Source organism: Phocoena sinus, chromosome 7 (assembly GCF_008692025.1).
Source record: "Phocoena sinus isolate mPhoSin1 chromosome 7, mPhoSin1.pri, whole genome shotgun sequence".
Lineage (NCBI taxonomy): Eukaryota > Metazoa > Chordata > Mammalia > Artiodactyla > Phocoenidae > Phocoena > Phocoena sinus.
The window spans coordinates 722,989-792,661 of record NC_045769.1 but is presented as its reverse complement, the minus strand read 5'-3'; the positions used below and the strand labels follow the sequence as shown (position 1 = coordinate 792,661).

Below are 69,673 nucleotides of genomic sequence, written 5' to 3'. Positions count from 1 at the left end.
TCAAAGTCTTTATTGAATTTGTTACAATATTGCCTCTGTTTTACGTTTTCTGTTTTGTTGTCCTTTTTGGCAAGGCACGTGGGATCTTAGCTCCCCGACCAGGGATCGAACCTACACCCCTTGCATTGGAAAGCGAAGTCTTAACTACTGGACTGTTAGGAAGTCCCTGCTTTGCCTATTCTATCAGCTACTGAAAAGGAAAAATATCTATCATGCACATTCTTTTAAAGCGCCCATGGAACATTTACTAAAATGAGCCATATGCTGGTCATAAAGTAAAGGCTAACGAATTTCAATTTATAATTAAGTTCATTAAATTCATAAAATTAAATTCATATGTTCTCTGACCACAGTAGAATTAGGCTATACATCAATACCAAACAAAAAAGCAGTAGGGCTTCCCTGGTGGCGCAGTGGTTGAGAGTCCGCCTGCCGATGCAGGGGACACGGGTTCATGCCCCAGTCCGGGAAGATCCCACATGCCGCGGAGCAGCTGGGCCCATAAGCCATGGCCGCTGAGCCTGAGCGTCCAGAGCCTGTGCTCTGCAACGGGAGAGGCCACAACAGTGAGAGGCCCGCGTACCGCAAAAAAAAAAAAAAAAAGCAATAAAAAAACCTACAACCAGGACTTCCCTGGTGGTGCAGTGGTTAAGAATCTGCCTGCCAACACAGAGGACATGGGTTCGAGCCCTGGTCTGGGAAGATCCCACATGCCGCAGAGCAACTAAGCCTGTGCGCCACAACTACTGAGCCTGCGCTCTACAGCCCGCGAACCACAACTACTGAGCCCGCGTGCCACAACTACCGAAGCCTGCACACACTAGAGCCCGTGCTCCACAACAAGAGAAGCCACCACAACTAGAGAAGAGAAGCCCACTCACCGCAACAAAGAGTACCCCCGCTCACCGCAACTAGAGAAAGCCCTCACGCAGCAACAAAGCCAAAAATAAATTAATTAATTAAAAACACCCCCAAAACCTACAACCTCTCAACTGTTTGGACATAAAGCAATACAATTCTAAATAACCTATGGGTCAAAGGAAGAAAACCTCATTGACTATTAGAAAATATTTTGAACTGAATAATGAAGATACAACATATCAAAGCTGTGGAGTGCAGTTCACACAGAACTCACGAGGAAATGTATAGCTTTAAGTCATGGGGGTCGAGGTGGGGAGTCCTTCACAGCAGTCCCAGGTCAATCCAGAACCCACCGTCCCCCAGGGAGCCATGGGTTTGCCAGGCGGACCTTCGGGACTTGAAGGTTTGCCTTGAGAAGGACCCGGTGCACGTCAACCAGCAGCTGAGGCTCTGCCAGAGGAGGACTGTCATCTTGTTCACCCCTTAACCCTGGCGCCAGCAGGAGATGCCTGGAGATGTCTGGGAGGAGGCCGGATGTGAGCATTTGAGGAGGGGTCAGGGCAGGAAAAATGCATCAGTTGCTTGTGAGCACTGACTCTTTAAGTCACGGAGATGGACGCGATCACGGAGGGAGAAGGGTTAGAAAGGAAGAAAGAAATGGGGATGGAGCAGGTGGGGAGAATTCTCAGGAGTCTAGCTGCTTCTCGAGCAGACTTTGGACCCGTCTGCCCAGGGCAGCTGGGGGCCCAGTTCCTGAGCCTTGTGAGGACGTCCGCGGGCTGCTTCCCAATTTCCCTCCGTGCCTTTGGCTTTCCTGGACCTGCTGTCAGTTACCACGTGGGCTCTGCCTTTCATTTTCCAAAACGTGGTTGCTGAGCCTCGTCTTCTGTTTTTTTATCCTTATGGAAGCATTTAGGTCTTTCTTTAGTTTACCTCTACTGTTATTTCAATGGCATTTAAGGAGGGAGAGAAGATAAATTAGAAATGATGAACCAAACACTGAATTCTGTATAATTCTACCTATGTAACTTCTGAAACAGGCCAAAAATGAGCAGAATAGCACATTATTTAGCAATCTAGAGCTAAATAACAACAGTAACAACAAAAAGTATCAACAAACAGCTGAAGGGAGCTGAAAGAGGTTGCAGATAGACAGCAAAAACTGCTGATTCCCTAAATGACTTTTGTAGACACATTCGACTCTTCTAGATCATGTTCATATTTCACCTAAAAAGAATTATTTTTAAAATAATTACCAAATGGTTCAGGGAAGGAGGGAGAGAGAAAGCTAGCTCACTTTCGGTTGACAAGCGCTGGTGTGCATGAAAACAAAGATCAGTTTTGCTTCATTAAAATTAATATTTCAGGGCTTCCCTGGTGGCGCAGTGGTTGAGAGTCCGCCTGCCGATGCAGGGGACACGGGTTCGTGCCCCGGTCCGGGAGGATCCCACATGCCGCGGAGCGGCTGGGCCCGTGAGCCATGGCCGCTGAGCCTGCGCGTCCGGAGCCTGTCCTCCGCGACGGGAGAGGCCACAACAGTGAGAGGCCCGCGTAACGCATAAAAAAAAAAAAAAAAAAAAAATTAATATTTCAAAACTGATGGGGGAGAAAGGTGATTGAGAGACTCCCATTTCTGGCAACATGATGGATGAGATACCCTCCCGTTAGAAATCACCTAGAAATTTGGGATAAATAACAAGCATCAGAATAAAAGAAGAGAATTCTGGAAAAGGGGGGAAAAGAGGAAGGAGGAGCTGAAATGAAAGTGGGGAGCCCATCCCACAAGCCCACGCAGAAGGAAGCTGCAGGCGTTTGCTGATGCCAGAAATGCAGAGAATTGGGTTTCACCTGCTGAGTGGGGGGATGGGAGACGGCCTCAAACACAGGCAGTCGGGACTGGAATCAAATGTCACAAAAAGTTGGATCCTGCAAAGTTACAGCCCCCGTGGAGTGGAAGGCTGGGGAAAGCCATCTGCCGTCAAAGGGATGTGGGCATTGGTCTGAATGACTCTCAGCTCCGTGTGGTGAACAAGCCAGTGCTTCTGAGAATTTGAGGCCACAGCCCTGACCTCATGCAGGTTTGGGTCTAAACTCACCAGCACGATCAGGGAAGCCCAAGGTTGAGAAATTAGCTCAGAGTAGGTCTCAGGCGTTTGCACCCAAAGCACCTCACAAAGGCAGATACAAATCCTCCTTGGAAATAGCTTCCTACCCTCGGGGTCCCAGTATTCCCAGAGATGAAGATCTGTCAAATAGCAGCTGATGGTGAAATATTACCTGACACAGAGATGAAATTCACCATGAGAATCAGGAAAAAAGGAAAAGAAAACCAGAATTAGATCCTCAAGGACCTCAGATGTTACAATTGTCAGATACAGGTTATAAAATAAGTGCACTTAAAATGTTTACAGAAATAAGCAGGAATGGGAAATAGTGCAGTAAAACATGAGGGAAAAACCATGCAGAACTTTTAGATATAAAAATGTAATCCTTTAAATTTTCAAACTTAGCAGACACGTTAATCAGCAAATTAAATGGAGCTGGACAGAGAACTAATGAACTGGAAAATATGTCAGAAAAAATTACCCAGAATGGCCCCAGAGAGACAGAACGATGAAACCACAAAACAAAGGTTAGGAGTCATGCAACATGGAATAATTCATTAATTTACCACGGCAGTTTTAACACACCTCTCACTAACTGACAGATCAAGCAGACATATAATTAATGAGGATGTAGAAGATTTGAACAACATAACAACCATGAACTAATGAACAAACGTGCTCCCTTGCCCGCAAAAATTAGAGACATACTTTTCTAATACATAGGGAACATTTTCAATATTTTACCTTGTCGTAGGCCATAAAGCAACTCCCAATAAATTTCAAAGACCCTGTATCAAATCATCATGTAATTTGAACACAATTAAATTAAAAATCAATAAAAGATCATTAAAACCCATATGTTTAGAAATTAAAAAAAAAAAACTTCTAAAGAACCAACACACAAAACAAAAAATCACTACAGAGTTATAAATAAACTTAGTAGTAAAAGATCATGCAAATACTACCAGAAAAATTTAGAGCACTTCCACATCCAGCCACGAAGGAGTTACAAGGACCATACTTAACCTCCCACTGTAAACAACAACTAGCAAACTGGACAAAATAGATGAAAACGACTGTTTTCAGACATGGCACAAAAGGCACTGAGAGGAGGGAAACATATGAGTCTCCCTTCCCTCCAATCACTCCAAATCTTCCCAGAGGCAATTTACAAACCTCAGGCACTGGGAGGTGGGACCCAAACAGCTCAGCAACTCTGATGAGTTGGGGAGATGGAAGTCAGAGTGTGGGTAGGTTGTAGCTGCTGGAATCTGTGGGTCAGAGTTCTAGAAAGGAAACAGTTGCTCAGTAATAGAGCTCCAGAAATCTGCATAGGGATCCCCTTGCATCTCTGTAGACTACTAGTCCATGCCCATGGACTGGACAAAGAAGACTGAAGACTGAAGAATTCCCAAAGCTCACACAAAGTCAGAAGACATCTGTGCTTCCACCAGCCAGAATACAGTTCTCTTGGTCCCTCCACCCCAGGCCCCCAGACATTCAGTAGAGACCCCAAAGAAATTATACTTTAATGTGGGCTTAACTATTCCCAAAGTGAAATCTACCCTACAGCAACTCTAAAAAATCTTAAAATCAGGCCTTGAAGGATCAAATAAGTCCTCAAGTAATTTAACTGCTTTTTGCCAAAACAAAGCCCAACATTCTTTACAGGAAGAAAGCATAATTCAGATGCTCCACAATGTGGAAATGTCTAGAATTCGATTTTAAAAATTACTACACATGCCAAGAAGCCAGAAAAGATGCCTTATAACCAGGAGAAAAATTCGTCAGTAGGAACTTGAATTTTCCTACACTCATGAAATAAATTGATTCAATACTTTAAAATATTAACCACCAAAAAAGTAGAAGACTCAGATACTTTTTATGAGTTCTACCATACATACAAAAAACTAGATATTTCCAATCTTATACAAACTATTTAAGAGAACAGGTGAAAGAGAGGGAAACAGAGGGAGAAAGATTATATCCCCAACTCATTCACTGAGGCTAATATGACCTTGGCGTCAAATTAGACAAAGAACATTTGAGAAATGACCAGTTTCACTGATGAACGTAGGTAGAAAAGTTCAAAATATTAACAAGAAAGTCCAGCAGAAAATAAAAAAGATAATGCAGTAGGTTTATTTCAGGAATACCAGTATGGTAATATAACGCATGGCTTAACATTAGGATATCTATTAATACAATTCACCACATATCAGATTAAAGGAGAAAAAGGCCAATGAGGTCCTCTATAGATATTGAAGAAGCATTCAGTCATTTTCAAAATCCATTTGTGATAAAACTCTTGGCAATAGAAGGATAAAACTTCTTTAATCTCATAATAGGTATCTAGTAAAAATCTACCCAAATACCACACTTAATGGTGAAATAGTAGGAACATTTCCTTTAAATTCAGGAACAAGTTCCGGATGCCTGCTGTCACCACTTGTATTCAACATTGTAGCAGAGGTTCTTGCCAGAGTGATAAGGCAAGAAAAAGGAATAACATGGGCAAAATATGGGTTGGAAAAGAATAAAACAAATTGTCATTATTTGCAGACTATTTGCTTATCTACACAGGAATCAAGAGGATCCAGAGACATATTATTTTAATTATTTAATTAGTGGGAAGGGTCAGCAAAGTTGCTAGGAAACAACCATGTTAGTATGCACTAGAGACAAGAGTTTAAAAATATTTTTTAAGGTGGCATTTAAAAAAATAACCAAAAATATAAAGTACCTTCATAGGAATAAATGTCACAAAGGATACATACAACTTTTATGAAGGAAACTTTTAAACTTCACAAAAACATTATAGAAAATCTAAATAAATGAAGAACTACAACCTGTTCATGAAAAAGAAATTTAAATGTCTTAAAAATGTTTATTTTCACCCAAATGAATCAAAACATTCAATGTAATTTCAAATGAAATCACAAACAAGTCTTTTTGTGAAACTGGACAGATTGCTTCTAAAAATTTATATGGCATAAGATACTACAAATACCAATAACAAGCTTGAAGAAACACAAGAGGTAGAAGGCAATAGGCCCCACCGATAACAAGACTCAGTATAAAGCTGTAGTAATTAAGACAAGGTGGCTGGGACAAGTAAGTCATCACCATTGTAACAGAAGGGACCCCAGGAACAGACCTGCACACACAGCCCTTCTGACATCTGACAAGGAGGCTTTACAGGCTGATGAGAAGAGAAAGGGGTACTGAACCAGTGATGCTGAGAAAACAGGTGTCATGGACTGAATGTCTGTGTTCCCCCTAAATTCCTATGTTGAAACCCTACCCTCGTGTGATGGTGTTAGGGGGCGGGGCATTTGGGAGGTTATAGGTCATGAGGATGGAGCCTCATGAATGGGATCATTGCCCTTATAAAGGTCCCAAGAGAACTTGCTCCTCCTTCCCTCTGCTCTCAGTCATGTGAAAACACAGTGGGTCAGCCATCCGCAACCTAGAAGAAGGCTCTCACCAGAACCTGGCCATACTGGTACCGTGACAATGCTGCACCCGGACCAAGCTCGTGCCCTCATCTTGCACTTCCAGCCTCAGAGCTGTGAGAATTAGTTTCTGTTGTTTTTAAGCCCCCCAGTCTGTGGTACTCTGTTATAGCAGACTAAAACAGACTAATACAACCGGCCAGTCCTACAAAATTAGAGCCCTTTTTATTCCAAAACAACTTCCATGCAGACTGAAGACCTAAATGTGAACAACAAAGTTCTGGAAGAAACCGAACGCTGTTATCTCCATGCTCACCTTTAAGAAGGTTTTCTAAGCCCATGGAAGACGCCAAAAGGAAAAGTCCAGGCATCAAGATACCATTCAAAGGGTGAAGAGAAGCCCACCCACCTGGAGATGTCTGTAGCCCATATGATCAACAAGGATTCATGTGCAGAACATATAAAGAACAGACAAAATCAAAGAAAAGAGACACAAAAGAAAAAATGGGCACAAAGATATGAACAGGCAAATTACAGGACAAGATACTCAACCACGATAGTAATTAACAAAGTGTTGTCTAAAACCATACCCGACAGATCACAACATTAAAACGTCTGGCAACCCCAACTGTTATAAGGATACAGCAACAGGAACTTACAGATCACCTGGGAAAAGTTCATTGGTTCAACCACTTTGAAAACAACAGGGCAATTTTCTAGTAAGGCTGCGGACCACATGGCCAGCAGCTGTGCAACTAGAGATGTTGGGCATGAGTCCAGGAGTCGAGAGGGAGGGAATGGAGATGCCTAAATGCCCTGCACCTGGAGACCAGGCACACAGGAGCTCCGTCCAGACGTAAAAGTGAATGAAGCATCCTAGGGAATCTCACAAACACGGTTCAGGCAGCAACGTGCAGACAAGCGGACAGGGTGAGATGAGCCAGTAGAGCCTCACACTCCTGGCAACACTACTGAGAGCCCAGGGGTAAATCATGGAGTTCTGAGAATGCTGACACCGAATTCAGGGTGGCAGGGAGACCCCCGGTCAGGGGTCCAACCGACCTCCAGGATGTCAGCAGCACCGGCGGAACTCTGCACGCTTCTGTGGCCCCATGTGCAAAGTGGGTAAGACAGGCCCTCCCCCGACCCCATGAGGATTAGGCGAGCGGTCCTCTGTAGCACAACAGCGGGGGCCTCCGGGGGCTCTAGGCTGAGGGCTCACGGACCCAGCAGTGGGCAGCAGTGGGGAGTGAGGCTGAAGGGGGGCGCTGGGTGCAAGTCTGCCTGTGGAACCACCACTTCGATGGTGAAACCCTCACCCCTTTCCCTGCCTCCTCTGCACAGAGGGCCATGGCTTCCAAACCCTCAGGCAAAAGGTAGGAGGCTCTTCCCTACAGAAACGGAAGAAAACACCAGGCAAGAGTGATGTCCTTGATGTGGACGCTGGCCCCCTGCACTCTGGCGCTTGGGACACAGCTTGGCATCCAGCTCCCACACCTTTGCCTAAAGCAAACCTGCCACTGGGCACCCCCCACGCCACACTTGGCTCCAGTCGGAATCCCACCCAGATCCCAGGAACCCTTCCACTACCCAGCAGGCCACCCGGCGGTTTCAAAGTGAGAGACCAGTAAACCAGCAGAAAACAAGCCCTGTGAGAAAGAGGTAAAACCATGAGCAAAAACAAGCAAACCGACAAAAAACCTTTATAAACTGACTCAGAATGTGTCAAGAAGATGCTACATTCTCAAAACAAGAACAGGATGCTATGAAATGGGAACACTTAGAGACAAGGAAGATGGTTCTTTTAGAGATAAACAGTGTGAATGCTGAAACACAAAACTTCCCCAAAGAACTCGAAAAGGAAGTCCAAAAATTGTCCAGAAAATAGGACATAAACGAGGAGACAGAAGGAGAGAAAAGGCCAGAACACAGAAGACCAATGCCTGAATTCAAGGAGGAAAACAGAAAAAATGAAAGGGAAGAAACATGAACAGATGAAAGAATAGAGCTTGTCTTCAGCTGAAAGGTCCCACTGAGCACCAATAAACACATAAACCCACACGTAACCCAACTGCATGGATGGTCAGGAGTCCGCAGATGAAGAAAGGATCCTAAAAGATTTCAGGAAGGAAAGTCGAGTTGCTGACAAAGACTTCTCATAGGTGACTGGATGCAGAAGGTGACGATGACAAAGGCTTCAGAGTGATTTACCAACAAAAAGTGCCCCCAGACAACGCATCGACCCAGCGTGAGGACAGAGCAAAGACACTCTCTAGAAGCCAAGGACTCATCACCCTTTTTAGGATGTCACACAAGGATGTGCTTGAGCCAAACAAGACAGGAAACTAAGAAAGAAGCAGCTCCGGGGCCCAGCGGACAGAGAGTCTAGCCCAGGGGATGCAGCGAGCAGCAGGAGGGAGGTGGCTTCCGGGGGTGAGAGCGCCAGGAGAGGGGACTCAGCGGAAGAGAGAATGTGATTGAGAAGCTGGGGGAAGGTGAGGATGAAAGGGATGCATTCAGTACAAGAAAGGGACAGCGGAGATCGCCCACCGCATCACTGCTCGTCCCGGAGCTGCTGCCCTCCTGGGCACGGCCTCGGCCGTGGTATAGCCCTGGACCCAGAAGCAGGTGGAGAGTGAAGACAAGATGACACTAGCAGCTGAGTCACCCTCTGCCCCAGCCCCATGACGGCCCCCCAGAAGCACGGTCCCCACTGACCCACAGGCCTTGAGCCTTGATGACCAAGCCCTGCCCCTCACCATCCTGGCTTGAGCTGATGACAGATGAGGAAGGACACTGAGGACTACCTGAGTGTTACTTGCAGGGCTGAGACTGGGGTGGGGGGCCAGGACTCCTGACACCCCTGAGGATAGGCCAGAGGCTGGGCTAGGGGAGGGGGCCTGCAGGGAGCTGGGCCTACTGGAGCAGTTGGGGCATCCCCACCCTTATCCCAGAGCTGCATTTCAGGAGCCCTGGCAGGCCCTGATGGAAACACAGAGGCACACAGACAATCCCCACCCCTGACAGAGAGGCAGCTGCTCGCCCTGGGGCCACAGGAAACGAACTCCTTGGGCTCAAGCCACTGGCCCAACAAGGAACCGGCATTTACTAGTGGCCACTGCGTGTAAGGCACTGTGCTGGCACGGGATGGGGTGGCGGGAGCAGAAAGTGCTAGAAGAGCAAAGTTTTTGGAGTCAGAGGCAGCTGGGGTGGAATCCCAGGTCCTCTGTGACAAGTCACATGCTTTCTCAGGAGCCTCAGCCTCCAAATCTGAAAAATGGGTGCGATGCCACCTGCGTGTTGAGGTGTTGGGAGCGCGGACAAGGGGACACACGGAGGTGTGCGATGCATTCCGCCCCTGATCAGCATTCACTTCCTCCTCCCTGACCCCCAAGCTACCTACGTGGGGTGGGGTGGCCCTCGGGGGTGCTTACGGCAGGCTTCAAGGTGCTGGCAGCACTGGAGGGGGGCGGGAATCTCGCAGTGGGGGGTTATGTGGAGTGCTCCAGGGGAGGGAGCACCAGGCAGGAACAAGCCGGCTGAGGGCTGCAGAATCTGTGTGTGTGAGTGTGTGTGTGAACGTGTGTGTGTGCGTGCGCGCGTGTGTGAGTCTGTGTGTGTCTGTGAGTGTGTATCCGAGTAGCGGCTCCAGTCAGCCCAAGGGCCAAGTGGGGAAGGGTGAGGAGTGAGAACAGGAGGCCAGGGCTGGGGGGTCCTGGCTTGTCCTCCCCAGACCCCAGGGAGCCCTGAAACCTAGGTAGAGGGAGGGGCAGGGGGGCGTTTCCCCACTCTGGGGCTCCTGAGCAGGGGATGAGGCGGGGGTGGGACCCAGGGCTCAGCCGGCCCAGACACAGGGACAGGATTAGGAGATTAAATCCAGCAGAGGCATTAGAGAAGCAGCAGGCAGAAGCGGGGCCCAGCCACGCAGGCGGTGTGTCCTTCCCAACCCCAGGGGTGACACCTAGGAGGCTGCAAGGGGAGTGGCTCCGGCAAGCACAGGGGGGCAGCTGGGAGGGAGCGGGCTCAGGGTGGTATGTGTCGGGGGAGGGTAAAGCCCACAGGAGGGGCTGCGGAAAACCCCAGAGGGGTCAGGAGGCTCAGCCCCAGCTGACCGCTGACCTTGACCGTACCCTCCACCCTTCCAACGTCTCCATTACTCCGGGCTGGGGAGCTGGGGGAGCCTGGGGTCAGCCAGCGCCCCTCAGCCCGAAACCAGGACCCTGGTGGTGCTCAGCAAACCTGCTAGAACAGGTGGGACGGTGAAGCACACCTGCCACCAACCCCATCCCCGCCCCCTGCCCTGGGCCTGCCTGTGCAGGGTGAGGCCAGGTGGGAGGAGTTCCATCAGCTAACTGGACAGAACGGAGTACTGAGCAGGACCAGCAGCCCGGCGGCGCCCCTGGGCACCCTGGCAGAGCAGAGAGGTTTGGGGGAGGGCACGGTCCAGCCCCTCCAGCATTCTCAGAGGTACTCCAGGGTATGGGGCAGGGGAGACAGCGGGAGTGGCCCACCTGGGTAGGGGTGGTGAGCCTGGTCCTTTGGGCGGAAGAATACTGAACGGGGAGTGCTCTAGGGAGCACGTAGGACTGGGCAGGAGGGCAGCCACGCACTCACCCTGGGGGTCACTCGCTGCGGAGTGACCCCTGGCCAGCCACTCTCCATCCCAGGGGAGGCAGCCCAGGCCCCTCCAGACTCAGAAGGGTCTCAGGTCTGAAGGGCTTGGCAGGCCTGAGCACAGGCCCTGGTCAGTCAATCCTAAAGTCCAGGGTGGGGTTCCCAGTGCTGGTAGCTCTTCCACAGGCCCCAGTCCTGTGACAGCAGGACCCCATGAGAATATCCCCCCCCTGCCACGCCCAGCTCACCCACCTTGGCTGGCCTATTTGAGCTGAATGGGTCTATGCAGACTGCCCCATCCCTTCTGAGCCTTCTCCTGAGGCTATGCCCCCCATCTCCACCTCCCACCCATGTCTGTCCCCCCACTCCCGGTCCCTCCCCCAGCCCCATCCCACACTCCACAGAGCCCAGGGGAGGACTTCCCTGCTCTGCGTCCAAAGGACGTGGTCAGCCCTAGGTCAGCAGTGGTGGCACCAGGGGGACTGAAGGGGGACGAGGCTGGGTGGCTGGGCCCCCTGCACCCAGTGAGTCGGGGTGTGAATTCCACTGCGCCCCACCTCTGGGCTTTAGGCAGAGCCTCAGCTTCCACCTGGCCGTGGCCGGCCCATCGGGAGGCCCCAGGACGGGCAGTCTATGGGCCACTACTGCAGAGGGAGGTGGAAGGGTGGACACTCAGCAGGGGTGGCAGCCAGTGGGTGGACACAGCAGGCATCTGGCAGGCCCTCCTCAAAGGGGCCCTCCCTGGGAGCCTTGGGGGTGAGGGGCCCTGACCCCACACCGACCCTCCCTCTGTCCTGTGGACCGCGCCCCACAGGCAACTCCCTGCTCACCTTCAGATCCGGGCATAGCATGGGATGGAGTTTCTAGTCCCTTCTCTGGCTCTGACCCAGTACCCTCACCAGACTTCACACCCAGGTAGAGACTGACTGTCCCCTCCACCTCGTCTGGGTCTCTCAGCCAGTGGCCTCCTTGCAAGCATCAGCCCCTGAAGGTTCCTGGATCTCGACCCCAGCCAAGTGCAGTCCTGAGACCTGGCCCTGGCCCCGGAGGCATCCTTCACCCCACACCGCAGACACTGCAACCCACTGGAAGTGCCACACCTGCTTCATTCCTGACTACCCCCATCCCTCAGGCTCGGCTAAGGCGGGTGGCCGACCACACCTGCAAAATGGCCGCCGCAGGTACAGCCCCAAGCCCCCACTCCAGACCCCAGAGCTTCCCTTGAAACCTGCAGCGGCTTTCTCAGCCCGAGAGGGGGATGGGCACGGTTGCCCCGGTAAAGGGCCCTCAGCCAGCTCGAGAGCAGGGAGAGGGTGGGTTAGGTGTGACTGTCCTGCAGAAGCGCGCGCTGGGTGTCGCGCTGACTCCCCAGGGTTAGGACAGGGGCAGCCCTGCGCCGCAGGGGCCTCTCCGCACCACCTCCTCTCCGCAGCCTTAAGATCCAATCCTTTGCTCTAACAGGCCTTTATCGCAGCAATGCAGGCATCCCCTGGAGGGGGCGGCCGCTTGGGGAGGGTCCGCGGGTCTCTGTGGGAAAGTCCCTCTTCCCGGGAACGTGGGCGCGCATCGGGTCCGCGCCGGGGCGATGTCGCGCCCGCGCCAGGCAGGCCCCATGACTTGGCATTCCCTCCTTCCCCTCCCCCTTCCGCCCCTGCGGCCCGAGGTCCCCCAGCCCACCCAGCGCCAGGCAGACTGCGGACCCTCCCTGCCCGCCGCCAGGGCTGCGCGGTGGGTTTGGAGGAGAAGTAAGGGCGACAGGCAGCTTAAAGGACTAGCGAAAGGGTCTAAGCTGCAGTGTCCCTGTCATCCGAGCCCAGGCGCCTGGGGAGCGCCGCCAGCCGAGACGTCGCGGCCCCGCAGCCCCCTCCCCTCCTGCAGGCCACACCTGTTACTGGGGCGCTGGCTGCGTGGACGCAGGCCGCATCCGCAGGCGGCCCCTCCCAAACCGTGGGTCTTTCTGGAAGGGAGAAGGGGTCTCTTGGGAGGAGGACGCGACTTGGGGTGGGGCGATGGGCAGTCTCGGAGGTGCGCACCAAGCTGGCGGCCCAGCCCTCCCGCCGCAGCCCCCGCCCGACCCGCCCGCCTCGCCCGCCTGCCCGCCTGCCCGCCTGCCCGCCTGCCTGTTTGGCTCTCGGCTCCAGCATCCGCCCTCCCCCACCCCGAGGACCAGGGCCTCTGCGCGCGCCCGGCCGCCCTGAGTGCCCTCCCCTCCGGCCCGGCCGCTGCAGTCGCGCCCCCTCCCGGATGCCCCATCCGCATCCTCTCTCCTTCTCTCCATCCCTCCCCTCCCCCGCCGGTCCGGTCGCAGTCCCGGCCGCATCCCTAGGAATGGCTCCACTCCAGGGGAGGGGAAGATCGGAGAAGGGGGGGGAGGGTGTCTCGAGATGCAGCCAGCTGCCTGCGCCCTCCCCGTAACGACCCCCGCCCATCCCAGACGAGAGTCCCCCTGCAGCCGGGGCCGCATCGGAGGGGCCTTTCCGGAGGGCCCTGCCCAGCTGCTAAAGAAGGGCGGACACCCCAGAATTTGCACCATTGTTCTCCGCGGGGAACGGGGAGGGTCGGGGGAAGGGAAGGGGCCGCGCGGCGCCAGCGCCTCTGGCCGAGAAGAGGACGCCAGCGCAGGGCGCGAGCTCCCCGCCCCGGGGCGCAGTCGATGCAGGTGCAGGATGCGGGGTGCAGGTTCTGGACGCGGGGCTCGGGAGGCCGGGAGAGCCGCTGCCCTACCTCTCCGGCGTCACTGGCGGCGGCCCGGCATGAGCACGGGCATGGGCGCGGGTCCCCGAGCGCGGAGCTGCTGCCGCTCCCGGGCTGCTCTCGGCGCTCTGACGGCGGCACCGCGTGACGGCTGCGGGCCCCCGGCCCGGCCCGCCCCGCGCCCCTCCCGCCGCGCTGGTTGGCTGCGCGCGGCGCCCAAGCCCCAGCCGCCAGCTGGTTTGTCGCGCGGGGAGAGGGACGGGCGTCGCGGCTGCGGCGGGGATGGGGATGGGGCTGGGGCCGGGCTGTGACATCACCGCTGACACCGCGGTACGATAGGTGGGGGAGTGGGGGACCGACACCCGGGCCCGGACGCGCCGCCCCCTCCCCTGGCGCAGCCCTGGGCCCCCCCCAACCCGACTCGGACCCCTTTCAAGTGAAACCACTAAATCTTCACCTGCCCCACCCGCGATGCCAGCAGTACAAACGCATCGACGCTGAGGGACAAAACTCGCGTTTGTCCCTCCGAGGGCCTCCCTCCTTGCACCGTGGAGGGGCTGTCGGGGGGTGGTAGCGATACTGACTTCTAGGTGTAACAGGTGAGTTTTCAATCGCGCCTGGCGTCTGGGCCAGAGCCCTGGAGGGAGACCAGAGCATCGCAGACAGCCCTCCTAGCAGGGATGATGCAACCGGCCGGCCAGTGGACCTGCCGCTTCTCCTCCCGTCATGCCTCGGGTGGAGACCCCCGCCATCCTCTCGCCCCACTTCTCCAGGTCGTCAGCACCCCCGTCCTCACAGCCTTTTTCTCCAGCTTAACTTCCTTGGACCGAGTCACACGCGGCTCTTGGTCCACACTGGCAAAACCCAGCCTTTGTCAATCCCCAGCCGGAAAACAGGCCACCAGGGACGGACTGGCATCTTTTGCGTGACACCGACCTCCTTCAGCATACCCCATTGCTGGGCAACTTTGACAAAGCCTCTGGCCAGCTCGCCCACCGGAACTGCGGTGGGCGCGGTGACGTCCTGCCGCCCTGAAGCCGGGGCGCCGGGACCCCCCTTCCCACGCAGCCCCTGCGTCAGCCTCCTCCGCATCCCCAGGGCCTCGGTGGCGTCGGGCAGGTGCCAGGCGCTGCCCCCAAGGTTTACCCGGTTAACCATTTACCCCTCCCACTGTGCAGTAAGGGAGATGCTTCACCTCCGTTTGCAACATCCGTGGGGCTTGTGCCTTGAAAGTAGCAAGGGCACAGACACATACACTTCTGCAAAGGAGACCACCCTACCCTCCAAACCCCCCAGGTAGCTTCTGTTTTTCTCTTCCCTGGCACCACCTGCAAAAAGAGAAGTTATTGTTATTCCAAACTTTTGGTAGAAACAATAAAACTATGTGGGCCCCCCAGGGAGGGTGGGTCTTTTATCCTTTCTATTCCAGCATAGCTATCCCTCTGGTCAAATTCTCTATTTCTTGAGCCAAATCTGGCATTTTACATGCCTCTAGGAATTAGTCCATTTCACGGAGGTTGTTGAATGAATGCTAGCACATTTGTCCCTACACCTACTGTCTCTGTACTTGTTTCTCCTTTTTATTCTGTATTTGGGCTGATTTGCATTTTTTCTTTTTTAACATTTTCAAAGGACAAACTTAGACTTTGTTCATCTTCTCATCTTTCCCTTTATTTCATTTATTTCTGTCCTTATCTATTATTTCCTTCCTTCCTGGTTCTTTGGATTTGATCCGTTGCTCCATCTCGAGGTAAATTCTTAGCTCATTTACTTGTAACTCTTCTAAATTTCTGCTCCATTTAAAGCCACCAGATTCCTTCTATAGCACTGCCTTAGCTGGGTCTCGCAGAATTTGAACATACAATGCTTTCATTATCATTCAGATCTAAATATTCCTTAATGTTCCAGGTGATCTCCTTTTAAACCCAAACCCATGGGTTACTTAATAATGTTATTTATTTTCCAATAGTGTTTTTTTATTATAAACTTTTGTTATGAATTTCTAATTTAATTGCATTATTGTCTGAGCACATAGTCTGTGTTCCATAAGGATCCTGGCAGGAAGCAGATGGCACACTCAAACTGAGCAGGGCCTGGTAAAGGGGAGTACTTACAAAGGTGTGGGTAGGAAGTAGGGAAGCCACAGAGCTGAGTGACACTGTCTCCTGATTGCCCCGGGGGTGAGGGGTGGAGGTGCCCCGGCTATAGGAGCAGAGGCCTCAGTTGAGGAACGCAGCCAGCCTGAGCGCCCATCGGAAGGGACTTGGGAAAAAGACCCTGAACCTCACTCTCCGCTATCAGTGCTCCCTTTGTCTGAACCCACCCACTGACATGGTCTACGTAGGACAATCCCTTAGAGCATCGGGCAAAGGGGATTTAGAAGCACAAATGGAGGACAGCAGCCCCGTCTGCGTGCATTTCTCCTCTGGAACTTACGGAGGCTTCTTTATGTCCTAACACCTCATCTATTTCTGTAAATATTCTGCGTGTGCTCAAAAGGTTGCGTTCTCTGTATGATGGGTGTAAAGTTCCGTATGTATTTAAAAGTTCAGGATTATTCATTATATTGATCAGAATGTGGAGATTTCTGCTGATTTTTGTCTGCTTGAGCTGTTAAATTATTAGTTGTAAGTTAAAGTCTCCAGTTACAATCGTTGAAATACCCACTTTTCCGTGCAAATCTGGCGGGCGTCGCTTGATGGACGCTGAGGCAGACTCAGGCATTTCAATGATTCTGATGTATGTGTACCGTCATTCTGTGGCCCCTCTCATCAGCAGGCATGTAAGGTCCTTCCTCATCTGTTGCTGGTTTTTTTCTGTTTGTTTTTGCTTTAAATTTGAATGTCATATATGAAGAGGTCAACCCAGTTTCCTTTGGTCCATATTGGCTAGTATGTCCTCTGCCAACATTTTTATTCTAAACTTTTTGTATCTTTAAGTGTATCTCTTAGGCAACCCATTGTGAGGATGTCAAGATCCAGACTGCTTCCACCTTTTACTTGGAATTTAACCCACTCACATTTATAGAACTGTTATATTGAGTCTTAGTTTTGCCATCTTATTAAAATTTTCCATTTATTATATATATTCTTTCCTGTTTCTTTTTGAGTATATATTCTTTGAGTATATATTCTTCTGGTGGTTCATCCTTATTCTTAGTTTTATTTTTATGGCAATTGCCCTTAATTTAAAACGCTGTTTCTTTCTTTCTTTTTTTTTCTTTTTTCTTTTTTTCTTTTTTTCCCTACTCACCACCTGTTTGGTCACTTATTCCTCGCTCCCTAGCAATAATGAGATTGTCTGGAATTACACAGTTCTGAGTTATTGTGGATGTATTCTATTTCTTTTCTTTGTCCTCACTTTTAAGACAATTAATACACATTCTAAGAAACTTGGTCGTCCTTATTGCCCATACCTCTTGAAGAGTCTTCTTCATTTGTGCTACTTATGAAATACAAAGTATTTTCAATGTGGGCCTTGGGTGGAAACATTCTGAAACCTTGTATTTCTGAGAATATTTTTTATAATACTTTCAATTTCACTGGATGTAAAATTCTAGGTGCAAAGTTTGTTTCCTTCAATACTTTAAACATATGACTTTGTGGTCTCCTCGTGTGCTTTTGAGAAGAGTCCACACTTATTGAGTTCTAGTTCCATGTTCTTTCAGGATGCTTCTAGAATTTTCTTATGGTGCGGATTTTTCTGTCTCCTGTTTGACAGTCTGTGAGTCCTTCAATCTGAAGTTGTTTATTTTTCTTTAATTCTGGAAATTTCATTTTCTTTGTTTTTCAAATATTTTCTCTTCTCTGTTTTTTGGGTTTTTTTTTTTTTTCGGTACGCGGGCCTCTCACTGTTGCGGCCTCTCCCGTTGCGGAGCACAGGCTCCGGACGCCCAGGCTCAGCGGCCACGGCTCACGGGCCCAGCCGCTCCGCGGCATGTGAGATCTTCCCAGACCGGGGCGTGAACCCGCGTCCCCTGCATCGGCAGGCAGACTCTCAACCACTGCGCCACCAGGGAAGCCCCTCTTCTCTGTTTTAGCATCTTTTTTCTTTTGGGATGCCTAGCATCAGTGCCCCTCCCCACCATTAAAATGGCTGGCTTAACAATCAAATCCTTCATGTTTTAGCCCTGCCACAGCGCACTTCCCTGTGTTTTGTGCTCTGACCCCCTTCTGAGGTGCAGGCCGGCATCTGCTTTCAGTTATGTGCTCCACCCCATCACTGCTCATCGTGATGCTTTCTGGTTTGAAAATGTCCACTTAGGTTGCATTTCAAATGTATCAACTCAAGGGCTTCACTCTGCTATGGACTCGAAACAGCTTCTGGAAAGATGGGGGCAGCGGGTGAAATTGTGGATTTTTTTTTCATGGGTAAAGGAAAACCAGTAAATTTGACAGGTTCAGAACTGAGGTCAAGGAGTCTCCCTGCTTCTGGCTGGGGGCTGCTGCCCTTCTTTCTTCCTGCAGACAGGTCCTGAAAACATGATCAGACCTATGCTGCAGAAATGTCCACAGCATAACAAACCTTCTTGCTTTCACCTCATTGCAGTGTGGAAAGGAGGCCACACTCAGAGACTGGGAGCCACACATGGCTTGTAATCTAAATAACATTAAAATGATCCTACAACTTGACTAAATTCTCTGGAAGGCAAGGGTGGTTCGTTATTAAGGACTCCATCATTATAATCTACCATTCTAGTAAGTCACAGGATAAAAGGAAATAGGATGACTTTAGTAGGTGTTGAAAAGGCATCTGACCAAAGGGCCACCCATTTCTGGTTAAAAAGCAAATAACTACTCCCTTCGGGGAAAGATGGCTTCTTCTTTCACTTTAGGAGACAGCATCCCTTCAGGGTCTTGGGGGATAAGAGTCCAGCCAAGGGGCAGCATGGATTAGCGTCTGACTTCACTCTCCATCAGCTGTGTGGCTCTGGGCAAGTTCACCAGCACCCATGTCTGTCACCTCTCCTGTTGGTGGGGTAAGAACAGTGCCAACATCAAACGGCAGTGGTGAGGATTCATGTATGAAATGCTGGGTCCAGGGCCGGGCACACGGTAAGCCCTATACAAACAATACCCCTCATGGTGAAACAGCCAAAAAATTCTCTTTTAATTAGGGATGTGCATTATCACCTCATCTCTGTTTTATTTAGAAGTATCAGCCAATGCAATTACAAAGGAGAAAAAAAGGTTAAAATATTGAAGCAAAAAAAAAGAAACAAAATTATCAATATTTGCAGACGACGTAATCATCTACCAAGAAAATTTAAGGGATGAGTGAAAAGCTATGGGAAACAGTACTTTAGGGAGAGGTGAGAAAAATTATCACCGAGAAGGCAACGGTTTCCATAAAAACAAGTAATAACCAGTTAGAGCCTATAATGGAGGAGTCTAATCACAGTAGTACTAAGAAAGGTAAATAACAGGAAATGTGCAGGTTTCTCGTTTACAAAGAAATTAGGTAGGAAAACTTTGAAAATCCACGAAAAGAGGTAAATTAATGGAAAAGTATAGTATACTCTTGGAAAGGAACAGGTGATATTGTAAAAGGTCTAGTTTTCCCTAAATTAAAGCTACACGCTTGTTGCAATCTCCATTTAAAAAGCAGCAGAAGTTCATGTAGAAAAACAAACGCGAAAGACTAGTGGGGCGATTTGTTAAAAAGAAAGAAGAATGAGGAGGATTTGCCCTGTTAGATATTAAAACATATCATGATATTCTAATCATTAAAAATATGCCAGTATTAAAAGAAAGTAGATCAAAAGTTTATGATAAAGATATCATTTCAAAACATTTGGAGAAAATAGATGATTTGATAACTGGTGTAGGACACTATAGGAAATACATAAAATTGGATCCCACCTGACACGACATCAAGATAAATTTCCAATGAAGTACACATTTATTTGTAAAAAATGACATTTTAGGAAACTAGAATGAAGTGTGAATGGATGCATTCAACATCTTGGTGTGGAGAAATCAGGGTACACAGGCTGATTGCCCTAAAGAAGAAGATGGACTACATAAAAACTAAACATCTACATGGCCGAAACATCATAAACAAAACTGAGAGACCAACCCTGCCCTGGAAAAAATATTTCGAAACATATGAAGATGAAGGGAACTTCCTCGAGGTATAAAAAGCTTATGCAAACTAATAGCAAAACCTATAAGTAACCACCAGAGAAATGGCCACGGACTATGAAAGGGACACTTTATAGAAAAAAAATGGGTCAATATGCAAAGATAGTCATAGTTAAAGAAATGCAGATCAGAACAGTGAGATCTTTCTTCTGACCTGTCAGAGTGTCCAAAGTTTAAATGTTTGGTGGCATCCAGTACTCTGTGGGTGTGGGGAAAGGAGCCCCTCCACACCACGGCTGTGGTTGGGGCAGTGGAGAGAGTTTTCTGGGCGTGTCTGCACTTCAGGTGCCCCCTCCTTGGTTCAGTAATCCCACGGATAGAAATCTGCCTGCAGTATCTGCGCGCAAAAATTTCCCAAGAGACAAGATAACCAAGGTGTTCACCCACGAGCCCTGGTTAAGTTAATCGGGGTGCACGGGAGAGATTTCTCTGATGCTACTGAAAAGAATGAGTCGCAAAAGTTATGTGCCAGTGTGGAAAGACCACCGAGATGTTTGTTCAATTATTTAACAGGGGCACAGAAGAGTGCATGGTATACCCATAAAATCACAAGAAGCGGCTGGCAGTGTTGCCAGCGCTGCACCTGCTGTCGGGGGAGGGAGGCAAGGTTGCATTCACTTAAAGAAAAAGTATCCATCTATCTATCGATCGATCGATGGATGGATCTGTCTACTTTCTGTTTATATAGTTTGAATTTTCTACTCATATTCAGGGATATCTTTTGTAGGCCAGTAGCACTATCTAAGAGTAGAAATTAAGACCCATTTTCATTTTTTACTTTTTGGGGCACCATTTACAATACTAATAAATACTGCATTACGTTTTTTAAGTTTTAAAAATCTATCGAAGCTGTAGACTTCCCTAAGGCCAAGCAATGTTGAAAGACCCCAGTCCCTCCAAATATTAGGTTAAGTTATATAAAATTGCTTATGTTCAACTAATTTGGATCATGAAAAATGGTAATTTCAAATGGTTTAACCTCATAAGAATAAGTTGTAGAAAAATATATTACAAAATGCAAAATACACAAACCAAGCTTGCAAACAGAAAAGAAAAACTACCCAGGTGTCACAAACCAAGAGGAAACTAAAAATGTAGTGGTGGCTACAGTCAAGGTGAGCTGACGGCAGGATGGTAACGTCTGGACGGCAACTGGGCAGGTGCAGAGGGGACCAGGTGAACCAGGTGGGTAAGGAGCCAGCTGAAGGAGCTCTGCGGGCAGGATGGCATGTCCAGGTCAGGAAAACGACTGTCCAACACGGGTCATCCCTGGGGCCTGAATGTGCTTGAACTGGGGGGAAGCTGGGAGGAAAAGGCTGGGCCGGGGCTCCTGCCTGGTGGGCACCCAAAGTCTAGGCTAGGCCAGTGCTCAGCAGAAAAGCCAAGGATGGGTGGTGGGGTCCGGGGAAGCTGGGAGCCAGGTGGAACCCGTGACCTGTGCTGGAGAAGCGATCCTGAAATTTTTGAAGGAGGCATAGAGTCATTGAAACCATATTTGCAGAAATATTGGCTTCGACTTTTCCAGAATTGTACATAGACAGAAATACTTAGTGAGGAATCAGCGTGATCCCCAATAGGAGAAAGAAAAACCAAACCTGCAGAAACCGGAGACGATGAGTGAATGAAGGAATGAATGATGGAATGGAAAGACAGGTTGCCTGAAAAGAAGCCACAGCTGGGGGAGTGGTGGGATGTGACGCTACTGTGGAACTACATGGGAGCCCTGGAGGAGTTGAGGGGACACGTGGAATTTGAACAATGCTGCACTGCCTCAACCCGGGCCTCCTCTGCCCAAGCCCGCCTCCCCTCAGGGGCCACAGAGCATCTGGTGTTCTTGCGGTCCAGGCCCTGGAGACCCCGCCCCACTGGAGGCCCCGCTCATTGGAGGCCCCGCCCTTTGGAGGTGCCGCCTGGTTGCCGCGGCAACCCACTGCAGCCGAGTTCCGGGCTCTGCGGGGCCGCAGGGGAACGCCGTTGCCACAGCAACGGTGGGGCGTGTCTGGCCTGGTCCAGAGAGCGGGGCGCGCATCCCCGCGGACGCAGGTGCCGTTGCCCCTGCGGCGAGAGGGCCCCGCGGGGTACGGATCCGGACCGTGAGGTGAGGCCAGGCCGCGGGGGGAGCTCTGTGGGCTCGAGCTGCGTCGCGGTGGGGTTCCAGGTCCAACACTGGAAGACCTTTATCTGTATTTTACAGATGGCGAAACTGAGGCCAGGAAGGGAAAGACCTGCTCCAAGTCAGCGCGTTGATGTCCAGGCAGAGCTGGACAGAGCTCCCCTATCTGGCTGAAGCTCCCTTGCCCACCTGGTCCCCGTTGATCCCCTAGAGCAGGGGTCCCCAGCCCCCGGGCCCCCGTGAGGGACCGGGGTGCAGAGCAGGGGGCGAGCAGTGGGGGAGCGAAGCTTCTGCTGCTTCCCATCCCGCCATCACTCACGTTACCGCCTGAACCACCCCCCCACACCCCCCGCCCATCCGTGGAAAAGTTGCCTTCCACGAGACCAGTCCCTGGTGCCGAGAAGGTTGGGAACCACTGCCGTGTCGGCATCTGCAGAGCTACACTGAAGTCACACCCTCTCTTCAGTTTCTGCAGCCTTTCCCTAAACTGAGGCTCCCCTCCTCCACAGCCCTATGAGAAAGCCTCTTCCATGCAGCCTTCCTGCCGTCACCACTGGATGGAACGTTTCCACCCTCTGAGTTCTCATTTGTTTAAAGTGGGCCCAATGCCCTCCTTGGGGTCTGGGGAAGAGTAAAGCAAGTGAACCAACAGGCAGTGTGTAAATTGTCTGAGAACCAGGCTGTGTGGGTCAGTCTTGGGCAGGAGAACACGACACTCAGGCTGGTCGGCCAGCATGTGTGCAAGCATCCAGCAACCTCAGCAACGGTGCGGCCGGGACTCCTGTATGACCCACCGGAGGCTGCCGAGGTGGCGTAGGGACCAGACACCAGCCACCGACCTGGCTGCAGGGGAAGAGGCCCAGCAGAGCTCCTGTCACTGGCCCAGCACATGCAGTGGGGCTGGGGTCCAGAACGGGCCAGACTCGAGTCCTAGGGCTGGGACTCTCACAGGCTGACCTGAGGGCAGCCTGAGGCTGAGCACGTGTTAACACGGAGGGGCAGCCAGGAAGAGAGCCTCGAGCCCTCACACGGACACGGCTCTGGGCTCCCACCCGTAACGCGGGCCCTGCCAGCGTTTCTATCAAGCTGCAGAATTTGCAAAGTGCTTACCTTTGAATAACAGAGCTCCTTACGTGCAGGCCCCCTTGCACAGGGAGGCACAGTCATCAACCCCGTTTTGGATGAAGAAACCAAGGCTGAGAGACTTGAAAAGTCCCTGAGGGTCCCGGGTACTTGCAGTCAGCCTGAGCCAGACCCCTGGTTGAACACACTTTCTACGACTCCAGTAGCTTCTCAGGGGCCAGAGCCACAGGGGGTGAAGCAGCCCTTGGGGGATGGTAGGAAGCAGGTCCCCAGGTGACTGGCCCACCCCAGGCTTTAATTACTGGAGGCTCTGATTAGCTGGACCCCTGAGCTCCTCCCCTGGAAGGTGGGCAGGGCTGGGATGAAGCCCAGGAGTCTGAATTTGTAGGAAAACACCCAGCCCTTTAACCATTCCCAATCTCATCTCACTGCAGAATCACCCAGGAGGTAAGATCAATGTTATCAAACTTCATGAAGAAGGGAAATAACCTGCAGGAGGTTCCAGATTTGGAACCCAGAGCAGAGCTGGGCGATGCGCACCCAGTCGAGGGTGGAGATTGGCGAGGCCCCAGGTGAACGGGTCCCTGGGCTTTGGGCTTGGGAGGCCTGGAGGGGATCTGCACTGCGTCTGGATAGCTCTGCTGGGTTCTGCTCCCGGTGTGCCTGACGGCCAATTGCTGACTCAGTGTCTGGCCAGCGGCAGCTGGCAGCCGGGTGGCTGGGCTGGGGCCAGAGCCCATTGTGGGGGACCGTGTCCGAACAGCAGCTGCTTCCAGAAGCTCCCTTCGTGACCCAGGCCAGAAGGCAATGCTGACTCTTTAAAGGTCAGTCAAAGTCCCCAACACACCCCCCGCCCGGCCCCTCCACTGTTTTCCCTCCTCTGCGTATCTGCAAAGACCCCACAAGCTCTGAGCTGTGTCTGGGCTTGTAGGGTGAGGGAACAGGAAGGGTGTCCTTCTCTGTATCGTGAATATGTTGTTAGGTAGGGCTAGTAATCAGGACTCTCCCGCCACCCACCCTGAGCCGTGTCCAGGGCGGGAGGGTTGAGGCTCCCCAGTGATGCGGCATATAGATTCTGCTGTCAGCAGCAGGTAATGCCAGGGGGAGGCTCTGGGGGCTAGAGCAGGTGCTCTGGGGTTCAGAATGGAGGGGGTCCAGCACTCTGCTAGATGCCGGCAAGCGTTCAGGGGCTGGGTAGGACACGGTCCTGCTCAGGGCAACTGCCGTCTTACAGAAGACAGGGCCTTCCCCAGGAAATTCCTGCGAAGTGGGAAGTGTTGTGGTGGCGATGCCCGGCAGCGACCCCCTCCCTGACCCCCCACTTCCCCAGTCAGCCTCCACCCACTCTGTCCCTGACTCCTCTGGGCTCTGCTTTGGCTTCAGCCAGTGGGAGGGTCCAGCAGGAGGTTAGAGGGCAGGAGGAGAGGGTGGGGGGAGGTGGGGGCAGGTTTCCCCAGCGCCTCCTTTTCAGATCTCGCGGGGGGGGGGGGGCTGCCACCCTCGTTGAGGGCTCTGTTTCCCGCACAACCTTCTCCAGGTTCTGGTGTGGCCCCTCCCTGTGCCCTCCGGGACCGACACAGACTCCCAGCGCTGCTGACTCCTGGGGCTCCCCCTCCCTCAGGGACAGCCAGCCCTGCCTCCGCTGAATAACAGCCCTTCACGACCTCTCTGCAGCTACCCCAGCGAGTTTCCTCCTGTAACCCTCACCAGTACACGCTGCCCCTTCGCAAAAGCCCAAGCACATCGACATAATTTTAATTAGGCCTAGAGCCCTCCGAAATATCTGTAAATTATTCGAAGGAGAGACTGTTCAGGTCATCTCTCTCTCTGAGCCCCAGGTAATAAAACAGGAAGTAAACAAGAAAAGTGTGGCTCCAGGGGACAAAATCGAGCATCTTAGAACTTAAAAAACTTATTTGGTTAAATGAGGAAATAAAACTGAAATTATACGCTAGTTAGAAATGAATGAGAATGACACTGTGCTTCGTCAGAACCAATGGGATGTAGCCATTGTGTTAAAAGAAGCAAATTCAAGGCTTAAATGCTTGGCAAGAATTCAAGAAAGATCGAAAGTGATCGACCTATACATTCAACTTCAGCATTTATCTTTTTATCTTATTTTACTTTTTGGCTGCGTTGGGTCTTCATTGTCGTGCGCGGGCTTTCTCTAGTTGTGGTGAGCGGGGGCTACTCTTTGTTGCGGAGCACGGGCTTCTCATTGCAGTGGCTTCTCTTGTCGCGGAACACGGGCCCTAGACCGTGAGGGTTTCAGTAGTTGCAGCACACGGGCTCAGTAGCTGCGGCTCACGGGCCCTAGAGCACGTGGGCTTCAGTAGTTGTGGCTCACGGGCTCTAGAGTGCAGGCTCAGTAGTTGTGGCGCACGGGCTTAGTTGCTCCGCGGCATGTGGGATCTTCCTGGACCAGGGCTCGAACCCGTGTCCCCTGCATTGGCAGGCGGATTCTTAACCACTGTGCCACCAGGGAAGTCCAACTTCAGAATTTAGATTATGAGTAACAACAACAAAATTCAACAGATAGTAGAAGAAAGAAGCTAAGGAAAACCTGAAATTATGAAATAGAAAATAAACAACAATTAGACTTTAAAAAAAAAAGGATTGGTTCTTTGAAAATGAGGAGAGGATATAACTACAGAAAAGATATTTAAAATGCAATGTTTATATAAAAAGTGAAAATATAAATAAAATTGATAACTTTCTAAGAAAATATTAATTATCAAGATTTTCTCACAAGGTGCTATAGACTGAATGTTTATGTCCCCCCAAATTCATGTGTTGAAATCCTAATCCCTGATGTAATGGTGTTAGGAGGTGGGGGCTTGTGCAAGTGATTAAATCATGAGGGTGGAGCCCTCACAAATGGGGTTAGTGCCTTTGTAAGAGAGACCCCAGGGAGCTCCCTCTTACCTTCCACTGTGTGAGGGCACAGGGAGAAGTTGGATGTCTGTGAACCAGGAAGCAGACCTTACCAGACACCAAATCTGCTAGCTCTTTGTTTTTGGACTTCCAGCCTCCAGGACTATGAGAAATAAGTTCCTGTTGTTTCTAAGCCCCCCAGTCTTTAGTGTTCTGTGTTAGCAACCTGAGCAGACTAAGACACAGGGAGAGAGAAAACCTGAATGGTCCAGTAACACAGGGGAAAAATGGGAGACGCAGTAAATGATTTGACTTCCCTCACACATGCTCATGGGTTAGGCCCGGATTGTTGCATGGGCAAGTTCTCCCAACTCAGCCAGGAACATAATATCTGTTATCTAAAGTGATCCAAGGCAGAAAAAATATGTCACGATCCCTGATTTGTCCTCTGAAGGTAACGTAGTCCTGAGACCAACATCAACAATAGCACAAAAGAGAAACTAAAGACTAATATCACTTTCTAATATACATGCAAACATCCTAAGTGGGGTTGAAGAGTACAGGACAAGAATGACATGTCTTGACCATGTAGAATTTGTTCCAAGAATGAAAGGATGGTTCAACATTAGAAATCTTATAATTAAAGTCATCACATTAATAGGGTAGAACAGGAAAAACCATGTTATATTGATCAATGCAAAAAACACATTTGATAAAATTCAACAATGATCCCCGATACAAATTCTTAAACTAGTAATAGCATGAATCTTCCTAACTTCTAAAAGACAGAGATCAAAGCCTAACATCAAACACAGCCTCCTTCACTCTCAAACATGGTACCCTACTCTATTTTCATTGTAATATTTACATGTCCCTTAAATTGTTTTATTTTTTTTCTTGTTTACTTCCTCTCTTCTTCCAGGGAGGAAGGATCTTGTTTGCCTTGTTCATAGTTGTGCCCCAGAATCAAGAACAGTGCCTGGCGCAAAAAATACAGGCCAAGAAATACTTGATGAATGACTGAATAAACAAAGAAACAAATAAATATCGGAATGAATAACTCAACGTAGTTCCATCAGGGTTAAAAACAACCAAGGAGGGGCTTCCCTGGTGGCGCAGTGGTTGGGAGTCTGCCTGCCAATGCAGGGGACACGGGTTCGTGCCCCGGTCCGGGAAGATCCCACGTGCCGCGGAGCGGCTGGGCCCGTGAGCCACGGCCGCTGAGCCTGCGCGTCTGGAGCCTGTGCTCCGCAAGGATGGATGCTATTGCTGTTCAAGTTCAGTATTTTATGATGCTTCTACTCCATGTGAAGGCAGGAGAAGACAAATGCTAGATCTAAGTGTGGAAAGGAAGAAAGAGTTACACTTTTCAGATGAAATATTGTCACTACTTGGGAAATCTAAGAGAACAAACAAGGAATTTAGTAAGCTGGCCAAATGGCAAAATAACCAGGAAAAATTCCAGCAGTAAACATGGAAGAACACAATGGCAAGAAGGAGGCATAGGCATAGGGAGGCATAGGGAGGAACCCAAATACCCAGCAGACACAGCGAACACTTGAAAATGTGCTCGACCCAAAATCACGATTACGACAGTGATGACATAGCACCCACGGCCTTCAGATCTACGAGCACTCAGCCTGCACAGCCCCAGGCGGCCAGGCTGCCGGCCATCCAGTAAACCCCACCCCCACCCCGCTCAGGGACCAGGGCTCGGAAGGTGAGCGATGGCACTCAGGATGTTACCCCAGCACAAGTCCAGAGGAGACACACACAAGGGCAGTCGTCACAGTATTGCTCAACACCCCCAAATTAGAACCCCCCTGAAAGTCCACCAGTGGAAGAGTGGATAAATAAAGTGTGATGTGCTCATGTAAAAAGTGCTACAGCAGTTAGGATGAATGGACCAGACCTATGTATAGCTGCATGGATTAAACCCTCAAAACATAACCCTGGATAAAAGGGGCACACAGCCAGTGTTTACCATGTGCATTTGACCACATAAGACAGTTTTACTTATGGTTTATGAATCCACACAAGTATAGTAAAATTTTGGAGGCACAATTTTAATGTGAAAGACCTTGGAGCTGAGTTTCTCTGGGGAGGGAGGAAGGAGAATAGGGTTAGGGAAGGGTACATAAGAAACTTCAGTTGCGTCTGTGAGACATTCTTGGCTTTAGTCTTTATCGAGGTGTACTTTACGCACAGTGCAATGCTCAGATGTGTGCCACTTAATCAGTTTTGACAAATACCCAGCAAGCCAGGCACCTTTCCGTCACTCCAGAAAGTTCTCACGTGTCCCTTCCCAGTCCATTCCCCGCCCCAGAAGCAATCTCAGCCCTGATTTCTAGTATCAGGGGTTCCTTTGCCAGCTCTAGAATCTCAGTGAATGGAATTGTACTCTTCTGAGTCAGAACTCTTCCAGCACATTTCTGAGCTTCACCCATGCTGTTAACACACCGGCAGTCTCCCTTCGCCGCTGAGTGGTGACCCAGCTCGCAGCTATGCCGCGGTTTGCTTGCCATTCTCCTGTTGCTGAGCATCTGGGTTGTTTCTAGTCTCTGACTATCATCAAATAAGCTTGAACATTCTTGTACAAGGCTTTTGGGGGATATATATTTTTAGTTTCTCTTGAAACTGAAGAGGAACTGCTGAGTCATAGAAAAAATATATATATATTTAACTTTCCAAGAAACTGCAGTAAAAATTTCCACTCCCGTCAGTAGTGTGAGAGGTTCCACTTGCCTCAGTCTTGCCAACATTTGGTATTGTCAGCCTCTTTAAATTTTAGCCATCTTATTTTCCTTGATAGTTCCTTGATGGCTAATGATGTTAAGAACTTTTTAATGTGTTTATTGACCACTTGTATCTGTGTGTGTGTGTGTGTGTGTGTGTGTGTGTAAGTGTTTGTTCAAGTCTTTGCATTAAAATAAAGTTGGATGTTTGTCTCTTTATTATTAAATTGCAGGCTTCTTTACATATTCTGGATACAACTCATTCGTCAACCATATGCGCTGTGAATATTTTCTACCAGTTTGTGATTTGCCTATTTATTTTCTTGATGATGGTTTCGATGAGCAGAAGTGTTTAATTTTTATGAAGTTCCATTTATCTTTTTTTGTGTGCTTGGTTAGTGCTTTCTTGTGTCCTGAGAAATCTTTGCTTACAAGGCTGCAAAGATTTCCTCCTGTTTTCCTGTGGTTTATTCTAGCACTTTTGTTGTCTTCACTTTTACCTTTAGGTCTACGATGCAGCTCTGATTTTTGGAGCACTACTCACTAGAGAGCCTTCCTTTCTCTGGTCAGCCACAGTGGGACCTTTGACAGAAACCGTTGGCCGTACGTTTTGGGTCCATTTTTAGTCATTGTTCTGTTGCATTGATCAACTGGTCTTTTTTTTTTTCCAGTACCACACTGTCTTGATTACTGTAGGTATCAGTACACTTTATTGTTTTAAAAAACAGGATCTGAAGCAAAAGGAGGAAAATGTTAACATTTGTTAAATCTAGTGGTGGGTCCATGGATTTTGAAACCTTTCAAAATATTTTAAAATGTAAATATGTAATGGAAGACAGATTCCAATCACAACAGCAACAAAAACATATAAGTACCTAGGAATAAATTAAACAATAAACGGACAAGTTCTTTATTAAAAAAAACTATAGAAGGTTATTGAAGACATAGAATTTATATGAATAATTGCATTAAAATAAAGTTGGATGTTTCCTGGAAGGAAAGACTGAGTATTATAAATTTAATGTAATTTCTATAAAAATCATAAGAGAGTACTTTAGGAAGGTAAGTTGGTTCTCAAGTTAATCTAGGCAAAACCAATAAGAGTGGATAGCAAGAAAAAACTGACACAAGTAAAAGAAAAAATACTCAGGGAAATTTATCTACCTTGTGGGAAATCAACCTTAAAGCTATAATAATGATAATAGCTCAATACTGGCAAAGGAATTGACAAAAAGATAAATGACACAAAACAGACATACATGAATTTAGCTTGTGATAAAGATGGCATTTCAAACCAATAGGGAAAATCAGTCTATTTTCTGAACTGTGTTTGTTTATTAAAGATCTATTTGGGGAAGGAAAAAATAAGGTGTCTTCCTCATTTTACATTCACACAAAATTCCAGATGGAGTCAAAATCTAAAAGAAAAATTAAGACTTCTGGTTACTTTTGTCCCACAAAAAATACAAATCCTAGTTTTCTCTTCCTTGGGCTGTGGAAGACCTTTCCAGAGCATAAGGAGTCCAGAAACCTGACAGATGGGGCCACATCAAAATCTAGAACTTGAATGTGACAAAATCAACCAGAGACAGAGTTAAATGAAAAAAAAAAGGTCCAACCTAGGAGAAAATGTTTATAACGCACATAAAAGATTGTGTACCTGGACCCATAACATTGAGGTACCTCTAAATATTAAATCAATGCTTCAGGTACATTTGAGTGTTTATAAAAGAAGGTACTAACTTTGAAATGTTTTGAGAAATAAATAACCAATTTTTTAAAAACTACAAGAAAGTATGAGGTTATAAAAAAGAGCCCTGACGACTCAGAAAATTGTGGGTGGCCTTTACTGGGGTGACTCCCTCCCCCACTCACCCAGGAGTCAGGAAGCAGGGGATTCCAGGGGAGGGTCCTGGCTGATTGGGGCATATGGAGGAGCGTGGGGTCCAGGCCCTTTCAGCTCCCACCTTGTTGTGACTGTGTGTGTGTGTTTGTATCTGTCATTTGGGCCACGTGTATGAGTTTCCTGTGGCCGCTGTAACAACGCACCACGAACGTGGCTCAGGACGACCCAAATTCATTCTCTCCTGGTTCTGGAGGCCACAGGTCCGGATCAGTTTCACTTCGCCGAAATCAGCGTGTTGGCGTCAGCAGGGTCCCTCCGGAGCCTCCAGGGGAGAATCTGTCCTGGCCTCTCCCACACTCCTTGGCTCGTGGCCCCTCCCTCCGTCTTCAGAGTCAGTATCTCAGCGTCTTTAAATCCCCGCTTCCATTGTCACACTGTCTGCCTTCTCTGTATGTCTAATCTTCTGTCCCTCTCTTATAAGGGCTCTAGTGATGGCATCTAGGGACATCTGGATACTCCAGAAAAATGTCCGCATCTCAGGATCCTTCATGTAAACATACCTGCAAACACTTTACTTGATAAGATGACATTCACAGGTGCCAGGGCTGAGACCCTGAGATCCTCGGGGTCTTCGTCTGGCCTGGTGCCACGTGTCACTCTATCTTTTATGCCGAGATATCAAAATAGATGAACGTGTGGGCACTGCGCTTTGGCTCGTTCACCACGTGTGCTTTCCTGCCCTGCAGAGGCTGCGAAGCCCTTGCTGTGATATAGGCTCTGCCAACCCCGTGAGCTCACAGGGGTTTTGAAGGCAGAGGGCTGCTGTGGCTGGTGGCCCTTCCTGGTGGCCCAGGTCAGTCACATGGCTTTGGGTCATTCCTGGAAACCCGAGAAGGTCCCGATGGTCAGGAATGGTGACCAGCACCCCTCAGTACACCCCTTTCTCCTCAAACCAGCCATAGTGAATTCTCACTGACCCCTCTAAAGCCGTGGATCCCATCCACTGCTGCACTTAGAAGCCCCGGGAAGCATGCCTGAGCCTCCCGGAACTGACTGAATCAGGAGGTCTGTGGAGGCGTCTGGCCCAGGCCGTTTTTAAGGCTCATCGGTTTGACCCACGTGTGCAGCTGGGCTGAGAACCACTGTTTTGGCGGCTCCATCTGCAGAGGCATCAGCTTCTGTCCCGCTAAAATGTGATTTATATCATCTCATACCATTTCCCTCTATCAGGCTCCACGACCGCAGCAGTCAGCGCTGGACCATCCCACGGCTCGTCCAGACGACCTTCTGTTACTGGTCGTGTCCATCACCTGCTTCACACAGGCTGCCTGGAGCCCCTTCCGCTAATTAGGCACTTCTGCCGACCCCTTAGGTTAAGTTCCCAAACCCAGAATTTTTGTACTCAGAGGTCATTCACCTCCACACTTTTTGGTGTTGGTAGCTTCCTGTCTGTGTTTTTTTCCCCCGAATTTGTGTTTCCCTCCATATGATGGGCTTGTTATTTTTCTGAAGAATCCATCGATCATCTGGGACCTCTTCTGTGCAGACAAGCCCGCGAGTAGAACTCCTCTGCAGGACTGGCCGGATGTGGGGCTCTCAGGAGCAGAAGAAGCCCTGCAACGGGGCTTCAGCCCAAGAAAACGCAGCTCACAGAGGCTTTAATCCAGAAGATGGCATCGCAGGGACAAAATGGGCAGCAAAAGTGGCGGAAGTGAAATCTTGTCTTAGATCTTGTCAGCAGAGAGGCTGACCTGGGAGGAAGCAGTTTGGGGATCAATTGCTTTCTCATCCGCTATTCAGGAGCAGAGGAGAGGGAAGCCAGAGGCCACCCCACGCCCCGATGACGCTGCTATTGGCTAAGCTTTCACCAGGAATGAGCGTGGGGCTGCGGTCCCTCTGGCCAGCCACCCCGAGCCTCGATTTCTCCGGTGCATTCGGGTCTCCTAGCTAAGCGGCCACGGGCTTTGAGTTGGGAGCCTGAGCGCCTCCCGCCCGAGGTGCAACCTCTGGGGAAAAATGGGTGAAACGGAGGCGGCAGTGCACCAGGGGATCCCAAGAGCAAGGCGAGGCCTGTGCAGGCCCTGACAGAGGAGAGCCAGCTCCCTTGGATGGGTCAGCGCGGAGCAAGATGCCGGTGGCCTCGTGGTCTGAGCCACGTGCTGGGAGCAGTGGGGAAAGAGGGAGAACGCGGAATGCGTCTGGAAATGACAGGGAGGTTAGCAGAGCGCTCCTGGTGGGCGAGTCTTCACGTGAGCTGCCACACCAGGTCCTGCCTGCCTGGGACCGCCGCCCCCCAGGAGGACCACGGCCCTGGCTGGGCTGGGGGGTGCCTGCCACCTCCCAGGGAGATCCGGGCTGAGGCCCGGATGACAAGCACCCCTCGGAATGACCCAGCATTTGCTCCTTCCACACTCGCACCCGGGGCTGAAAGCCAGGAGCCCAGCTCACCCCTGACGCCCATCAGCGTGTGCTCACAGTGGCCGCGGTCTGGGTGGACACAGGTCCAGGCCCCTCCTCCCCCAGGCCGGCTTGGTCCCCTCCCCTCTCCCCGAGCTCCTCCCCACTGTAATGGAGCTGCCCTTGCGGAAGTCGGCCCCTGCTCCATGCCTCGGTGTCCTAATTCATAAACAGGGAACTTAAACAGCCTACCTTCCCTGAGGGGCGCCAGGCTTGGCTGAGTCAAGTGCTGTGAAGTGAGGACGGGCAAACCAGGAGCCCTCTCACCACGCCCTGGGCTTCTGGAACACACGGGAATCCCACCGCCCCCTGGGCTTTTCGTTTCAACCCTTCCCAGGAGGAGCTGGCAGAAGAGGGGCCCCAGTCCCCTTCAGGACCTCCCACCACCTGTGCTTCTGGAGGGACAGGGAGAATGAGCGTCCTCTCGGGGTCCTGGTGTCTCCCCGACGCCTCCCCCAGCCTTGTCTGTAGCCTCCTGGGCCTCCCCGACGCTTCCCCCAGCCTTGTCTGTAGCCTCCTGGGCCTCCCCGACGCCTCCACCAGCCTTGTCTGTAGCCTCCTGGGCCTCCCGGGCCTCCCTGACGCCTCCACCAGCCTTGTCTGTAGCCTCCTGGGCCTCCCCGACACCGCCCCCGGCCTTGTCTGTAGCCTCCTGGGCCTCCCTGACCCCTCCACCAGCCTTGTCTGTAGCCTCCTGGGCCATGTCTGGAGTCTCAGGAGCTTGGGTGCCTTGCGCCAGCTTCCTGGGGGGCAGGGGCAGGGGGAGAGGTCAGCAGGAGGCCCACAACCTCAGTCACCCGCCCTCCCGCACATACCGGGCGGGTCTGGGGGCAGGGGCAGCACAGAAGGACGTGCTGACATTCTCAGAGCCCCTACCAGAGCAGGGCAGAGGCAAGGGGGGCATCCAGGCTGGGAGCTGGACCCCAGGGTTTCCAGCAAGACTGGGTGAAGGTCTGAGCTGGGGTCTTGGGAAAGGAACCTGAGGGGAGGGGCCTGTCCTGAGGAAGGGGACATCTCCTGACCTGGGATGACCCTTCTCAGGGTAGTCTCACCCTTCCCACCAGGAAATCAGGTGCGGCCTTGGGCCCCAAGTGGTCAAACCTCAGACCCTGGGGAAAGGTGACCCTCCTGCCCTGTCCCTTCATCCCTTCCCTCTCAGAGGCTCCTGGAACAGGATGTCTGTGCCCCAGGGTGCTGGGGGGTGACAGAGATGCAGGAAGAGGAGGCCGGCCGGGTGGCCAGGGGCTGTGGGCAGCCAGCAAAGCCCTTGAGACCCAGAGCTTTCCATGACATGGGGGCTTGTTGTAAATGCAGAGTCTCGGGCCCCACCCTGACCTCCTGAGCCAGGATTTGACTTTAGACAAGCTTCCTGCTGAGGCCTATTTCCACCGGCGCAAGAGAGACGGTCATCCGTTAACGGAGACTTGCACCCAGCAGCACACGGCGCCGGGACCCAGTCTGAACCCCAGCCCTAACCAGCCACCTTCGAAAGGTCATATTTTGGACAATCGGGAAAATTCGTCTCTGGACGGGCCATCGGACGATATTAAGCAATCTGATTTAGTTGTGTTAAGCATGAGCCACTGTAAGGAAATGTCCATTTATTTAGATGTACACTGGACGATTCAGGTAAACACCACAAGGTCTGGGATTTGCTTTGAAACAGGGAAAATTAGACACGTGAACGTGGGGGGCTGGGGGACCAGATCAAAGGAATGAGGTCGACAAGATGTAGACGGCTAGTGGGCCTGGGCTGCTGGTGGGAACCAGGTTCTATGAGCTCTACATCTGTGTCTGCTTCGAGTGTTTCTGTCGGGACTCACACTGAAGACATTTTAAATTTGTGACCGTCCCCTGTGAGGTTCCACCACCGCGTCCTTCCCGCGGTTCACCCATCTCTGCCTCTGCACGTCCCCGCAGACTCCGCAGGGGTCACTGTCGCACTGCTCAGAGCACAGCCGGGCAGGCAGGTGAGTGCCTAGCCACCTCCTGGGGCTGACGTGCACAGCCCAGACCCTCTGCAGGGTTGGCGCTCTCGCCAGCCAGCAGACCTGCCCTTGCCCTGGGTGGGATCTTGGGTAAGGGGCACCGTCCTCTTTAGACCTTCCTGCAGTCCCCCTGTGCCCGCCTGGAACAGCCAGCCCGTGTCACTTTGCCATCAGGAAAAGCGAGAAAGCTGCGTTTTGAGGAAGGAGAATGTGAAGCATCTTGTGGGGGCTCAGGCTGGCCGCTGGGTGTCGCTGTTCTCCACGGGGCCAGCACGTGGTCCCCTTACCTCCTCTGTCCCACCCCCGGGCTGGAGGCTCCCAGGGCCCAAGCACAGGCTTTTGGAGTCAGGTGACCTCTGACCCCAGACCCACGCCCCCTGAGCCTCCCTGTCCTGTGGATCCCCTGGGAATCCTGGCCGCCTCGGGCTCCCTGCTGAGGATCTCTGGCCAGAAATGCAGATTCCCGGGACCACCCAAGTCCTGCTGAGCAGAAATCTGGGGATTCAGATACTCACTCCCATTTGGGACCCTCTGCACTCCAGACACACAGGAGGTCACCAGGGGAGGCGCCCCCCTCTCCTGGCCAGCTCTCAAAGCACCTTCCTTGCTGGATCCGTCATTGCTCAGGAAGAGTCTGTGGTCCCGCGGGGCTTTCAGGAGAGACCCCAAATGTGCCTTCCGTCAGCCGGCTCCCTGGGGCTGGCCCTTTGTGCCTCCCACCCTCATGGCCCCGGTCAACCTTTCTTCCCTGTCAGATTCAGAGCTTCCTGCCCGCCCGTCCCCACCTTGGACGTGCTCCCTGCTGCCGCCTGGGTTTCTCGGAGGCCACAGCCTGCAGCTGCGTCTGTCCCTCCCCTGGGCCAGCATGTGGGAACCGTAAGCCCGCGGGTTTTCTCGTTGACTCAGAGTAGACTCAGCCAATGACGGTGAACAAACAAAAACATGAATGAATGAAGCACGACGTCAGAACGTCTCTCAGTACAGGAAAGAAATGAGGCTGAAGTTTGCCGAACAGAGGACAGAAACATGGATCTAATTACAGCGCTGCCAGTGGTAAAACACTCAACTCCCTGAGCTTTAAAAAGTCAATTGTGCATATTTGCGTCCCCAGGACCACCCCCAGGTTCGCTACGGGGCCCCCAGGACTCAGCAGAGGCCGAGCTCACAGCTGGATTCAGGACAGAGAAAGGATACAAGGCAACATCAGTAAAAGGAAGGGGCGCAGGGACAAGTCGGGGACCAGGCGTGAGCTTCCAGAGCCCCCTCCCCTCTCATGACACGCTTAGCTCCGCACCACCAGCCGTGAAGACCTGTGAGGTGCTGTCTCCCCGGGGAGCCCGTCGGAGACGCAGCGCCTGGGGCTTTTCCTGGGAGTGGTCGCGGGCACCTGTGCCTGGTGAAGGTTCCAGACTCCCAGCACAAACGTTTAGGGGCAGCGAGGCCCTCTCCTCCACGAGGGGGCTGGGGACCCTCCTGGGAGCTCCCAGCCCAGGGCCAGCCTCGCAGGCGGGCAGGCCTGCCTGTTAACCCTTTTCTCCACAGCAGGTGGAAAGCAGCTCCCGGGATGTCAGGGAGAGACACTGAAAAGATGTTGCTCTAGAGACGCCAAGGTAAATGATTTTAGCTGCAGCTGGATCAAACAGACCTGCTCACCCGACACACTAACAAATGAGAGTATCAGCTCTCTGCCTCTTGAAGGTCTATGAAATGGCTTAAGAAATCGTTTCTTTTCCTGTTCATTAAGAAGAACTTGGAACGGGAAAGGCGGACAAACTCTGAGCTGTCTCAGGAGTGAAAGGCAGCATCGGCTCTGACCTGCTCTGTGTCCTTCCCTCAGGGACCCACGAAGGCTCCGGTGTTAACGCCACTGAAATATCAGCGCATGTTAAATGATTTCAGTGATGCAGACAAAAACCTGGCAAGATGAACATAGAGTGCAAAAGGGGCCTGGTGTCCATAGAGGGTTTCCAAGCATTTGATTTCTTTTAAACTTCTTTTGTCTTCTAAAAAATTATTTATGGTGAGCATATAATACTTTTATCTTTTAAAATTCAACTTAAAAGCTGAATGTCAGATAGGCATTGAATTCTTTTTCCTGGGAAAATTCCTGAGAAAAGCAAAGTCCCCCCAGGTTCTCCATAGCATCGGGCCAAGGTGATTCAGGGCAAGAGTTTGCAAAGTGTCTTCTCACGTACTATGTCTTTTGATGTTCATAAACCCCTGGGATGCCAGTGAGGGTGGGTGCCTATACCTCCTGCCGAAGAGGCAATCCCAGTCGGGGACGTTAAGTGACCGATGAGGGCCAGGCCCCAGGAAGAAGCGGGTCCACTCAGGTCTCCCAACCTCCTCCAACAGCGTTCACCCGGCCCCCAGAAGTAACTGCGTTTAGGGCAATGGACGTTTAGGAAGCTCTCAGTGAGGGTCAGACGTGGAGGGCCGTGGGCACGAGAGTCCCAGGGGACGTGGGCCGTTTCTCATCTCTTTCCGTAAGAGCTGGGTGAGTTTCGGAGGTGGGGCAGGGCTGGCAGCCCACCGGGAGGGCTGAGCGGCCACAGGGACGGCATCCCTGTCATCAGCTGAGTGCTTGTGTAGCCAGAGAACGCCTTCCACTTTTGTGTTTGCTGAATCAGAGTTTCAGAAATCTTGGGGGTGTGAGATTGGAGAGAAGAGTGAGGGCTTGTGAAAGAGACGCCAACGAGCCCTCAGAGGAGCTGTGCCAGGCAGTGGGACCAGGGGGTGGGGGGATTGGAGTGCGGGGCTGGCACCGATGGCCAGCAGTGCCCTAGCTCTCGACACTTAACAGCCGTTGACAGCAAAACCCAAAGGTAAAGCCCCAGCGTCAGGGGTCCCCTGCTGTATTAGCTTCCTAGGACTGCTGTGACACATCCCCGCAAACTGAACTGTGTTCTCTGCTGGTTCTGGAGGCCAGACGTCCAAAGTCAAGGTGTGGGCAGGGCCGCACTCCTCTGAAGCCTCCGGAGAAGGCTCCTTCCTGCCTCTCCAGCTTCTGCTGGTGGCTGGCGATCCTTGGCGTCCCTCGGCTTGTGGCTGCGTCCCTCCGACCTCACGGCCTCTGTTGTGTGTCTGTATCTGTGTACAAACCCCCCTCTCCTTGTAAGGACACCCGTCATGGGATGGGGGCCTGCTGTGCCCAGGATGACCTTGTCTTACCTGGATCACATCTACAGAGACCTATCATAAGGTCACATTCACGGGTACCAGGGGTCAGGACCAGAACATACAGTCTGGGGGGCGCAGTGCAACCCACAACACCTGAGAGCGCTGAGATCTACGTGGAAGGGGCCTGTTCCCCTGGCACGAGTGTTGGGAAGGCGGGCTGCAGTGAAGACACGTGGAGGTGGGGCTGACCCCGCAGAGCCACACGCAGTCCTGCCCTGAGCATCAGGTCCTCGCAGACAACCCGCCTTCTGGCTTGGATTCCACGGTCGCCTCAGAGAAGACAGTGAGGCCATCCCGGCATGGGGGGAGCACTCAGCTTGGTGGAGGCCTTAAAAAAATCCCTGAGGTTCTGACTCCTGAGGCCCAGAGGAACGTGATCCGGCCCAATGGCCCTGTAGCACCTGGCATCTGTGTGCCAGGCAGCCCCGGTCTCCCTGCTCACCGTGGCCCGTGATGCCAGCGCCTCCCCGATTTGTGGTCCAGGTGGGGTGAGCAGTTGCTCAGGCCACACAGTGGAGGCCATTCCAGACGCCCTGCCCGCCGCTGCCGCCTCCAGGAAGGAGGCCAGACCCTCGTCTCTGGGCCCGACGCAGAGTCTGCTCATAGCCCCCGCGTGGGGCTCCCAGAGTCCCGAGGGTAGGGTCAGGGGACTTCTCTCTTCTGGGAACCCAGAGTGGACTCCAGGAGGGCAGTGCTGGCCGCCGCCCCGGCCCCCCGCCGCCCCCAACACTGAGGAAAACACGCCAGCCAGGCATGGGCCTGCCGACAGGTGGGGGCAACGAAGTGCTAGAGGCGGCTCCCCCAGAATCACAGAACTTCTGACTTCTGAGACCTTCCAGAGTTCAGGGGTCCTGCCCAGACTCCCGGGAGGCCACCCTCAGAGGTACCCCTACGCGCCCGTCCTCAGCTTGGAGGGTTCGGCAGGGGAGTGGGCAGTGCTTTGGGGAGATCAGAGCCTGGATGGGAGAGTCTGGGGTGCTAGACACCCCTTTGCTTCCCAGACCTCGGCGGGCAGAGTGCCCTCAGCCCTTGTGCAGCCCTGGAGGCACAGAGAGATGCGGGTGTGGGCAACGGGGGCAGCAGCAGGGGGCGGGGCTCAGATGAGCCCAGGGCCCGGGTCAGGGGCGCTGCCAGCAAAGGTGCTGGTCCAGCCCATCCAGCTGCGGGCCCTGGGCCAGCTCCCTCCCCACCGGGGACCTGTATTCACGGACCAGCCAGACAGGACAGGACCAGCCAGACAGGACAGGCCGTGCAGTCCCTGACGACAGAACAGAACGGGTCCCTGGGATCCCAAACACGCAGGGCGGGGCGACCTTTCACCTTACCTTGCAGCTTAACTGCAGCTTCCCGTTAATAGGAAAACAGTCAGAGAGGGTTCAGTGCCTGCACCGCGGCGATTCCCGGGAGGAAGCTCCAGGCATGCGCGTCCAGTCCGGCCTGAGTCTCGCCAAACTTTCCCGCAAACTCTCGTGCCCTGGGTCTCGACAACCCTCATCTCACGTTGGATTTTAAACTGACGTTAAAGTTGGTGCTAAATGTATCCTCCAACTGACAGCAAAGCCTGGATTGACTTCTGTGATGTTTGCGAGGCCAGCGTGTGTCATCTCCTTAGCTCTGTAGGTGGGACATACAAAGAGCTACTTCCTGGGTTTTGGAGTGTGAGAGGGTGGGGCACCCTGGGCGATCCTAGACCCCGGTTCTGCTGTGTTAAGAACAATGTTTTAAAAATACATATAAATAAATAACAAATAAATTAATTTTCAAAAAGCAATGTTTTAAGTCCAAACGTCAGTGGGAAATACTCAAAAGTATCTCTTTACTTCTTAGTAAACACAGCAGGCTGGTACCCAGCTGTCCCTCTGGGGCACTGGCCATGGGAGCCGGAGGGCACGTGGGATGCAGCCTGGCCAAAGCTCCCACCTCACGGGGCAGGCGCGAGCCTCCGGGGTCCTCTCTGGTTTGTCACGACTGTCACGTTATGAATGACACAGGGACCCATATGGGAAAGGGGCCGAGCCCCCCATGAGGCCCTGAGAATCACAGCACACAGAGCAGGCACCTTGAGAGCCCCAGGAACGCTTGGTTTTTCTGCGAGGGTGCTCTGCTTTTGTGGTCGACGTGTCGTTCGTCACCACGTGGCCAGGGGCTCGTCTGCCTGCTCAGCGCCTGGAGAACGGGGGTGACTTGCTGCCGCAAGTCGCCCGTCCACCCTCATCGTGGTGGAGCTGAAGCACGTGAGCCATACCTGTGGCGGCGCCCTGAGACCGCTCAGTCCTGATTCTCTGAGGCGGAGCTGGGTGGCGCCCTCCGCTGGGCTCCTGGCCCCTCGCCACAGGTAGGGGCTTCCACACCACGACCCGGTGTCCTCACCCAGGGCGCCCTGGCCACAAGGAAGCAGCATCACGCGGGACCGGGGGTGGTGGGGGAACAGCGGTTAACCACTAGTGCCCAGAGCCTGGCCCTCGTGGCACCTGCCGGGGCACAACTAAACAAACACCCAGGCACGTGATGCCACAGCAGGGGCTGCTCGCTGGGACAGGCTCCCACTGACCTTCTCCCAGCAGAGACCCACCCCACCACTCAGGTGGTGACCTGGCCGTGGCGCCTTGGGCCGGACACCCCGAGGCAAAGCTGCATTTCTCACCAGGCAGCCCTGGGGGTCCTGCCGCTCTGGCTGAGGCTGCGGGTTTCAGGCCGTCTGGGACCTGGCGGGCCGTCTGTGAAAATGTGAGCGGTGGGCCTCTGACGGCCTCCTCTGGCCCAGGATGTCAGGACAGGCTGGCTTTAGCCGTAGGTTTGAAACAGAGCATCCGTGGAGACCCCCAGCTGGTAGATAGGACGAGAAGCCCGTCGCTACCGGCACGCAAGGTCACTGTCTGCCCGGAGGGCCAAGGGGACAGAGGGCACCGCCTGCCTTCACAACACGCCTCTGGGGTGCGGCAGGTTGCAGACCCTCAGGCAAAAGCAGTCGTTTGTGCTTTTCACGTCAACCGTGGGAAGCCAGAAGTGAAATTTCAAAACCAGGCTCAGTGTGTGGCAGGCATCAGCCTGTGGGTTCCACCACTGACTGGGAGACTAAGACACTCCTGGGTCTACGGGCAGCTGGACCCAGGCAGCCCGCCGCGGGCAGGCACCAGGAGCTGGTCTGCACTGCATTCCCAGGCCCCCACGGCTGCCGGTTCAAGGCCCCGCGGAGTGGCCCCGGGTGAGCCGGCTGGTGCTTCCGGAGCTACAAGACGCAGCTTCCGGGCGACGCTGTGCTGACCTTGGCCTCAAGACCAGGAACTGCCTAGCCCACCTGGCCGGGTGGCCCTGGTCTCCAGGGCTCCGGGAGACAGAGGTCGGTTACCTGCCGCGCTGCTCGCTGGCGTCAATGGCTCACGGCTCCCAATCTGCTCTCGGACTGAGGAGACGCCTCTCTGGATTGCAACACTCCCCTCCCGGTTACGTCGACACAGGACATCTTCCTGTTTTGGAGCAAAGAACACACACCTCCCTCGTTTCCCTGGGCTGCCCCCACCCGTCCACCGGCCAGGCCGGGTCAGCCAAGCCCAGGCCCAGGCTTCTCCTGCCCCGACGTGCCACGCTGGGCACCCCTCAGGGCTGCACGAAGCGGGGTCCTGCCCGAGGCCTACACAGACAGGGCGGCCCGTGCAGCCTGTGGCGTGGCGGAAGGACGTCTGAGGGACTCCAGACAGGATGGCTCCCCGGACGGGAGGTTTGGCCACAGCTCCGAGAAAAGAGCCAGAGGAGCTGAGCAAAGAAAGGGACAAGCCTTCCAGGCAGAGGGAACAGCACGTGCAAAGGCACAGAGACATTTGTTAGACTGGAGCGAAGGCAGCAGTGTACCTGGTGGGAGGCCCCGATGATGCACTGGTCCAGGTGGTGCAGCTCTCAGGTGGGCGGAGGGCGGGCCGAGCAGGACTCGGCTCAGGGACTGAGGGAAGGAGCCCAGGGACCGTGTGGCTGCAGACAAGATGGCCAGGGCAGGAGCAGAGTCGAGGGGTCTGTCCTGCGGACCGGGTGGTCTCCCCGCTGCCAGCAGGCAGGGGACCCCCCGGGTGGGCACAGCTGTGGGGCTGGCACCCCCTCCAGCAGGAGAAGGTTCCTCAGCTGTGGCAGGTCAGCACCAGGGCTGGGCAGGGCTGACACACCTGTGACTCCAGAGGCCCAGTGCCGCACAGGTGTTACCAGGCCAGTACCGGGCCCCAGCCACCATGGCCGGGCCAGACCTGAGGCTGCTGGCCCCAGCAGGGGTCTGCACAGGCCCCCCTCACACAGGCCTCCACCTCTGTGCCCAGGTCCCTGCAGCTTCTTCTGCCTCGCAGGCCCTCACCACCCCTCCCAGCCTGGGGTGGGCCCGCCTCTCCCTTCTCCAAGGCCCAGCTCCGAAGCCCCCACGGACTTTGCCCAGCAGCCCCCCGGGGTTGTCCCCTCCTCCAGGCTCTCAGACCCCAGGTCCTCTGCCCCACCCGCCGGCCGCCGGTAGGGGCTTCTGCTTCTCTTCTTGCTGACATGGCATCAGTTGGAGCTGCCGGACTGGGTCCTGGCCCAGAGGGATCGCTTGGTAAGGAAGATGTCGGGGCATTGGGGAAAGAAGGGAAGGAAGGAGCGAGGGAGGGGGCGCCCGCTGGGCCGCCCTGTGCAGGACAGGGCCAGGCTAGCGGTGGCGTGGCAGGCCTGCCCTGGGCCAACAGGGACATGTCTGGCCCCCCTCCCCTGAGTTTCTTTCTGCCCACCACTCGGGGCCTGTCCCCTTTGCCTGTTCCTCCCAGATGGACAGGGCGCCCTGACCCAGCAGGGCTGTGAGGGTCTCCGGGTGCTCAGGCCATGCCCGTCCATCCTGGCTAAAGCTTGTGGAGTCCCTGCCACCCCAGGATGCCAGACGAACCCAGCCCAAGCAACGAGTGCTGAATGCAGGGCTCGCTGAGCTGAGGGGCAAGTCCCCACGGGGGAAGGTCGCGTGCAGTCACTTGTCGACCATGGAGGCTCCGTGCAAGCCCGGACGCCTCCCTGGTTACTGAGGCCCAGGCGTCAGATCCCTAAACACAGAACGGGAAGTCCTGGCAAGCTCCAACCCGGCCCCTTGAGAGCTGTCAGAAGCAAGAGCTACTCAGAGAGCGTCCGGTCCAGTGCCTCCCTGGCCTGGTCACCCACAACGCAGGGCTCCTTCGATGTCCCAGGACGCCAGCGCCTCTGCTGGGCTGCCACCCTGGGCTGGGCCTGGATCCTCCTGCAGGGAGTCTTGGTCGCATTTATTCGACCCACGTGCTGACTCAGAAGTTGCGGAGGCTCCCCAGTGAGCACCCCTTGGTTACGTGTGTGGAGACCAAACATCGGGGCCCTCAGGCGTAGACGGGCAGAGGAGATACTCCAAAAGGATCAAGAATGGACATGTCCTCAGTGTGTACATATGTGTGTTTATACACGTGGAGCATATATTTTCTAAAGTGAGTCTTTCCGGGAGCTAAGCCAGAATCAGCAAACTGTGGCCCTGGGCCAAATCTGGCCCACTGCTTCTTTTGTAAATAAAGTTTTATTAGCACACGGCCACACCCTTGTAACAGCCTTCTCACCACCACAGCAGGGCTGAGTAGTTTTAACACAGCCTGTAGGTCTGCCAAGTCTGAAATGTTGGCGCTCTGGTCACATAAGAAAAACGCTGGGGCCCCCTGAGCCCAGCCAGGTGTACCAGGCTGGGCATCCTTCGGGGACGGAGAGGGAGGGGTGGCTGGAGGGCAGAGGGCGGCTTGCCAAGATCTGTTTTTCACTGACTGGACTTTGTTGGCTCCTCCTCTCCCACCGAGGGTTCAACACCCCTGCTTCCAAGACTTCACGTGCAGGACAAGCATTGATAACGGCCTGGTAACAACGACACACAGCAAAAGACAGCAGGTGGAGCAGAAACCCGTCGACCAGCCTCGCCTCCTGGACGCCCCCGTGTCCTCCGGTGCCCATCGTCCAGTGCAGGGCCTGCTGGGAAATGCTCCGGGCACTGACCGCGGCCAGTGCGGCCCTGGGGCACAAGGCGGCAGGTTGGGTGAGGACCATGGCCTCCCACCCACTGCTGGTGGCTCCCCCAGAAGCCCTGAGTAAGCCCCTGTCCCTTCCCAGCCGGCTTCTGCTGGGGCCCGGCCCCTCTAACCTGACCCCCCGCGTCATGGCGGCTGGGGGCAGGCAGACAATAGGACACATGCACAAGGAGATGTTCCAGGTAGGCCACTGAGACACAGCGGTCAGTGCCCTGAGTGGCCTCCTCCCTGGGGTGGGAGTAGGGGAGGCGGTGACCTGCATGTCCACTGCCCCCAGATCATGGACGAGATCAAGCAAGGCATCCAGTACGTGTTCCAGACCCGGAACCCCCTCACGCTGGCCATCAGTGGCTCGGGGCACTGCGCACTGGAGGCCGCCCTGTTCAACCTCCTGGAGCCGGGGGACTCCTTCCTGGTCGGGGTCAACGGCATCTGGGGGCAGCGGGCCCAGGACATCGGGGAGCGCATCGGTAAGAGATGGTGTGGGTGTGGGGTGCGGCCCTTCTCTCCACCCTTCCCCAAAGGCCTCCCTCCTCTGGCACGAAGCCTGGAAGCGCCCCTCTCCAGGTACCAACATCAGGCCCTGAGCACTTACCCCCCTTGGAGACCCTTCACGCATCCCCCTGCCTGCCAGCCTGCTGTCTCCTCCAAGTGGGTGTCGGGATGCTTGAGGGGCCCCCATCCCCCTGGTCTCCCGGAGTTTGGGGAACAGCTATTTCCGGAGCCCGTGGTGGGGACAGCACTGCAGGGACTCCTCTGGTCTCAGCACGAACCCAGAGCATCCCCGCAGCTGTCTGAGGTCCCCAGGGGCCAACTCCACTCTGTCACAGGACAAGGTTTCAGAAGCTGACAGCCCCCCCTCAAAATCTCAGAAACAGCTCTGTTTCTAGAGCTGCAAAATACGGAGGTATGGACAGGGTTTCCACTTCCAGAGTAAAATTTACTAAAGGAAGAGACAGAAGTCGAAAGCCCTAGGGTGCATTGGGTTTAATGATTTACCGCGGGTTTGGAAACATCATGGAACCCCTGCCTGGTCAGCTCCGCACATGACCACACTCGGTCCAGGTTAATGGACAACCCCCGACAGCCCGAGGGCATCCTGACCCCTCACCGGGGCCCCTCCAGTGCACATGCCGGTTTTCAAGGGGAGCCCGGGTCAGGCAGGGTCCAGGACCCTGAGCGGACCTCGGCCACCCTCCTGGCCTGGGCAAGCCCTTCCCCTGCCTCCACCACACACCTCAGGCCCCTGAGGCTGGGATGGTCCTAGGGCCTCCCTGCCTCCTGCATATGACACTGGGGGCCTGCTGTGCACGGGGGTGCAGGGCTTCAAGAGACAGAGCAGGACAAGGGCCTGCCTCCCTGGAGCCCCAAGGCCCCAGAGGGGGCAAAGCCTGCTCCCGCACCCACTCAATCCTTCACCCAGTCATCCATCAAATGCATGGCCCCTCTGAAGCTACCCTCTGTTGGGAAGCACCCATCTGCTCAGCCTTGCACAGATGCTTCTCTACTTCCCATGTGGAGAGGGCTGCAAAGGACCAGGGTGCCCCGGCCTGGCTGGGCTCAGGGAAGGTGGGCTGGGGAGGGGACAGTGGAGCTGAGGGACCCGCTCTCATCCACGGCACCCCGGAACCTGGATTCACCGAGCACACTCCACCTTCCCCCTCCAGCAGCGGCTGGGGGCAGGCATGGGCGGCCCTCACAGGACCCACCTGCTCAGCCCGGCCTCTGTCCCCAGCACTGGCTCCCCCCAGCGTGCGGGGACTGCTCACCACTCACTCTGCCCCCAGGAGCCCGCGTACACCCCATGATCAAGGACCCTGGAGGCCACTTCACGCTGCAGGAGGTGGAGGAGGTATGGGGGGTGCGCCGGCCCGGGGAGGGGGCCGGTCAGCTGGTGGGGCAGGAGGGGTTGAGGGGCGTCCAGCTCCCACTGCCCAGATCTGCACTGTCCCTGGGGAGGAGGACAGACGGAGGCCCCTTCCCCGCACTGGGTCTGCCTATGGCTGTAACCTCTGTCCTCTCAGGCCCTGGCCCAGCACAAGCCCGTGCTGCTGTTCCTGACCCAGGGGGAGTCATCCAGTGGCGTGCTGCAGCCCCTCGATGGCTATGGGGAGCTCTGCCACAGGTGAGCCTGTCCCCTCAGGTGTCCGCACAGGTGAGCCTGTCCCCACAGGTGGGCCTGTCCCCTCAGGTGTCCGCACAGGTGAGCCTGTCCCCTCAGGTGAGCCTGTCCGCACAGGTGAGCCTGTCCCCTCAGGTAAGCCTGTCCCTCGGGGGAGCCTGTTCCAGGGTGGCAGTGCTGGGGGCAGAGCCAAGCACAGCTCAGACCCAGTCCGAGGACAGGGTGGGAGTGTGGTGGGCTGCTGGCCGGTCCCCCCAGCCTCTGCCGTGTGATGGTGGTGCAGGTCCTCGGGGGTCCTCCTGGCTCTGGGCCGAGGCTGGATGGACCCTCCCATCTGAGAGCAGGGTCAGGTGTCCCCCCAGCGCCACTGCCCTCCTGGCCCCATGACTAGGGAGGGCTCAAGCTGACCCTGCAGCCTTGGTGCCAGGGCCTGCCCCCCTTGCCCCGAGGTCCCAGAGCCCCAAAGCAGCACCGTCCTCCACTGCCTTCCGCCAGGTTCCCCCACGCCTGCCTGGGCTGCCCAGGGCCTTGGGTGGGGTCCCGTGGGATTCCCTCCTAGGACCAGCAGTCGTGCTCTGGACAGCTGACCACAGGATGGAAGGAGAGAAGCTCCACCGACAGGCAGGGTCACCCCGGCAGGGCTGCCATCCTCCATGGGGGCCTCGGGCCCACTGGGCACAGCCCAGCCAGGACCACCTGCCGCCTGGAGTCCTGTCCAGTGAATCAAGCTCACAGATGTCACCTGGGCTATGACTCCCATAGGTCCGCGTGGAATACTCTTTGTGCCTTTTTTAAAGAAAATGTGGAGGTGGAGGAAAGTCAGAGGTTTCAGCTCAGGCTGTTTCTGGACTCTGTCCTCCCCATGCTCTGGACTTCTGCCCTGTGGGCTGTCAGCAGAAGAGATGCAGCCTTGTGCTAGGCTGGTCCCTGGACCCCACACGGCCCTTGGGCCTGAGCTGTCAGAGCACCCAGCCCGCCCCCAGGACACAGACTGCCTGGCTGGCCTCATGAGTACCTGGGTCTGGCCACCTGGGGCCCCCAGGGTGACGCTCGCTGTGCCGGGGGCTCACCCAGGTTCAGACACAGAGCCGGTCCCGGGGGGCTGAGAGCCCCGGAGGAGGAACCCTGTGGGAGGTGGGAGGCTCCCCCTGCTTCCCCGGTGGCCCTTCTAGAGGCTCTTAAGGCCCCTCCAGAAACCCCACCCCGGGGCAGAGTCTGAAGCCCCTCCTGCTTTCTGCTGCCCCTCCCCCCAGGTACCAGTGCCTGCTGCTGGTGGACTCGGTGGCATCCCTGGGCGGGGTCCCCATCTACATGGACCAGCAGGGTAAGGGAGTGCCCCCCGCCCAGCCACCCACCGGTGGCCCGAAGCGTCAGAAGCCCTGGCTGGGAGGTGTGCTGTACCAGGGCCTGCGTGTCCGTCAGCTGCACACGGGATTAGGCGCTGGTCCCCACAAGGCGTGGGAGAGCCACCAGCTCCTCACGGGGCAGGACACGCTCCATAGACTGGCCACACCCCGTGTTCCTGCTGGGCCGTTGGGCCGGGACCGGGCGGCAGGCATTTGGAAAGGCACTCAGAGCCTTGGAGGAGGGGTGGGGGCAGCGCCAGGGCCCCTGCCAATCAGGGCGGAGACCCCCCCCCAACGCCTGTCACACGCTGGGAGCACCGCTGACATTGTCACCTGCAGGCCAGCCCGGGGAAGCCTTCCAGGCCCAGCATCTCCTCAGGGAGGAAAGCCCGGCTCCACCCTGGGTGGTGCTGCGTCCACGGCTGCCCGGCCCACTTGGCCTGGTCCGCTTCTGCCTCTGCAGAGGGCTCTGCTCTGCGGGACCCAGTGCTGAAGGGGGAGCCTTCTGGACTGACCCCAAACCACTGCTCTGAAAGGACAGGCACACAGAGGGGCCCTGGGGATGGGAGCAGGGGGGCAGTGCTGTCCCCGGGATGCCCGCCCTGGGCCTCCAGGCTGGCCGCCCCCGCCGTGGAAGGAGAAGCCGGGCAAGGAGGCTCCAGCCTGAGGCCCAGGCCGCGGAGCAACAGGGCCAGGCTCAGGACCTCTGGCCTTCACTGCCCCCACCCCCTGGCCTCCACGGGACCTTGTGGGTCAGCAGACGTCAACCTAATGTCAGCAAGGTCGCTCGTGTTGCTGCTCCTGAATGTTCATCGCTTGTGTGAACACCCCCACTTCACCCCTTTCCTCTCGGGAGAACTTTGGGTCCGCCCAGTTTTAGGCTTTAGGAATGAACCGTAAAGAACATTCCGGGTCCACCCGTCCGTGCACCTGGGCACGCAGTTGCCTCGGGTCCCCACCCTCAGGGAGTCAGAGACGGTGCAGGGCTTGGATCTGAATCCTGGTCCTTGGTCCTCCCGGCTTTGGGCTTGACCACGGCCCTCTGTTGCTGCCCCATAATTTGAAACTCCCCTCAGGCTGTGTGGGAGCCCGGGGGACGGGCACTGCAAGATGTGAAGGAAAAACCCGTTTGCTGCTCCACCCTCCGCCACCCCCCCACTCTCGCCCAGCGCTTGACCCCAGACGTGTGGGTTTTCCACACCAGGCAGATGCTAACGGGTGCCCTCGTTAGCTCAGCCCACCTGCAATAGCATCGGACCCCACAGGGTAAGGGTCTAGTCCTCCAACACTGTCCCTCCCATTTCCGACACCAGGTGCATGGTGGGTCCCAGGTTCCCGCAACTTCTGCTGGACTCTCAGGACCTGGGCTGGGCAGCCCCCGTGACCCCACCCCCACGCGGGGTTCGGCCCCTGAGCATACGCCTCTCCCCTCCACAGGCATCGATGTCTTATACTCGGGCTCCCAGAAGGTCCTGAACGCCCCTGCAGGCACCTCGCTCATCTCCTTCAGCGACAAGGCCAAGTGCGTGTGCCCCGCCCCCAGCCAGGGCTGGGTGGGCAGCAAGGCCAGGTGGCCCCGAGGAGGGAGGGACAGAGCAAGGGAAGGGACGGCTCCTTGGGCCGTGCTCTGCAATGCTCCCCCCAGCCTGGACAGGTGCCCGCCCTGGACAGGTGAGCCCTGGCTCAGCATCCAGGAGCAGATGCGGGAGCTGCTCCCCGGGCTAGGCACAGGCCCCCTTCACCCGCTGCAGCTTCAACACCCCCCATGTCCCCGCTGTCCAGACCCTGAACCAGGCCTGGGTGAGCTGGGGGAGGGGATTGAGGACCGGCCCCAGCAGGCCGTTACCGTGAGCTGCACCCAGGTGATGGAACAGAGAGGATGTGAGGTGAGATCTGGAGGTCTTTGTGGGTGTGCGCAGTCTGAGAGGCCTGGAGGCAGGTCAACGAGGCATCTGGGTCTAAGTCCGGAGGTCAGACCGCGGCGCCGGTCTGTTCACGTCCACCTGGAGCTGTTGGAGAACGCCTGTATTTAACGGTTCAAGGTCAGCCAGCATCGCCTGGGACCCAAGAGCAGAGGAGCCCACGCGGGTGCAGGGGTTGGGGAGACCAGGGGGAAGGAAAGGAGAGAACAGGACGGGCCGGGTGGGGAGGAGAGGGCTGCCAGGGCAGCCTGGGTTTACCTGGCCCGGGGATGCAGCTCTTCCCAGGCTGCCCCAGAGGCCCCTCCGGCAGACCCCAGCTTCACAGTTTCTTCCCCAAGGCTGCACTTCTTCTAGGCAAGGTGAGGCCTCATCTTTAGACCCCCAGCCTCAGTGTCCTCTCTGTCACTTTCTTACGGGTGTACTATTTTTATTTTAATTACGTTTAAATTTCACCATTAAACACTGAGCGTAAGTATATGCTGACCCGATGTTCAGATTTTTGAAACAAAGATAAATGGACGGGTAAGGGAAGTGAGCAATAAATGTACCATGTAGCAAACAATTAGAGAAAATCTCAGGGGTGACCTAATTCTGTGCCTTTATCCATTAGGTGTACATTTAGCATAGGGACCAGCCAGGTAACCGGAGGACTGAACAGAGAGGCCCTTGACCTCAGACCTGAGACAAACCAAGGATTCTGCCCGTGTATAAAAACCACTGAGTTCGGAGGAGCAGTAGTAAACAAGGATAGGTATTAAGGAATGGAGCCCCACCAGCTGCGATTGTGGGGCCAGCCTGCAGTGAACGGGGCTCCCGCCAGCTGCGATTGTGGGGCCAGCCTGCAGTGAACGGGGCTGCCTGGAGCCTGGAAATGTTGCAGCTCAAGTCCGGGCCTGTAGGTTAGAACAGCAGTCTGGAGACTCCACGGGTAGTGCATTCTTCAAATTTTCCGGGTTTTCCAACAAGTTCCCAGGACGCTTTCCTCATACAGGATCCCCTCTGCCGTTCTTACGTGTTTGAACTCACCATGTAGCAGACCCTCTGGTCCCCCTTTCTCTGACCTGAGCAATGAGTTGGGGTGACTCCATGGGAATCAGCCCGGCCCGAGTGACAGGCGCACACCCTCGAGGCAGAGGCACAGTTGGGCCCCAGGGGCCTGAATACAGACACGGGGGTCCTGGGGGCCCCACCCATCTGGCTCACTTCTGAGCAAGGGGGGGCTGGGGGCATTCAGGCTGATTCTCCTCCCCAGAAATAAGATCTACACTCGGAAGACCAAGCCCTTCTCCTTCTACCTGGACATCAAGTGGCTGGCCAACTTCTGGGGCTGTGACGACAAACCCAGGATGTGAGAGAGGGGGCGGGGCTGGAAAGGGGGTGGGTGGGGAGGGGGAGGGAAGTGCTAAGGGATGGGAGCCTCCACCCTCATGCCCTCACACCCCAGCTGGAGCCCTGGGATTCACCAGTGCCAGGCCTTCAATGCCCCCAACGGGGTCCCCCCCATTCCTCCCAGGCCCCCCAGTCATGGTCCCCACCCCGCTTTCCATGGGCCCTCTCCTCCCAGAAGTCCCAGCGCATCTGCAGGCACTTTGGACCTGGCCTGACACATCTTCCCAATCCTGGGCCTTGCTTTACCCATCTCTCAGAGGGAGGGGGGGCAGGGGGGCTCTGTGTGAGGTGGCTTTGACCCTAACCCGAGGCCCCTTATGTGACACACGTAGATAGGGACACCAGGAACTGCGCCCTATGCAGCGGGCCCAGTGGGGCACTGGGGCCACAGGTGGGAGCCAGCGCCTGGTCTCCAGCCCAGTCAGCCTCTCCCCACAGCCCGGCCAGTGCCCTGCTCTGAGCCAGGCTCTCCCCACATCTGGCTGCAGGTCTGTAGCCCCCAAGCTGGACCGTGCTCCCCTGGGTGGGGGCCGACCCGTCGTCAGAGAGCCTGGGCCAGCTGGGGCTGGGAGAGACACAGTCACTGCCCTGGCCCCGCCCAGTGACCTGGCCACGCCCTCCTGTCTTCCAGATACCATCACACCACCCCTGTCGTCAGCTTGTACAGCCTGAGAGAGAGCCTGGCCCATCTAGCAGAGCAGGTGAGCGGAGGGGTAGCTGAGCAGCGTGGAGCTGGGACCCGGCAGGTGCTGAGGCTGGCGAACCGCTGGGCGGCCCCCACCGCCCCGAGATTCCCTCAAGCTGACTGGGGGCAGGGGGTGAGAGGGATGCTAAGACTCGGAGAACTGCTGGTTGGTTTGCTGAGGGGCCCGCAGGAAGGAAGAGGTGCTGGGGGCCTTGCTGGAGAGTAGCCCTGAGTGCGGAGGGGGATAGGCTCTGGGCAGGCATGGGGGGGGGCGGGGGGTGGTGAGCCGGCTGCCAGCTGAGGGTAGAGGCCCCGGAGGACAGAGCCCTGAGGGCAGATGCGGCGACAGGGCAGGTGTGGACCCCCTTCCAGGCGGGCCTGGCTGAGCAGAGGGCCCAGGTGGGAGGAAGAGAGGGCGGGCGGCCAAGAAGTGGAGCCAGAGGGCGGGAGGGGCAGTGAGACCACCGTCAGGAGGCTTGGCTGTGCCCTCGGCCACTACCCGCTCCAGGGTGTGGGCAGGAGCCACGTGGGGACAGCTGGGTGTGACCACGACCAGGGTGGTGCCTTGGCCCAGTGCAAGGTCCACACTCTCGGGACCCAGGAGGCCAAGTCTGGCCCAGGCCAGGAAACACAGCCCCAGGACGGCCCCCAGGGGCCCTGCCAGCTGCCGGTCCAGAGGCCGGGAGAGACCTGGGCCAAGGCCTGCCTCCAGCGAGGCTGCAGTGCTGCACTGGCCACGTCTGCCCCCTGCGTCCACTCACGTCGCCACCGGCCCGGGGCTGGGCTAGACTCGAGGTGTCCCATGGGCTGGGTGGTCACCTATGCAGCCGAGAGAGAGGCCGGGAGCTGACACTTGCGGGGCAGGGGACTGGGCCACGGCTGTGAGCTGTGCCGGCAGGAGAGGCTGGACCCCTGTGGAGTAGGGACTGTGGGCTCAGTGGCTGGGAGGGCAGGAGGCAGCGTGCAGCCCAGAAGCCTTTCTGCCCCCGGCCAGCCCCCCACCTCTGGCCAGGTCGTCCCCACCCCTCCCAGGGGCCTGGAGGATCCAACAACCGGCTGGGCCGCCACGTCCCCCTCCCAGACCCAGACTATTTCCACCTCCCTGAGGTAGCCCAGGCCCGGCCCCTGGGGCAGAGTCAGGGCCCTGAACCTGTGGCTCCAGGGGGCTCCCGAGGCGCTCAGGGTCCAGGCCAGGAGAGGAGCCCCTCCCCCGGCCAAAGTTGCCCCCCCCCGTGGATGCCAGCCAGTTTCTCCCTCTCTGCCCACCGAGGAGGGCCCCCAGCCCGCCCTGCCCACCCCACTGCCCTCTCCCCACCCAGGGCCTGGAGAAGAGCTGGCAGCAGCACCGCGAGGCCTCAGAGTACCTGCACGGGCGCCTGCAGGGGCTGGGCCTGCAGCTCTTCGTGAAGGATCCGGTGAGGAGGGCGGGGGCAGAGGGCATCACATGGCAGTGGGGGGAGGGCGAGCTCCTGTCCAGCCCCCTTTATGGATATGCAGTTCTGGTGGGGCAGGGGCGGTCCTGGGGTCCCCGTCATTGTCACGCTTTCCCGGCCTCCAGATCTCAGGACATTTAGTTGGATGCCTCCACCTCCCCCAGAGCCTCTCTGTCTGGAGTAGTTATGGGTGCTCCCTGAGCTGGAGGACGCCCATCGGCCTCCAGAACGCCAGCCAGACACCATCCTGGAGGGGCTGGGGGTAGGGGGTCAGCTGATAAGCCAGCGTGTGGCCTGTTAGAGAACAGACACACAGAGGGGTCCCTGGAGGCTGGAAGCCCCGCCCTGAGCACCAGCCAGTAGGCGTGGCTCCTGGGGCGGTGGTGACCTCGCTCTCCTGGGGCCCCTTCTCCGTCCCCCACATGCACCCCTGCCCGTCCCTTTGGAGCCTGCGGCCAGGGCTGGCCAGGCCAGGCCAGGGCAGGTGGAGCTGGCTGTGATGGCATGAGGTGGCTGAGCCCGGCCTGTCCTGCAGGCGATCCGTCTGCCCACCGTCACCACCGTGGCCGCACCTGCGGGCTACGACTGGAGAGACCTTGTCAGCTACGTCATGGACCACTTCAGCATCGAGATCACGGGCGGCCTCGGGCCCTCGGTGGGGAAGGTGAGGGGGGCCTTCTGTGCTGAGTGTACCACATGCAGGCCGAGGTCAGCGGTCGTCTGCGGACCCGGGACAGCAGGGCATCAGGAAGGGAGCACCTTCTCTGAACCCCAGGGGCTGTACAGGGAGTGACCTAGGCCGCGTGTACCCTCCCGCCCACTTCCTCCCGCACAGGGGGACACCAGCTGGCTCTGCCCTGACCTCAGGCACAGCCAGGCAGGGCCGCAGACAGAGGCTGACATCTGCGCCCGCCCCGCCCCCGCCCTAGGTGCTGCGGATTGGCCTGCTGGGCTGTAACGCCTCCCGGGAGAACGTGGACCGAGTGATTGGGGCCCTGCAGGAGGCCCTGCAGCGCTGCCCCCGGAACAAGCTGTGACCCGGCTGCCTGTCCCATGCTCACGCAGTGACTGGGGGTGGGGGCCCAGGGGCAAACAGACTCTGCCAGGGGGACAGGCCCCGGGGACAGGACAGCTGCTGACCCAGCCCGGGTCAAGGGGGGAGGGGCAGGGCCGGGCAGCTGCCCCGCCCCCAGGGGCCCGACCCCTCCGAGTGGAGCTTCCTGGATGTGGGCTGTTTGGACCCTCAGCGCCTCCCCAGCGAGCGGCCGTCCCCGTAGGTCACTGGCCTGTGAACGTTCGATAAAGACGCCACTGGTCATCTGTCCTCACTCTGTGGGGCCGGGCTGTGGAGGAGTCTGGCAGGAAGGCCCCCCGCTCCCTGACTGCACCTCTGTGGCGGGCCTCCCCAGGGCTGGAGGATGGGGTGTGTGGCCGTCAGCTGGGCCGGGCGCCCTGACACTGCACACCCTGGGCCCAGACCTTGAGCCTGCACAACACATCCTCACGTACGACCTCCACGGAAGGCCCGCAGGGTCGCGGGACTAGGGCACCAAGATGTCCAAGGGTAAACAGCCAGGACTCGAGCCCTGAAGACTCAAGGGCACACCACAGGCACGCAAGCCACTGCAGGCGCGGAGCGTCTGGGAGTTCGCAGCCCTGGGGCCACTCTGCCCTCGAATGTGCAGCGAGGGCGGCCCCCAGCCCCCAGCCCCTCCCCCTCCTCTGCCTGGCTCCCCCTGACCCCTGTCCCTTCGCTCCTGCCCCTCACTGGTTTCTGCCTATGCCAGGCTCCCTCGCCTCTCCTTCCTGGGAAGGGTCAGGCCAGGCCAGAGCAGCGTGTGCTGCGGCCACAGCCACGTCCACACTTCCAGGTCCTCACGCAGGACCTCCAGGATGCAGGCCACTTCTCCCTCTGGCTGAGATGGACACCCACACCCCATGCAGCCCTGTGTCTTTGTGCAGGGCTGGGGCTGGCCTGGCTCCACCCTGTTGCTCACCCAGCTGGGCGCCGGACACAGCTCTGTGCACTGGGGTGGGGCTCTGAGCAGACCCGAGGCCTGCTGCCCCGTGGTACTCACAGCCACTGGGAGAGATGGCACTGATAGGGTGACCCAGACACTGTCACGGGGTAGCTGTGATCAGCACAGGAGCTGAGAGGCCAGAGGGTCTGAAATCCCACTTTTAAAGTCCTATTTGCTCATGTGTTTCTTTTATGGTCTGTGCTGTTTGGATCCTCCCTAGGAAACCTCTGCCTACCTTGAGGTCCTGAAGACCTGTTCCCATGTTTTCCTCTAGAAAACAGGTTTTATGCTGAGGTTTATGACCCACCTCACGTTGACTTTGTGCGTGGAGGCAAGAAGGGGGCAAGGTGCATTTTTATCCAGACTGATACCCAGTCTTTCCCATGTTTGTTAAATAGCGCTTCCTTCGCATCTAGTTGACACGGCCCCTTTGCCAGCTGACCATAGGTGCAGGCCTCCTTCTGCCTCTGTTCCCGTTCGTTGCTCGATTTATCCGCCCTTATGTCCACACCACACTGTCTTAAGTACATCAGCTTTATAGAGAGTTTTGAAATCACGTAGTGTGCGTCCTCCAGTTTCATTCTCCCTTTTAAAGATTGTATTTCCTATCCTAGAGCTTCTGAATTTGCATATAAATTTTAGTCATCTTATCTATTTCCTCAGAATAGCTTACTGGAATTTTGGTGGGAATTGCACTAAATCTATATATCAAGTTAAGGACAATGGAAACTATTAAAATATTACAAATTCTTGTTCGTGAACATTAATTTAGGTCTTTTAAAATTAAACTTAGCCGTGTTTCCAGTTTTCAGTGTAGAGGTCTTACACATCTTTTATCTGATGTATTCCTAGGTGTTTGGGGTTTTGTTTTATATATAAATTTATTTATTTTTGGCGGCATTGGGTCCTCGTTGCTGCGCGTGGGCTTTCCCCAGCTGTGGTGAGGGGGCCACTCCTCATCGTGGTGCGGTGGCCTCTCCTGTTGCGGAGCACAGGCTCTGGGTGAGCAGGCTTCATGTCTTGGGGCTCGTGGGCTCAGTTGCTCCACGGCATGTGGGACCTTCCCGGACCAGGGCTCGAACCCGTGTCCCCTGCGTTGGCAGGAGGACTCAAGCACTGCACCACCAGGGAAGCCCCGTGTTTGGTATTTTTGATGCTACTGTAAATGGTTTTTTGTTTTTTGTTTTTTTTTCCGGTACGCGGGCCTCTCACTGTTGTGGCCTCTCCCGTTGCGGAGCACAGGCTCCGGACGTGCAGGCCCAGCGGCCATGGCTCATGGGCACAGCCGCTCTGCGACATGTGGGATCTTCCCGGACCAGGGCACGAGCCCATGTCCCCTGCATCGGCAGGCGGACTCTCAACCACTGCGCCACCAGGGAAGCCCTGTAAATGGTATTTTTAAAATTTCATTTCCAATAGTGATTCTTAATATATAGATTTATAGCTAACTCTTCTCTATAAGCAAACCTAGTAGTTTCTTTGTAGATTCCTTGCGAATTTCTATGCAATCAAGTCGTCTATGAATAACAACATTTTCACTCCTTCTTTTCCAGTGTTCATATCTTTTCATCATTTTCTCCTGCCTCGTTGCACAGGTGAGGACCCTGTACCAGGTGGCTCCCGCTGGGCAGCTCAGAGCACACGGTCCGCTGGGGTCTCGCGGGCAGGGCCTCGTTCTCTGCCAGGGCTGCACATCATGGCAGACACTGTGCGGAGCAGTGGGGCTGTAGATGACGTGGTCCCGCTCCGCCACCTCCACGACCACGTTAGGGTTTCCGGAGATGCCCTGCGCTGCCCACTCTCCCTGGGTCCCACCAGCACCTGCACCTGCACCTCCTGGGCTCTGACCCCACTCGGAACCCACAGCCTTCCGAGTCACTTGCCCTCCGCGCTTCGGAATGAATATGTCTAACAAGGCGTCCAGTGAACTGCTAGCTAATGCCCCCAGGTCTTCTTTGCAGGATGTAATCAAAACGGTGAACCAGAGTGACGTTCTACAGGATGTACCAATGATAAAGGCCCATCAGGCTTATGCTGTGACACAAAGCACGAGGATGAACCTGGGGCAAGATCACGAACTTACGTTGTTGCCTCTTCCAAGTGAATGCAAACTGTTTCCGATCCTCCTCTCTACAGGGGGTTGGAGAGAATGCATTTCCCAGATCAGTAGTCACCTAGCACGTCCCAGAGGCTGTGCTGTCTGTTCTACTAAAGAAACCACAAAGTACAGCACCTGGGTTGCAGGGTACGACTTGGTTCAGTTTATGTAATCCACTGCCAGTCACCACAATCCCGCTGAGTTTTAAATTTATTTTTTAAGACACATTTTTAGAGCAGGTTTAGGTTCTTAGCAAAATTGAGAGGAAGGGTCAGAAATTTCCCATACACCCCCTACCCCTACCGGTATGTAGTCTTCCCCACTGTCAGCACCCCCGACCAGCATGGTATATTTGCTGTAATTAATGAGCCTACACTGACATGTCATAATCATCTAAGGTTTAGAGTTTACATTAGGATTCACTCTGGGTGCTGTACATTCTACGGGTTTGGACAAATGTATAATGACTTGTGTCCACCATTATAGTATCATACAGAGTATTTTCACTGCCCTAAAATCCCCTGTGCTCCACCCATTCATCCCTACCCCTACCGCAAACCCTGGCAATCACTGATCTTTTTGCCGTCTCCATAGTTCTGCCTTTTCCAGAATGTCAGAGAGTTGGAAGCATACAGTCTGTAGACTTTTTCAGATTGGCTTCTTTCACTTAATGATATGCATTTAAGCTTCCTCCATGTGTTTACATGGCTTGATAGCTCATTTCTTTTGAAGTCTGAATAATATTCCATTGCCTGGATGGACCACAGTCTCTTTATCCACTTGCCTACTGAAGGACATCTCAGTTGCTTCCAGGTTTTGGTAACTATGAGTAAGGTTGCTATGAACATCTGCATGCAGATTTTTGTGTAGACGTAAGTTTTCAGCTGCTTTGGTTAAATACTAAGGGGTACGATTGCTCGATCATATGGTGAGAGTACGTTTAGTTGTACAAGAAACCACCACCTGTCTTCACAAGCGGCTGCACCGTTCTGCGTTCCCACCGGCAACGAATGAGCGTTCCTGTTGCTCCACATCCTCGCCAGCATTTGGTGTTGTCAGAGTTCTGCATTTTGGCCATGCTGATAGGGGTATAGTGGCACCTCATTTTAACTCGTATTTCCCCTGATGACCTATGATGTGGAGCATCTTTTCAGATGCTCATTTTCCATCCGCCTATCTTCTTTGGTGAGCTGTCTGTTAAGGCCATTGGCCCATTTTTTGGCCGGGTTGTTTCTTTTCTTGTTGTTGAGTTTTAAGAGTTCTTTGCATATTTCAGATAACAGTCCTTTATCAGATGTGTGTTTTGCAAAATTTTTCTCCCGTTATGTGGCTTGTCTTCTCATTCTCTTGATATTGTCTTTCACAGAGTGAAGGTTTTTAATTTCAGTGACATCCACTGCTTTTTTCATGCCTTTGGCGTTGTATCAAAAAGTCAATACCATACCCAAGTTTATTTGGGTTTTCTCCCATGTTAGCTTCTAGGAGATTCATAGTTTTATGCTTTACATTTTGCTGTCTGATCTATTTTGAGCTCATTTTTGTTAAGGGTGTAAAGTCTGTGTCTAGACTCATTTTTTTCATGTGGCTGTCCAGTGATTCCAGCACCATTTGTGGAAGAGACCACCTTGGCACCATTGTATGGCCTTTGCTCCTCTGTCAAAGATCAGTTGACTACATATATGGGTCTCTTTCTGGGCTCTCTACTCTGTTCCATTGATGTATTTGTCTAGTCTCTTGCCGTCCTGGTTACTGTAGCTTTATAGTAAATCTTGAAGTCTGATAGAGTCGGTCCTCCGACTTTGCTCTTCTACTTTAATATCGTGTTGCCTTCTGGGTCTTTTTTCTTTCCATATAAACATTACATCAATTTGTTGATATCCACAAAATAAATTTCTGGGGCTGGGATTGCAGTGAATCTATAGAGCAAGTTGGGAAGAACTGACATCCTGACAATACTGAGTGTTCTTTCCATGAAGATGAAATCTCCCTCCATTTATTATTATCTTCTTTGATTTTGTTCATCAGAGTTACATAGCTTTTCTCTAACAGATTTTGTATATATTTTGTTGGATTTATATCTAAGCATTTCATTTTTGACCCATCTGTTGCTGAGGTCATCCTGGTGAGTCACAGTCTTTGAAGGTGGCTCTAAGCCCTGATACTGCACTGGCACACAGTATGTTTTGCTGGACAATTTTGGCCATGGGAGTAGGTGGTTTTAAAGGCTTCCCCTTGGCCTTTCCTACCGCTGTGGCTCTTACTCCTGCTAAGTACAGCCATCCATCCTGATATACCTCAAACAGCAAGGAAATGACCACAGGGTGGGCCTGGACACTTTGTGCCCATTACAAATCAGATTGGACCAAGATAATGTCTTCTGCAACCTCCCCTGACTCATGGCAGGGGGTGGGGGGGTGGGCATCATGGCATTTTTTTTGTCTCCTTGTATGAGTGTCAACTCTGGTCCTGAGTCCCACGGCCTTCAGAGAAACTCGCATGTCCTCTCCGTGGCCACAGGTCTTTCTGGAGGAGGTTCGGGGAAGTGGCTGCTACATGGACTTGCTCAGGGTTTGCAGGCCCCTTCTCAGGACCCCGGGGTGTGGGCGTAATGTCATTGAGACGCAAAGAGAGTGCAGAGAAAAAATGCCTGTCACCACCTGAGCCTGGAGCTGGAACCAGCTGGGGAAAGTCTCCTTGGGACCACCCAGCCGGGCTGGGAAGCCTCGCCCTGCCGTCCCTTCCAGCACCTGCCCAGCCGTCTGCCTCGGCCCCTCTGTCTCTATGGGACTCTGACCTGCAGGGAGGGGGCACTGCTGCAGAGGAGCTGGGGTCCCTCCTTCCTGACCCTGAGCCTTGGGCATGGGGCCCTGTCTGCACCTTCGCTCCACTGTCTGTGATTCGATGACTCTCACATTCTTCCAGCTTCACTTTCCCAAGAATCTCACAATTCTTCTGAATTTGCCCAGGAGGCCAGCTGACACTTTGTGTACCCAAAGCGCCAAGGGGCTCTGAGCCTAGAGGAAGGCCCAGCTCCACGCCCAACGGGCCCCACTAGGTATCTGCCCCCGGCTCAGGGGTAGCCCTGTGTCCGGGGAGCGCTCCTCGCTTGGCTCCTGGAGCCCCCTCCCCCTGGACAGGGACACTGAAGTGCCTGAGGCTGGCCGTCCACTCTCCCTCCTGTGTGGTCTCCTCTCCCTTGACGTGCGTGTCCATCATCGCCCTTTGCTGACACCCCTGCTCCTGCGGCCCCAGGCCCAGGCCCATCTGCCCTCCGACGTCTCAGGCACCTTGTACCCAGCAAGCTCAGCGTGTGTCTCCAGTCTGCCCCCAGAGGGTTCTCCCACCCCCCGCTCCCATCTCGAGGTCACCCTGCTTCTGCCCAGTTAGTCCTGGATCTGCTCCCCCCTCCCTGCGTGCACACCTCCACCCATAGCCACCCCTCCTCAGCCCCATGCCGCTCCTCCCTGGGCCGTCCAGCCACGGCCCTGAGCCTCCAGAGCCTGCCCACCCAAGGGGAAGGACTCCGACCCCAGCACGCGCCTCTGGGTCACCCGTCTCTGGACTTCCATGCTCACAGGGCTCTCTTCCTACCCTGGCCTGACAGCAGGCCCTGTCTGGCTGAGCCCTGACCCCTCCTGTGGCACACTGGTCCCCTGCTAGTTCCTTGCTGCGCCCCCCCCCCCGGGTCCCTCTGCACACGCTCCCCGCCGCGCTCTGCCCCTGCCCGCTGCCCTCCCGCGCTTTCCCAGACCTCAGCTCTGATCGGAGCCCTGATGAGCCAGGCCACGTCCTTTCCCCTGCAGCCCCTGGACGGGTGGTAAGTGCCCCCAGCAGATGGTAAGCTCCACGCGGCTGCGGCAGTGTGGGCCTCCTCAGTGTGCTCCAGGGTGGGCACAGAGGCTGGCACGCAGCCGGCACTTGGACAATGGGTAGAGGCCCAGGAAAGCTGGATGTCAGCTCCGCCTGGACCCGCCAGGACCCAGCCGGGAGAGTGGGGCGAGAGACGAGAGAGACGGGGCCCAGGGCGCAGGGGAAGCAGGCGCCCACCCCAGCCGGCCAGGTAGCATTAGACCAAGGGGGAGCCACGTACCTCGGGCCACAGCCGCCAGGACCACAGCCCTGGGACCCCAGCGGGGAAGAGCGGGGAGCGAGGGGAAGACCAGACGTGCCCAGCGTCGCGGGTGGATCTGAAGAGCTCCCCGTGGGCCTTGGCGGCGCTGGGCGGGCTGGCCTGCGTGTGTCTGTGTTGCTCCCATCTCTCCGTGTAACTCAGGGCGGCACGGGAGCCTGTATTTCAGGAGTTCCCAGAGGTGCCGGGAAAGGGGTCACGCGTTCCACCTGAACAGGCTCGTGAAATGAGTCCTGGGAGCACAATGGCAGCCCCCGCGAGGGCGCGGCACAGGTGAGGGACGATCCAGGTGGCGAGGGGTTTGCCCCCGGAAGGACACAGGTGGCGGTCCTGCCCTGGGTGCCCTCCAGAGCAGCCTCCCGGTTGGCCGGCGTCAGACGGAGGAGAAGACTCTGGCCTCGGCGTGGCCTCGCTCCGCCCTGTCCCCTCGGTTCCCAGCCCACTTGGGCCGCATCCCATGTCACCCACTGTCCCCCATTACTGGACTTCAGGCTCGTGCGCAGTGATGCCCCTGGGGCTGGAGCCCCTGGATTCCCAGTGATTTCCTGGGAAAGTATTTCCCCCGGGTTACAGGACGTGAGCCTTGGCCGCCAGGGTCTGTCCCTACTGCTGGTCCCCGTGGCCCAGGGGCTGTCCTCCTGACCACCCGTCACTACCCCGCGGGCCTGCTACCTGCTAGGAGGGGCCCGGGGGCTGAGGGGAGGCAGGCTGCCCCTGGGGAGGCGGCCACCCAGCCTGCTGCCTTTTCTCACAGGGACCCAACTCTCAGCGTGGGCCCAGCTCTGACGTAAACACGCAGGGAAGCTGCAGAACTAGGTGTGAAAGGGGGCGATGGGACAATCGACCCCAAGCTTGATGGAGAAGCCTGAGGAGGCACTCGGGTCGGTTCCTGTGCAAAATGCAAGTTGCACGTGTGCTGTCGGGGGGCAGGGGGCGCAGGCAGGTGCTGTGAGGATCTGTCTGTCCCATGGGGGCTGTGGGGGGGGAGCCCTGAGGAGGTGAGCTGTCCAGGCGTTTGTGAACATCCGGGCCACCCAAAGAGAAGCAGGCATGTGGCCGACCAGCATGGTCACCGGGAAGGTAACCCCCACACCAAGTAGGGAGCAGATAGCTGAGCCATGAAGCTTTCCAAGCGGAAGGAAGGCAGGGGTGGCCACAGCCCAGGACGGGGCGGGCAGGGGTCTATGGGGAGAGGAGGGTCCCGAGGGCCTCGGTCATCTGGCGTCACGCAGGGTGACCCAGCTCTGTCGCACAGGCCCAGTCAGTCAGCCCAGGGCCTGACCGGAGTCACCCCCGCCCTCCCCTAGAATGTGGCATCTATCGCACAGCCCGGACTGAAGAAGGTACTAGGGCTCATCAAAGCTGCCAGGTGGGGGAGAAGAATTTGATCCCCGGGTGCTGCAGGCAGATTTGAGTTGTTTTTGTTTTCCTTTTCGATACGTTTTTATTGTGACGAAAAAACATAACATCAAATTTACCATCTTAACAATTTTTAAGTGTAAATTCAGTGACATTAAAAATATTTACGGGCTTCCCTGGTGGCGCAGTGGTTGAGAGTCCGCCTGCCGATGCAGGGGACACGGGTTCGTGCTCCGGTCCGGGAAGATCCCACATGCCGCGGAGCGGCTGGGCCCGTGAGCCATGGCCGCTGAGCCTGTGTGTCCGGAGCCTGTGCTCCGCAACAGGAGAGGCCACAACAGTGAGAGGCCCGCGTACCGCAAAAAAAAAAAAAAAGGTCACATCGTGCCACCAAGATCACCATCCATCTCCAGAATGCTCCTTCTTCCCAAACTGACACTCGGTCCCCTTTAAGCACTCCCTCTGCATCCCCCTCCCCCAGCCCCTGGTAAACACCATTCTGCTTTCTGTCTCTATGAATTTGACTGCTTTAAGGACCGCACACGAGTGCGCTCACAGAGCGTTTGTCTTTTTGTGGCTGGCTTATTTCACTCAGCAGTGTCTTCAAGGTTCATGCATGCTGTAGCCTGTGCCAGTGCCGCACCCCTTCTGGCTGAGTAAAATGTTCCATCGTATGCACAGACCACATTTGCTTATCCCTGCACCTATCAACGAACACTGTGAAGTACACTGCTATGAACACGAGGGTGCAAATATCTCTCTGAGACCCTGCTGTCAACTCTTGTGGGTTTATGCCCAGAAGTGGAATTGCTGGATCACGTGGTAATTCTATGTTTAATTTTTTGGGGACGCACCATATTATTTTCTATAGTGGCTGCACCATTTTTTATTCCCACCAACAATGCACAAGGATTTTGATTTCTCCACATCCTTGCCAATACTTGTGATTTTCTGGGGCTTTTTGTTTGTTTGTTTGGTTGGTTGGTTGGTTTCTTTCTGGCCGCGCAGCACAGCCTGTGGGATCTTAGTTCCCCGACCAGGGATCGAACCTGGGCCCTCGGAGTCCTAACCACTGGACCGCCAGGGAAGTCCCTTCTGGGGTTTTTTGATAGTGGCCATCCTAATGGGTGTGAGGTGATGTCTCACTGTGGTTTTGATTTGCATTTCCATAACGATTAGTGATGTTGAGCATCTTTTCATGGACTTATTGGCATTTATATGTCTTCTTTAGAGAGATGTTGATTCAAGGCCTTTGCCCATTTTAAAATTGAGCTGTTTGGAGTTTGCTGTTGTTGAGTTGTAGGAGTTCTTTATATATTCTGGACACTAATTCCGGTATCAGATATATGGTTTGCAAATATTTTCTCCCGTTCTGAGGGTTGCCTTTTCACTCTCTCGATAGCTTCTTTGATGCACAGAAGTTTTCAATTTATCCAGTCTATTATTTTTGGTTTTGTTGTTGCCTGTGCTTTTGGTATCATATCCAAGAAATCATTGCCAAATCCAAGGCCATGAAGAGTTCCCCCTATGTCTCAGCTCTGACGATGAGGACTTTCGTGGCAGGGTTTTAATGCCCCGATAGCACCACACCTCCCAGGTGCCCCAGGCAGAGGCACCCTCCCCCAGGCTCCTGTTTTCACCGTCATACAGAGCTCGGTGCTCTGCTGTACCCACCCCGTGAGAACAGGTGCCGGGGGCAGGGCCCACGCGTCACCCCCACACCCCTTCCCCAGGACCGTCCCCCAGAGCCCGCCCACGGCAGCAGTCTCCGGCAACCCTTCCGGTGGATGAATACTCCTGGTGGCCTCCCAGGACTTATCCCCCGTCTGGGATACATCCTGAGACTTATGCCCCACCCCAAAACACCAGGGCTGATGCGCCCCCTCGTGGTCTCCGGGCAGTGGACTGGATGCCGAGAGAGGCCCCCAGAGCTGGAGAGAGAGGGAAGGCGATGATACCGCTCCCACAGCACACGTGCCCAGGGGCCCACTTGGGGTGACCCCGAGAGGCTGGCCGGCAGTGTCCCTAACTGTGAGCCTCCCAAGCACCGCGTTACAGGGCCTCTGCTGCTATCTCATGGCCAGGCCTCAGGCGTGGACAGATGGCCGGGAGGCACAGACACACAGACGGCAACCAGCAGCCTGGGGCCAGCGGGCAGTGGGACAGTCAGCCTTGTCGCCCGTCAGCGGTTCTGGGCAGCGCCTGAGCCTGCGCCCCAGCCAGTGGGCAGAACAGGGCTGCATTTTGGTGCCCCAGCAGAATTCTCAGGCTGGTTCTGTCCAGCACCTGCAGGGGACACACCCCAAAGAGGCGGTGGACCCGGGTCAGCTGAGCTACAGCAGCCAGTAGGAGCCCCCCTTCTCAGGAGCTGTCGCCGGCCGTCCCACCAAACCGGCCACCAGGAGAGACGTCTGCTGGGGGCGCGGGAGGCGAGGGGGCCCGGGGCACAGGGTCACAGAGGAGGAGAGACAGGCCCAAACGCCAGCCAGACCCCAGGGCCGATTTCAGTGAGACCTGCGGCCCGGAGGCCACGGGGCTGGGACAGAGGAGCCCGCTCCTTCCCGGCCTCCCACCCTCTTCCCAGGCTGCCCTGCATGTGACCCGTCTTTAGAGGACACGTCAGGGTCCCCCATCGTGTCCGCAGCAGGCCCAGCAGCATCCACCCTGGCTCCGTCTGTCAGGCCGTCCAAGGGCCGGAGTGGCCTGAGCATGGGGAAGTCCACGCTTTCCTGAGAGTTTCGAGGTCCCTTCCTCTTGGGGAGGGTCTGGCTCAGGGGTGGCAAATTCTGGTGCCTCCGGGGCCAGCGAGGGACAGAAACAGGTGAGGCCAGCCTGGCCCTGTTCCAGCTTCCCCACTCCTCACCCAGCCCCCTGGGGCCCCCTGTCCACACGTGGGCCCGGCACGGCCAGGACTGCGGACTGTCCTGAGGGAGTTTATGGGTGACCTGTCACTGTCAACTCAGTAGGGGCTGAGGAGAACCACGCGAGGTTTCTGCTTCAAGGAGGGAATGGTGACAAAACGCGGCGATGGTCCGACGGTGAGGGGCCTTCCTGTGCACAGACGAGGGGTGGCCACGTGCTGGGCAGGGGCCGGTGGGTGAGGCCACAGCACGGCCCTCGCTGCCTGGGGTCCCTGGGCACCTTCTCCAAGCCTCAGGGGGAGGCGCTGGGTCCAGGGCGCCGGCCAGCAGAGCCCATGAGGAGGGGGTCAGGACAGCCGCTGTCCTCCCTGAGCCCACGCTGCCCGCAGGCCCATTCCACTGGGGCCCCCCATATGGTGAGCTTCTCCATCACACCCTCTCTCATTCCAGAGCCTTCCCCGGGGGCTGTGCCTAGGCCCAGGGCTGAGCCCTTCCCTGAGGGCTCTCCGGCCCACTGATGGCCCAGGACGAGAAGCCGCGAGCACGGATGCCGGGCCGTGAAGCCCTGGGTGGTGCGTAGGGGGTCCGTGTGAGCCTAGGGGGTCGGGGGCATGGGGGCCAGAGAAGGGGTCTTGGAGGAGAGGGTGCTGGGGTGGGTGAGGGTAAGGCCAGAGGGCACAGGGCTGCTCTGCTCAGCCTCGAATGTTCAAGGGGGCAGAACAGGCCGAGGCGGGTGTCCGGGTTGGGGGGGTGGGGTACAGGCTGGACAACCCCACCCACCAGAGGGGCACCAACTTCCCTCGCGTCCGGCCAGCAGGTCTTATTTGGACTCGTCTGAGGGACCTTCACAGGTGGTCACACCGACCTCTGCAGCCTCTCATCCCCCCACTGTCCGAGAACCCCACTTTGAGCCCCCCAGGTAGGAACTCTCCCCAGAGGGCAGGGTCGCACTCTCCCAGCCCCCGAGCCCAGCTCCCCAGGTGCTCAGTCCTTGGGGCCCACAGGGGTCCAGGGCTCCAGGAGCTAGAGGCAGCCGTGGGTGCCAGGCTGGTGCCCCAGCCATGGCGGTCAGAACCTAGGCCTCTGCTTGGCACCTTTGGAAGCCAGAAGTCACCACTAATCCAGAGGGGCCGTGCTCAGAGGATGGCCTTGTCCCCCGTCCCCCAGAACTGTCCAGTGAGCCCCGCGGCAGCCCGAATGCCCAGCGGGGCTGTGTCTGGCCAAGAGCCCGTCCTGTCCCTGCGTAGGGCACGCTCGTGGCTATCCTCACGGGTGGTGGGGAGGGGGTGGGGGCAGCCTGAGGTCACCAGGAGGAGACAGAGGGCACGCGTTTCTCGGGGAGAGCTTCCTTTAAGCAACGGCACCACCGTTGTACAGTTCGGCTCTGAGGAAGTGGCCTGGACCCCGTCAGCCTCGCCCCTGGCAGCCCTGGGGACAGGTATGCTGACCCACTAAGTGTCCACCCTCACTGCTGGCCCCTTCTGGCCTTGCCCGGCAGGCCACCTCTATCTCCCGAGCTGCCTCAGAAGAGCCCAGGTCTCTGGGAGTCTGGGGACCATCCCCCGTCCCCAGGGCCCCGAACTGGCCTCCTTTCATTAGAGGGGCTGTCACTCCCGCTGCAGGGCCCACCTCCAGAGGCTGCCCGTTTCCAAGAGGGACTCCTGTCGGCATTAGCCCGGCTGGGAAAGGTCCAGATTTGAAGGAGGATCCCCTGAGGGGAGGGAACACTGGGGAGCCAGACTCACTGCAGAGGCCCGGGCTGGGGAGCACAGAGCTCTGGGCCTGCAGGGACAGCCCCGGTCCCCCCTTCACCTCTCCCATCACCACCCGCAACGGGTCAGCTGCTGCCCGTGGTCTGTGTGGTTCCGGGGATGTTCAGGTGAGGGGAAGTGAAGTATGAAGCACACGAGCCACGGGGCAGGTCACCTGACGGGCTCCAGAAGGAAGTCAGGTTCCAGAGGCGCATCCGAGGGCAGGTGAGGAAGACGGGGGTCTGCTCTGGTCCTGGGGCAGGTGACCTCCCCTCCGCAGGCTCGGTCTGCACACCTGTTACACGGCATTGCACTACCGAACTCAAGCTCCTTTGCAAATGCTCGGAAAAGAGTCACAGTTTACGATTCTCAATCAGGAAGGACCCGTGGTCTGCACGCCTCCTCTACCTGGTGTGTGGCCACCGAGCACACAACTCCTCCTGGGGCGACTGCTCAGTGGAGGGCCGAGGGCCCTTCCCTGCAGGGCTGGGGCCCTGGGTGGGAGGCCAGTCGCCCGGGTGTGGTCGCTCAGGTGGAGAGCTTCACCCAGGGCCTCTCCAGGTCTCCTGGGGAACAGCTTCTGGACAACAGCGTTCCCTAGTCCCCATGGCAACGGGGCGTGCACTCCTGTTTCCAGGGAAAACCAGCCCTCAGCGTCACGGTTGCCGCAGCAACGCCTATGGGCTCAGTCAGCCACGCTGTCCCGCCAACCCAGAGAGGGCAGCTGGGCACCCAGGACAGAGGAGCCAGGTGCTGCCCAGGTGCGGGGTCGGTGCACAGAAGGAGGTCCTGGCCCGGCCAGGGTCCCAGGAGGAAACTCACTGGCAGCAGAGTCCCTGCTTTCCCTTGGGTCCTGTGCCCCAGCCCACGATGAGTTCCGCCTCCAGCGAGCCGGGCAACGGGGACTCTGCCGAGCGGTCCCGGCTGGGGCTGGACGCTGTGATCCAGGTCAGTGGTGTGGCTGCGATCCGGCACCCTCCTGGGAGCAGGCCCCAAGGGCACCTTGGGAGGGAAAGGACCCTGCACAGAGAGGCCACACCTCCCCGGCTCCAAGGGGCACTTTCCACGTGTTCACGTGGTCAGCATGAGCACGCACGCACACACTTTACACACACACACAGGTGCACACATACCCACACACAGGCACCTTACACACAGGCACCTTACACACGGGTGCACACATACCCACACAGGTGCACACAGGTGCAGACTCTGCTCGGGACAGGAGCCTGAGGAGAGACTGAACTGGGGGCCGGGGGCCTGAGCCCCAGGGCCAGCCTCCCTGCTCCGTGCTGTGTGGGCTCGGGCTATCAGCCCCCCTCTCTGGGCCTCAGGCTTGCGGCCTGCACACTAGGGGTGGGGCATGGAGGACCCTCCCACCCCGACCTTCTGGGGTCTAGTTCACTACTGCCTTGGGGCCAAGTGTGGGAATCAGTGGGGGCTCCCCTGGAGAGGCGTGCGCCCATGGGGGTGGTCCGTGCCCAGTGTCTAGTCTGTGAGCTCCAGAAGTGCTGGTTCGGTTTACCTTCATAGCACCCACCTGCATAACAAAAACAACAGCGACACTGATAACGACTGGGAATTACCCCACGCCCCCTCCTCTTCACTCCCTACTCCCAGCCCGTGCCCGGCCCTGCCACCCCACTCCCTTAAGTGCCCCCCGCCGGCCATCACAGCCAGACAGTCCCCACCCTGATTCACCCCTCAGGGATCCCAGTGAACCCCTGGGAACCAGCTGACTCAGAGTTGTTTATTAACCCAGTTATTAGACTCTCAGCAGTGCGCTGCGTGATGGGGGGCGACGTGGCCCTGTGCAGACAGGTCACCGCAGAAGAGTCATTGCCCACAGTTGTCCCCGTGATTAAACAACAAGGCGGAGCCGCCACACGTGCGCGCGCGCACACACAGGTGCCCACACAGGACAGAACATGACCGGGGCAGGATATTTGAATCAGGTGATGCAGCCAGCAAGGCTGACGAGATGGCCCTGGGTGGGGTGACTTTCTCTGTCCAGCTCCCGTGAGGTCCAGCTCTGCGAGGCCCTGGGTGCCGGTGACCATGAGGGCCGGTGGGGGTTCAGGGGAGGGAGGGCCACTTGCACGCCAGTTTCCAAGCCAGGTCCCCAATCAACCTGTGAGGATTCTACCACCCCTTTGGGTTCCAGGAAAATAGAGGCTCGAGAGTCGAAGCAAGTTGCTCTGGTTACGGGCTGGTTTGAGGGAGAAACACAGGATGGTGCCGACATCCGGCAGTGGGCATCGGTGCTTGGCAAAAGTGGCTGCCCCCCAGCTCCCGCTGCCTGTGGGAAAGCGTCATCTGAAAGCCACGGGGAGCCCTGGCCGAGGTCGGCTCTGCCCACCAAGCCAACACCTGTTGT

The 69,673-nt window shown here is 55.7% G+C and overlaps 3 protein-coding genes across 3 annotated transcripts in view; 2 read left to right on the top strand and 1 right to left on the bottom strand.

Annotated features, from left to right (window-relative positions):
* The window catches only part of KIF1A (kinesin family member 1A), an 89,957-nt gene extending 76,098 nt beyond the window's left edge, over positions 1 to 13,859 (bottom strand). The window contains 1 exon segment of the mRNA XM_032638263.1: positions 13,760 to 13,859. The gene's annotated coding sequence lies outside the window, so the exon portion shown is untranslated.
* Positions 13,860 to 43,768: 29,909 nt separating this feature from the next.
* Positions 43,769 to 55,998, top strand: AGXT (alanine--glyoxylate and serine--pyruvate aminotransferase). Its single transcript, XM_032638593.1, has 11 exons — positions 43,769 to 44,362; positions 44,458 to 44,650; positions 45,968 to 46,032; positions 46,205 to 46,305; positions 47,556 to 47,626; positions 49,086 to 49,170; positions 50,823 to 50,918; positions 51,591 to 51,660; positions 52,964 to 53,059; positions 53,613 to 53,741; positions 54,007 to 55,998. The coding sequence occupies exons 1-11, from the start codon at positions 44,132 to 44,134 to the stop codon at positions 54,112 to 54,114; spliced, it is 1,245 nt and encodes a 414-aa protein (XP_032494484.1). The 5' UTR covers positions 43,769 to 44,131; the 3' UTR covers positions 54,115 to 55,998.
* A 9,713-nt stretch (positions 55,999 to 65,711) lies between these two features.
* LOC116756779 (putative ciliary rootlet coiled-coil protein 2) overlaps positions 65,712 to 69,673 on the top strand; it is a 72,375-nt gene continuing 68,413 nt past the window's right edge. The window contains 3 exon segments of the mRNA XM_032637722.1: positions 65,712 to 65,722; positions 66,901 to 66,983; positions 67,934 to 68,244. Coding sequence (XP_032493613.1) covers positions 65,712 to 65,722; positions 66,901 to 66,983; positions 67,934 to 68,244 — 405 coding nt within the window.

Bases quoted from the DNA above. Each gene is read 5' to 3' on its own strand.
- AGXT (XM_032638593.1), top strand. From the start codon at position 44,132: ATGCTCCGGGCACTGACCGCGGCCAGTGCGGCCCTGGGGCACAAGGCG. The intron at 46,033-46,204 runs GTATGGGGGGTG...CTGTCCTCTCAG, and splicing joins CGCTGCAGGAGGTGGAGGAG to GCCCTGGCCCAGCACAAGCC. The intron at 49,171-50,822 runs GTGCGTGTGCCC...TCTCCTCCCCAG, and splicing joins TCCTTCAGCGACAAGGCCAA to AAATAAGATCTACACTCGGA.